The 72,089-nt window shown below is 46.9% G+C and overlaps 2 long non-coding RNA genes across 2 annotated transcripts; both read right to left on the bottom strand.

Moving 5' to 3' along the window:
* Positions 1-35,351: 35,351 nt before the first annotated feature.
* On the bottom strand, positions 35,352-38,276 carry Gm46259. Its single transcript, XR_001780128.1, has 2 exons — positions 37,647-38,276; positions 35,352-37,511 (listed from the first exon to the last, which is right to left on the bottom strand). It is a non-coding gene; the product is annotated as a predicted gene, 46259 (long non-coding RNA).
* Positions 38,277-38,338: 62 nt separating this feature from the next.
* On the bottom strand, positions 38,339-41,158 carry Gm36763. Its single transcript, XR_388623.2, has 3 exons — positions 40,550-41,158; positions 39,684-39,837; positions 38,339-39,560 (listed from the first exon to the last, which is right to left on the bottom strand). It is a non-coding gene; the product is annotated as a predicted gene, 36763 (long non-coding RNA).
* Between the last annotated feature and the right edge of the window lie 30,931 nt (positions 41,159-72,089).

Raw genomic sequence — 72,089 nt, 5'->3', positions numbered from 1 at the left:
TGGGGAAGACCCACCATAACATCCCAGAAGTCTCTAGTGTTTCAGTCAGGGTCATTTAATAGATAACAGAAACTGACCTGAGGTGTGTGATGGTTTGAATATGCTTGGCCCAGGGAGTGGCACTATTAGAAGGTATGCCCTTGTTGGAGTATGTGTGGCTTTGTTGGAGTAGATGTATCACTGTGGGTGTGGGGTTTTAATCCCTCATCCTAGCTGCCTGGAAGCCAGTCTTCTCCTGGCAGCCTTAAGATAAAGATGTAGAACTCTCAGCTCCTCCTGAACCATGCCTGCCTGGATGCTGCCACGCTCCCACCTTGATGATAATGGACTGAACCTCTGATCCTGCAAGCCAGCCCCCAATTAAATGTTGACCTTTATAAGACTTGCTTTGGTCATGGTGTCTCTTCACAGCAGTAAAACCCTAACTGGGACAAAGGGAAAATCAACCTATCTCACTAAACTAAAAATCCAGGAATTGTTTGGCCTTGGACATCCGAAGTGCTATCCTCAGGATCTAGGTTCTATCTTTCTATTCTCTACTTTGCTTCCTGTGGACTACCCCATTCACAGATTCAATGTGTTCTCATGGTGCCAAGAGAGCCTCCTGCTCTCACAACCTCCGGCTCTAAGGGGAAATAGATTGCTTTCCTCGAGAGTTAGAGTCCTAGGCATCTGGCAGACCCAGATGGAGACAAGTGCCACCTCTGTGCCTATCTTATAGCCTCAGGTTTACTGAGGCTTTGATGGTGACATCATCCTTGTGTTACCCAAAGTCCATAACTCATAGGCAAGGGATGATTGGGAGTTGTATTAAGTGACAAGTTCGTCCTTATAGCCTGGATTGACCTGCATAATGGCTCTGCTAGCCTACTCCAACTGCCATAACAAAATTCTATAGTGTCAGTGGCCTAAAAACCAGGAATTGAGATGGGAAGCTAGGGGGCATGGTGCAACGATTGGTTTCTGACTCACAGGCTTCTCCCCTGAGTGACCAGGGTGAGGGGGCTGAGTGTCAATTGCTTTTTATAAGGACCCCAGTTCGATTATGTCATCATCTCTCTTTAAAAGTCTTTCCTCCTGGACTGGGGCAGTCACACAACACTGGTGTCTGGTGACAGTCCAGCTGTTTGGCTACATCCCAACATGGTAGAAAAGGGAGAGGAGAAGTAGGTAGTGTAACAGGCCCCAGACCTTAGCACAACTGACTCCATGATGGAAATATCAGTCAAGCCATAAAACTCAGCTTGTAGACAGTACCACCTGCCAAAACTAAAACAAAGGCTTGATCCATCAAAGTCCATACAGATCTGGGAAAGTCTCTAAATGTGCTAACCTTGTCTTTTGGGTTCTGTAGTTCTGCTGCTGGATAATTGTTCTCACTAACTGAAGTATGTCAAGCCAGAACATGGTTTCTGTGCCTTAAAAGCTCACCCAGATAAAGGCTCTGAACTACCCTGAGATCCTGAACATCCAGTGTAATCTCAGGCTGACTAATAAAGACTTAAACTCGTGTCTAAGCAGCCTGCTCTGTAAGATACCCAACAGCTGCCCACTCTTGAGAGAATTCATCTATTCCTTTGAGATTCAACTCCCTCCACCAGACAGGCACTTCTTTCTCCTATGATCTACTCCCTACTTACCTACTGTGGGGCCCAGTTCCTAAGGGTTCCACCATATCTCAGTACTCCACAAGGGGAACCAAGAGCTCAGCACACGAATCCTTTTGCAGGAGTCCTAGCCAACCACAGCACGGAAATCTTGATGGTCACCAGTTCAACAGATAAATGGAGATAGGCTGCCTAGATCAGACAGGAGCTGACAGTCAGGGCTGAGACGCTTCCCAAGTCTTGAAGCCTCTGCAGCCTCCCTCCTATGAGCTGCCAGCAACCAGCCCAGCTTTGTTCCAGAGCCACCCCTCCACTCTAGGGGGTAGGGGGAGCACGACCTGTGGAGTTCAAGTCATCTAGATGCTGCATGCCTAGGAGCTTGGGCCCCAGCCACAGTGCCTGTACCCACCTTTTAGATTCCACCCTCAGAACCCCAACCTCCAAGGCTATCAGCCCCTCTTGTCCATCCATACTCTCATCTTAACCTCCTGGTGACCACAAGTGAGGCATAGCTCACCTTCATGGCTATGTGAGTCTTTGGGGATTTACTGGTTAAAGAATAGAATCATACCATGCCTAACACCAGGAGCAGTTCTCACTTGGTAACACATCATGGCTGTGTCCTGGGGTGTGGCCAGAGAGATACCTACTAACTCCTCATGATAGCTCAAAACCATGCCCACAATTTGTTGAGCCACTCCTATATATGCTGACATTTTTAGTTTGTTTGCAGGTGTGTGTGTGTGTGTGTGTGTGTGTGTGTGTGTGTGTGTGAAGCATGCACACTCACAATCATATAATAAATACCCTTGATTGACTAAATACTGGTTCATTTATATATAGAATAAAATTCCCATTGTGGGATTGCTGAGTGTGGTGATTTGGCCCCCGCAGATCCATGTGTTTGAATGGTTGTGGCACTATTAAGAGGTGTGATCTTATTGGGAGACTTGTGGCCTTATTGAAGGAGGTGTGGCCTTGTTGGAGGAGGTGTGTTGGAGTGAAGAGTGTAGGTGTGGTGCCTGTGGTAAGTGGGCTTTGAGGTCTCCTATGCTCAGGTTCTGTCCAGTGCTGAATACAGTCTCCTCCTGACTGCCTGTGGATCAAGATGGAAAACTCTCAGCTCTTCCAGCGCAATGTCTGCCTACATGCTGCCTTGCTCTCCACCATGATGATAATAGACTGAACCTCTGAACTGTAAGCCAGTCCTAATTAAATGTTTGCCTTTATAAGAGTTACCTTGGTTATGGTGTCTCTTCACAGTAATTAAACTCTAACTGGGTTAAAGCTAGCAAATCTTATGAGTTGAGTTAATATTGGCAGACTGTGTGGAAAGGCACTGGCCACCCCTTCCACCCACCTTGTATGAAAGACACTTGCCATCTTGGAATGTCTCTGCCAACCTTGATTTATGAAATTCTATATGAGAGTGTGGTCAATCTTAATTTTTATCTCCCTCACTATAAGATAAAAGGCTGAGGGCTAGGTGTGTGTGCTACAGGCCCCTGCACAGCACCCAGTGGGGGCTGGGGTCAGGGCAGGTCCTCCTGAGACTGTGAGTTCTGAGGGCACATAAATGAAGGACTGTGGGGCGTCTCGCATGGAGAAATAAAGAGAAGACCTGCATCCCGCCAGAGCTCAGGTAGACTGCCACGGGACCCCATGGAACGGTGTCAGGCCTCACAGGCCACACAATCCTGCTGGGAGGTGGAGAAGGCGCAGACTCTCGAGTATCACAGACTGCTGGGTACTGCAGGAGAGCCGGTTTTGGGATCCCTGGGCCTCACAGTGGCCTGGGATGACTGGTTCTCACTTTCAGACATCCCAAACCACTATATGTCTCAGAAGAGCTGAGAATGAGCCCTTGAACGAACTCTGGCCTGGGGGCCAAAGGGGAAAGGGTTGGGGAGAGCTTAGCAGGTTACTGCAGGGACAAGAGAGTCTAGCTAGCTCAGGCTGCTAGCTAGGCCATGGCTGAAGTGCAGAAAGGCCTCCTGGTGGGAGGTTAGACACTCGGCTCATTAGAGGGAGACCTGCTCCACTGCTCTAACACAGCAGACCTTGATGAGCAAAGATGGTCCATGGCTTGAAGGTGTTTATTGTAGAAAGGCAGAGAGAGAGAGAGAGAGAGAGAGAGAAGAGAAGAGAAGAGAAGAGAAGAGAAGAGAAGAGAAGAGAAGAGAAGAGAAGAGAAGAGAAGAGAAGAGAAGAGAAGAGAAGAGAAGAGAAGTAGAGAGCAGCAGGGCAGCCATGGGCATGTGGAGATAGGGGAGAAGGAAAGGGGAGAAGGAGAGAAAGGTAAGAGACAAGGAGAGAACAAGAACTTAAGAGAGAGAGGAGGGGCTGAGCAGCCCCTTTTTTAGTGGGCTGGGCTACCTTGCTGTTGCCAGGTAACTGTGGGGCGGAGCTTACCTGGCTGTACCCAGAATACCAGGAGCTTGGGATATTGTCGACGTGACTGATAGTCACAGGATTATGGAGTTGGAGTTGATGTGGTGTCTGGGAGCATAGCTTCCTGTTCAGTCCCTTGTAGATTTTTCTTCTGGGTCTCCCGAGTAAGCCTCCACTAGAACACAGACTGCTTTTCACTGTCCAACAAAGGACTGCAGGAGGAGGGGGAAGGGCGAGCCTCCAGGACAGAGGCTCAGAGGAAACCAAGTGAGAGGCCATACTGGACTCAAGGTGAAGAGTCTGGGTGGGGTGCCTGTGTCCAGGGGTTGAAGTGAGGACAGGGCCTGCCAACGACTGTGAACAGAACAAAGGCTGCGGCTAAGACTATCAGGATTATACAAAATACAAAAATCAGCTCAAAATGAACCAGAGGCTTCCATAAAGGCAAGACTGGAAACTTCTAGAAGAAAGCACTGAGGAGAGGTGCTGAGACACTGGTATAAGCAGACCCTTTTTCTCGAAAGCACAGACAAGGCTGGTGAGATGGCTCAGCAGCTAAGAGCACTGACTGCTTCTTCCGAAGGTCCTGAGTTCAAATCCCAGCAACCACATGGTGGCTCACAACCATCGGTAATAAGATCTGACACCCTCTTCTGGTGCATCTGAAGAGTATAATAAATAAATCTTTGGGTGACTGAGTGAGCAGAGTTGACCAGAGCCAGAGTGGGAGTGAGCGGGCAAGCAGGGTTGATTGGAGCGAGAAGAGGTCCTAAAATTTTAATTCCCAACAACCACATGAAGGCTCATAACCATCTGTACAGCAACAGTGTACTCACATACATAAAATAAATAAATAAATCTTTAAAAAAAAAAAAGAAGATAAGTAAAGAAAGCACAGACAATGGAATTGAAAATAGCTAAGTGGATTCTTTCAAAAGGAAGCAGGTTTTAAACGTTGACCTCGGACAGTAAGTGGACTTGGGAGGCTGGGGAGCAGGATCTACCTCTGCTATGGGAGGGGAAGAGTGGGAACTGAGGGTGTGGCCTCAAGAGCTGAGCCTGAAGGTTGAGAGCGAAGCCCAGCCTCCCGTCCCCACCCATCCTTCTAGGTCCTTCTGTGTCCCATCTCCATTTTAATAGAATCTCATTTTGTTATTTCCATTGGCCAAGCCTATCCCAGAGCATATCAGACTGAAGGGTCTTCAACTACTCACCGCTCCCTTCCGGCAGTTTTGAGGTTCGTTTTTACGTTTTGAAATTTATTCTTACAGACTTTGATCTGCTTTTAGGTGAAATGCCCCTCCCCATCCCATGTGCCCCAGGACCACCCTTCCTCTTCCCTTTTCCTTGCCTATACCATTCACCCCCAACACGGGCTCTCACTCCTTATTTCCCTTTAGAACTGGAAGAGAACACCATAGCTGTGGCCCTGAATCATGTACAGGAGACTTAAATGATTCAAAGGGCAGTGTGGGTCCAAGAAAGTCCAAGGTGCAGGAGTGCTGACAGACCAGGTGAGAGGATGAGGGGACACAAGGCAGAGTTCCTTATACTGAGCACCTGACGCAGCTGGCTGCAGCCCATGCCAACTCACAGCTCCAAGGAACACAAGGAAGAGGCTGTTAATCCCCCCTGGCAAGAATAAGACAATTTGGAGGCCAAATTTGAAGCAAGTTTTATTAAATACTGACCAGAACGATAGACACTGGCCAGGTTCATACCTGGGATTCCCAGAGTATGGCGCCAAATTGCATTAGCCAGGGGCTTATAACCCAATCAGGGGCAAGCATACATCCTGATGTACTTCCTGCCTATGCACCTCCCACTTACATTTGATCAAGAATATCATGTGCAGTTGAAGCAACCAAACGTGTTTACAGAAACAAAAACACTTATCTTACATGAACAACAGCTCCCAGCATTCCAGGAAGTTAGCTGTCCTTGGAGAAGTGGAACTCACAGGTTACAGGCATTTTCTGTTTTATAGGTCTCTTAAACTTAAAATGTAACATTATCCCTCACAAGGCCGGGAATCTATGACGTGCAGAACCACCCCACACCACAGACATCCTCACCTGGGAAAGGTCCAGCTAGGCACAGGCTACCACTGGAAAAGGATCACAAATTCTCGTCTGGACAGTTGAAGTTACTGAAAAGACATGGCTTTTGAGACACAAAGAGACATGAGCCTTACTATGGTTTGACTGGACCCCACCTCTCCCAAGTACCATGTAGAGAAAATGCAACCCTGAGGTTGCGTGTTAGTGGATGGAATTTGGGGACAGGGCTTTTGGAAGGTGATTAGGGTTATGAAGGTAGAGTCCCAGTGTTGGTGTGAGTGGCTTTATAAGAAAGAGACCCGAGTGTAGTGAAAATTCTGGAATTTTGGTTTCTTTTAAAAAAAAACATAGAAATAGTATATGAATGTGCTTTCATTTTAATCCCAGGTGTAGGTAGGGATGTGAGGCTGCCTGTAGCAGCTGATTATGATTTGCCTCGTGCTCTAGCAGAGGCATGGTTTTGCCAGCTTCAGGTAATTTCTGTGATTGTGTGTCATTTGGAATTCTGGGAAATTTTCAAAGTTTATATGAATTTGAGGGCCCCAAGAAGTGAGGGGGGGTTGTTGTTGACTGTTTAGGGAGGTTGGTTGCAGGTTGTTAGTATCTGTGGTCAAAGAAGAAACAAAAGGGAAGGAATTAGATTCAGGGATTTTCCTAATTCCTTTCTCCCCTCTATCCTTGTTTCTCTTCTCTCTAGTGTTAGGATGGTGAAACTGGGGAAATACAGGGTAGAGAAAAAATAACTCACAAAAATAGCAAAAACCAGCTACACCCAAGCTGGTATGCTGGCACATCTCTGTAGTTGTGTTTCAGTAAAGATGCCCTCATCAGGTGTCAGAATTCCTCCCTTGGAGTTCAAGTTCACATGCTAAACAACACATTTGTTCATGACCATAAGGAAAGGGACAAAGACAAAGAGACACATAGAGAGAACTTGTATGTGTATGAGCATGGGATATGTATGTGTGGTGTGCATGCACATGTACGTGCAGGTATGTGTGCCTACATATGCATCTGGTATCATTCTCTATCTCACTCTACCTCATTTCTTTGAGACAGGATCTCTCTCTGAACCTGGAGCTAGGCTGGAAACCACAAAGCTCCTTAAATCCTTTTGTTCCCCCCCTCCCAGGACCCCAACATAAAGTACTGGGGTAACAAGCATGGTATGTGGCCATGCCTATTTCTTTACATGCGTGCTGGCATCTAAATCCTATGGTTGTACAGCAAGTGCTCTTGGGCATTAATTCATGTCTCCAATCCTACCTTTATCCTCTATAAATGTTCTAGTCTGTAACACTCGGTTATAGCAACAGAAAGCAGACTAAGAGACTACTTGTTGCTGAAGGCTGATCTAAGAAAATAGATTGTCATGATTAACAACAGCATGGGCAAGTTGGCCAGGCCAGGGTGACACTGACATCCCCAAAGTCCTCCAGGCTGGACTTAGCATCCAGTTTTTCCTGGAAAGTAGCACTTTTGGATCCACCACCAGTTCCTACCATTCTCCCTGCCAGCCTGGTCACCCCCTGACATTTCCCTTCTAACGAGATGGTCTAAATGGCCTCTGTGCTAATTCAGATTCTAATGGAGATGTCCTCATCCTGGGCCATTCAGATCATTAGTGAAAAGGTTAATGGCTCCCCCACTGGGCTGACAGTCAGGGGGAATTTCAGGTCCCCTCTCCCTGTCCATGTCCCTGAGCAGGGGCTCTCAGACCATCAGAGCACAGACTGGAGTGCTATGGACCCCAGGTGTCAACAGAGAGGCAAGGCGACTCAAATAGAGATGCAGTGCACAGTGCACACTGGTGACAGACAGTTGGAAGGGACAGCACGACCAACATCATCCTTAGGAACTGAGGAACTAGACCTCACGTGATGTCCAGGTTGGTCACTCACAGGACCAGCCTTTATCTTCTTCGCCTGCTGTCCCTGATGGTGGTCTCTCATCTTGCTCCTTTGGAACCATGGCTTATCTCTGTTGAAGTCCCTCCAGATCTTCAGGAAGCTGTCAGGAGTCACCTACCATAGCCCTCCACCCTCCACCCTCCACCAGCCACCCACTACTCTGTAGAATGTCAGGATTGGTCAGTGAGCACAAACCCTGGCTCCAACTGGAGGCCATGATGTGCACAATCCCCATCTCTTTACCTTGCAGCCCTCACTGGCTTAGCCTCAAGACTCATGTGGCCCTAGACTGACAGTGGGGTCTCCTTCCTATACCTCTGCTAGACCTCAGGAGGAGGACCAGTCTGAGAGGACCTGTGAAAACAGGAAAGTCTCCTGCCATAGCCCACTCACTGCTGGCTGTGAGGTTTATCACACCCCCACACAGCAGCCTCCACACCCAGTCCATTGAGGATCACAAGAAATTTCTTGAATGCCCAAGTGGAAAGGGACATGGATTGTACACAGCTGGGTCACCAGGACCTGGCATGGCCCTGAGGACCCAACAGTTCTGCTATTATCATTCCCTCTTCTTCAGCCCGTCTGTGTCTCTTTTCTAGGTGGACAGGGCTCTTTGTCACACGACCCTATTCCACCATCTGCAGGCACATTCCCAGCTACCCAGGACTAGAGCCCAGAACCCAATTATACAGCAATTTGATGTACCACCTGTAGAGTACCACTAGATAGGCCTCATGTTCCATTGAAGGCTACTGTGGCCTGAGTTGGATCATCACCCACCCACCAAAATTAACGTGTAGAAGCCCTGACACTCACAATCTCAGATATAGCTTTATTTATTTTGAGGTATTTGGGACTCTTGAGGAAATAATTACAGTCATCTTGGTGAACTTTAAACCAAAAGGTTCATATAAGAAGAGTTTATGACATGGGAAATTCACAGAAGGACCACACAATCATATAGGAAGAAGACAGCCTTCTGCAACCCCCCAACCCCAGAGAGGCTTTAGGAGAAAGCAGCCTGCAAACACCTTGATCTTGAGCCTCAGGCTTTCAGGATTGGGAGACAACATATTGTTACTTTAGCAACCCCATCGGTGACATTCCATCCTGTTTCTGATGGCATTCTGGCCAAGAGAATGCACCAGCTGCTTCTCTGAGAAGCCAGCAGAACAATATCCTGACCACATCCTACCTCAGAGCTGCTTTCCAGAGAGGCCCCTCCCATTTCACAGGCTGGAGCTTCCATGATGTTGCCCTCATCAGCCACAGTGGCTCCCACGACCTCGGCAAAGGGGCAGCACGGGATAGTTTATTATGTAATGAGATCCAAGCAGGAAATGTATGCTCTTGATCCTCTCTCCTGTCTATCAAAAGATGCTAGCCCATCCCCCCACACAAGGCATGCCCCCACTTCCCCCTCAAGCCTAGTAGGAAGAGGACCCTGCACCTGTTAGAGCCTTCAAAGGTTTTTTTTCTCCCTGAGCTCCAGCAGAGTCGTCTACAGCACTGAAGCCCTGTGATCCACCTTGGTGGCTTTTGCTCATATCCACCCTTCCCCAGGTGACATTGGCCCTGCCTGCCTGTATGGTCACCTTCCCCAGGTAGCCTGTATGGTCACCTTCCCCAGGTGACATTGGCTCTGCCTGCCTGTATGGTCACCTTCCCCAGGTGACAAAGGCCCTGCCCGCCTGTATAGACTACTCCAGCATCTCTGCTCTGTCGAGCTTCCACTCCGCAAGGCCTCCCACTGCAGGTCAGGGGAATTCAGAGCCAGATGAATTAAAGCAGGATAGGCCCTCAACTTTCCTGCTCTGCCCACACAGATATTGCTGTAGTCCACTCCTTTCTGTTAGTTCAGATTCAAAGGCCATCTTATTTGTACACAGAACCAAGGCCTGGGCAGGTACAAGCTGTTTGGCTGATGAATACCAGCTGGCCACGGAGGGCTTACTGGAACTGAAAGAAGGGAGGTGAGGATCTGGGAGGCCTTATGGCTACAGTCCCTCTGGCTCAGGGATGAAGGTCTAGGTTTGCTGTCCAGAAAGCAGAGAGCAGAACCCAGGCCAGTTCTGCATGAAGCTGCTGCCATACCACAGTCAGAGCATGCCTCCTGCATCCCCCACACCTGGACATCTGTCTGGTCCTTGACTTACATCTAAGGCTGCCCCCACTTCCGATCTCAATGCCCAGTCACATGCTAGAGCCCCAGGCAGGCTGCTACCCACTGCACTTTACCTCAGACACTAGGAGACTTCCTTTCTTGCAAACCAGACTGCAGCCCTGTCCCTCCCTTCCAGTGATTTCTCCTGCCCAGAGTTCAGCCCAGGTCCTGAGGAACCATGTCCGAATGCCACCCTCCCTCTTATCTCCAGCCCACCTTGAAGCACTTGGACCATCCCCATGTCCCTATCGTCCCAGTTATCTGGAACTCCCGCCTCCGGATTATAGCAAACTTACCCTTTGAGAGGAAGAGGGCTGGGTGGGGGGGGGGGGACAGTTGGTAAATTGCCTGGGTTATACTAAGCCCAGAATTTGATTTTTTTCAGCACCCCACAAACCACACCTGCCCACCTGTAATTCCTGCACTTAAGAGGTGGAGACCATGGGATCAGGCCAAGGTCATCTTTGGCTACATAGCAAGTTTGGTGCCAAACTGAGCTACATGAGAGCCTGTTATAAGAGGAGAAGGATGAGGAGGTGAAAGAGGAAGGAGAGGAAAAAAATGAAAAAAGAGGGGGGAGATGTGGGGTTAGACCCCCATCAGGGTCAAGTTTTGGAACCTTGTATTTTATCATCATAGGGATCCAGGATAGACGCATGGTGGGTGGGCCGTGGAATAAATGCAATCACCAGACCCTGCCCTGGATTTACTTAGGCCAAGTAGCAGTTATCGAAAATAGTACAAGCTAGAGAAGGGAGAACTGGTAGGGGCCTAAAGGTAAAGGCTCCTCTGCCCAGACAGTCCCTGACTACAGATTTTAGCGTCTGCATTAGCGGCTTCTCTTTATCTCATTTCTCACCTCCTACCCCCTCTCCCCTCTCTCATATGCAGGGATCATCATGTCCCTAAAGGGGATAACGTAAGTTTCCCCACCATTATCTGAAGGAATGAGGAAGGGCCTTGTAACACACACACACACACACACACACACACCGTACTTTCCTGCAAAAACCCAGCTCAGGGGATGACGGGACCCATCTTCTATCACAGGTATCAGACCAGGGGTCCCACTGGCCCTCCTCTGAGTTTTCAGTTGTCATTAAAAAGATGAGTCTCAAAGAAAATTCTATTAAAATGAAAATTAACACTCCACACAGCCCATGAGGCTGGAGTTCTTCATATCTACCCTGGCGAGAAAATTCTTGCTTGTGGGCCCAAGGGGGCCTATGTGAGATTGCCCTCTCCGGGGTGGAGTGTAATAGTGAAATCTCACAATGAACAGGAACGTCCAATGGGCTGCAGACACAGTGAGTAGCAGGGGCCCACATGGAGAGGGAAAAGCTATCTTCCTGCAGCCAGGATCCTTCTCTTACTCTCCTTCCCTCTCTCTCTCTTCTCTCTTCTCTTCCTTTCTTTTTAAATGTGTGTGTGTGTGTGTGTGTGTGTGTGTGTGTGTATTTGTATTACCTGTATATGCGGCAGCCAGAGGTCAACATTAGATACATCAGAAGTCTTCCTTCCTTTTATTTTTTCTTTGGAGGGAGAGCAGGGTCTCCCACTGAGCCAGGACCCCCTTTCACTGTAGCAGCTGGCCAGCAAACTCCAGCGATCCTCCTGTTCTAGTCCTTCTAGCCCTGGTCTATAGACATCTGCCACTGTGCCCTGCCTTATGGGTAGCTGCTAAGGAGCCAAACAGGTCCTCCTGTTTGGCAGCAAGTACTTCACCAGCTGAGCCATCTCCCCAGTCCTTGGAATCTTCTGTCCTTCCTCCTCGTCATAGGCTTGCGAATTTTACTGACAGTTCAAAAGCTTGAAAACTACAACTAATATCTTTGACCTTGGGAGCATACCTACAGCGTAAGACTTCTTTTGTTTTTCTCTCGGTGCTGGGATCAAACTGTGGACACCGTAGAAGCTAGACAGATGATTGATTGATAAGCTACACCACCAGCTGTGTCTTTTTGAGACAGACGCTCACTGTGTGTCCTAGACTAGCCTTGAACTCATTATCCTCCTGCCTCAGCCTTCTGAGTGCTGAGAGTACAGACACGCACCACTATGTCTGGCTGGGACATGGGTTTTGACTGACATTTTAGGACAGAAGCACAGATTCCCACTCAGGCTGTTGAGTTCAGAATGCAAATGACACGGAATAGAATGGAAATGAGCTCATTTGCATATGGCAGAATTCCACTCCTCCTCTGGGGACCCTCTCCCCAGCCATGCCACAGGAAGCCCCACTCCCTCAGCACAGAGAACTCAGGTGAGGTTTTTCTCTGGCTTCTGTCATTCTGCAGATCCATGTACTTCTCCAAAGCCTGTACTATCTAGGCTGAGCGTGGAGATCAGAGTGTGGTAGCAACACTCACTTGTACTAGGGTGCTGGGGTTGCCAGTGCAAAGACTCTTAAGTAGGAGACTCAGAAAACAAAATCATTCTTTTACTGTCCCAAAGCCTGGACGGCTACCTACCACCGTGTAGACGAGTGAATTTCTCTTGGGCACTCTCTTTCTCTCTGTTGTATACATGACATCCCTGTGTCTTCCTGAAATCTATCTATGTCTGCTTGTGTCTTTCCCCCCCGCCCCCTAGGGTTTCTCTTTGTAACCCTGGCTGTCCTAGAACTCACTCTGTAGACCAGGCTGGCCTTGAACTCAGAAATTTGTCTGCTTGTGTCTTAATCTTGTCTCAAAAAGGAATGTAAGAGCCCACCTGTAGGGATAATCTCTTGTGCTCTGTGTAAAAGCATCATCTGTCAATAAAAATCTGATGGCCAATAAGCTGAGGTGGGATTTAGAAGGTGGGACATCCGGCAGAGAGAGAGGAACTCTGGGAAATGGTCAAGCAGGAGGATTTGCCACATACAATGTAGAAGAGGTCAAATATATGAAACTGAGGAGAGGTAACCAGCCATGTAGAAGACATAGAATAATAGAAATGGGTTAATTGAGTTATGAGCTAGTTGGAAACCAAGCCAATGTGTAAGGCCTAGGAATTAATTTATAAATAAATAAGCCTCCATGTGATTATTCAGGAACCTGGGGACATAGAAAAGCCCAGGACACCCACCCACCCACATGACAACATGACACCACTGTATCTTAATCACCTCTTGATGAGCTCAGCCCATGCCTTTCACGGAAAGAGTTCCTAGCACTTCTCATGCGCTTACTATGGATGGAGTGCTATCTCAAACGACCCATCCTTGCTTCCATTTCCTTCTTTCAACAGTCCTCTGAATAATTTTCATCACCCTCATATTACAGAGGAGAAAAGACTGGGAGAGGTGAAGGCCATTGGGTGAGGTCACCCAATCTAATCATCAGCTGACCTTCTGACCTTCCTATCCCCTGCTTCATTCCGGTTTGTTCTGAGATTGGGTCTCGTGTAGCCCCAGCCAAGGCTGACCTTAAACTCAGTGTCCATCCTCCCCGAGTGCTGGAATTAAAGTCATGCCCCACCGTGCCCTGCTTTCTGTCTTCTTCTAATGGACATGTGGTAATTGTACACAGTTCTGGGTTGCAGCGGGATGGGGTGCAGCAGGATGGGGTGCAGCGGGATGGGGTGCAGTAGGATGAGGTGCAGCAGGATAGTTCCTGTGATGTGTAATGAACGTTTGTAATTAACCTCTCTGCCTTCTGAAGCACCTATCATTCCTTTCTTGGAACCTTCAAACTCCTAACTTCAAAATCGTTCTAAAATAGATAATCGGTTGTTTCCACTCAAGGCAATGTTTCTCAACCTGTGAGTCGTGACCTCTTTGGGAATTAAATGACCCTTCCACGGGGGTCACATATCAGATATCCTGCATATCGGATATTTATATTACAATTAATAACAGTAGCAAGATTACAGTTATGAAATAGCAATGAAAATGATTTTATGGTCGGGGGTCACCACAACATGAGGAACTGTATTAAAGGGTCTCAGCATTAGGAAGGTTGAACCATTGCTGTAAAGTACAGAGCCTCAGCTTCCTCGGCCTCTTCCCTGGAAGGTGGGCTTTGGAGGGTGGGGATTGATCATGCCACAGTGATGCCTGGCACAGAGAAAACAATGCACAAGAGACTCATGGCCAGAGAGGGGTTCTCCTTCAAAGACTGCAATCCCCAAAAGGCTTCCCCGACCTCCTTCAATGCTCAGCTCCCTGCTGGGGTCTCAGGACTCCTAGTAGCCAGCCCTAGCTTGCAGGCCCAAGGCCTGCCAAGCACAGGCACCTCAAAGCCACTGAGACAGCACAACCCTTTGGTAAAAATCAATGCCATTGCCAGTGAGCAGCTGGGCCGAGCTTCCCTGGGCTCGACCGTATCCCAGCAACAACACGCACATCCCCTTGTCTGCAAGCTCCTGAGAAGATCCTGCTCCCAGACACCAGGGCCCAGCTCGGCCCAGCTCAGAAACCACTGAGCCTGCAGCCTCTGCTCAGGCTGGAATAGGCTGGGTAGATTTCAAACTCCTGCAGACTCACCTCTGGGCCAGAAATAGACCCCTGCTAGAGGAATCTAAGAAAGATGTCCTGGTCAGAGTTGTCAAAGAACCATCATGAATTCCTTATCCTCTTAGCCTCTGTCACTCACTCCCACCCGTCATAGTGCTGGTGCTCTTCTGGGGCAGTGTGTGTGTGTGTGTGTGTGGGGGGGGGGGGGAAACAGTTATCCTCTGGCCAGAACAGGCTGCAAGGGAGACACCCCCTACCAGGACAGTGAGAACAGTTGGAATTTGACAAAGCTCTGGAAACAGGTGCACATGCTGGATGCTTTACAGAGAAGCTTCCAGAAAGCACCATCCTCCCTAACCCACAGACTCTTCCAAAGAGGAGACTAAGGCCCCTTGCTGCTGAGGGAACACAGCCTCTCCATGTCTAGTCTGTCTCAGCTGCCCCAGGACATCAGTCCATGTGTTTGCATGCCCAATTCCAATGCCACAGAGCCTGACTGGCCTTGAATCTTCCACTTGAGCTTGGCTGAGGTAGGACTACCAGCCAGAGCCCCTGGGGTAGAGGAGACAAGAAGATAGAAACTGCAGGCTGGGTGCCAGCCCCAGGCTCGCCAGCCTGCTCATCTGTATGTCTGTGTTCCTAGTTACCACCGTTGATGGGTCTGTCTGTTGAGGCTTATGCTATCTCCTTCTCTACTGTTAACTTACTGAAAGTTCCTGTGGTTCCTTCCCTGTTTTCTCTCAGCTTTCCTTGTAGAACCTACCAGCCCATTTCATCTGCCTTATGTATTTTCCATTTTCTTGTGTGCACCACTGTTTCCTTTCTAAGAGCCTCTTTTCCTGGTTGGCCTTGTCTCTAGTCAGCAATGTTGTGAAGGCAAGAGACCACCAGGTCTTGGATTTGGGCAGACTTCCCATGCTGATAACTTGTCAGTCTTTTAAAATGTTGGATCCTTAGTTTCTCTATATAGATACTTGGGACAGACATATGTACCTGTGGGAATGACCCATGTCATATCGTATCTTCTCAGGGTTATCATTTTAAATGTCCTCTGACCCAGGACATGGTCTACCGCAGGTGCATGGGCCATTGGTACCAAATGTTAGCATTGGTATCAAGAGTCTGGGATGCTCGTGTGTCTGCACTTATGAGATCAGTAGCTTTCTTCCCCATAAGAAGGGGAGCCAGTACCCAGGGGTAGAGTGGGTGAGCTCACTTGCAATCCTGGATCTGTCTGTCTCTCTGCCCCTTCTCCTTCTTGCCCATCTAACCTTGGAAGAAGTGAACATACACATCAGCCCATCACCACCACCACCACCACTGCTGTAGGGCTAGGTGTGTGGCTTACAGGAGACTAATCAAGATTTTTAGCGTTCTTCCCCAGTGCTTTTTTGAAGGCTTAGATGGCACCTCTTCCTGAAGAAGACGCTGCGAAACATCCTCTGGCCTGGGATAGGTCTCAAGGGCTGATTGAGGAGAGACTTCACAAACTGATCCAGGGTACAGCTACAGCTCAGTTCCCAACAGGCTAACAGCTGAAAGGAATTCCTCTCCATAGGGGGCTCCCAGCATCTCTCACCCAACTATTTAGGTAAGACTGAAGTTTGGACCTTTGAATTGTTGTTGGATTGAGTTTCAGGGAACTTTAAGATGGAATGAACATTGTTTGCATTAAAGAGAGATGTGAATCATGGGTCTTGAAGGGTTTTTTCCCCAAGTGTTGACTGAATGTCCAATGTGACTAAAGGGTAGGGTCTTTAAGAAGCAGATAAGCCATAGAGTTCCTTCCTTATGAGCAAAAGCTCAAGAAATCAGAGATGTTGAAAATACCATTTGCAATATTTTTTAAAACAAAAACATTGGAATATCTCTAGTCAAGGAAGGAAAAAAAAAACTTTCAGTGAACATTTCAAAACACCACAGAAAGAAATCGAAGAAGATGGGAGAAGAAGGACAGGTGCAGACTAGACAGAATCAATATTGTAAAACTGGTTGCCTTACTAAACACGCTCTGCAGATCCAGTGCAGCCCCCACCACAACCCCAATGATAGTCTTCACAGGAATATAAACACTAATCCTAAAATTCCTATAAAAGCACAAAAGACCCCCAGTGGACAAAGCAACACTGAGCAAAAGGAGCAGTGCTGAGGTTAGCAGCGCACCGGAATTCAGGTTATACTGCAGAGCCATAATAACAAAACCAGCATGGTTCTGGCTCCAACGTGGATGCACAGATCAACGGATAGAATAAAAGACCCCCATGTAAGCCCACACATCTGAAGCTATGTGATTCCTAACAAAGATGCCAAAAATATACACTGGAGAAAAGACACTATTTGATGCAGGGGACACTGGATATCCGCTATAGAAGAACGCTATAAACTAGATCCCTGTCTCATCCTGAAAGAAATCAGCTCTAAATGGATCAAAGAGAAGAAAACATGGCAAACCTTCTAGACATAGGCACACAGGGGTGGACTCGCTGGTGGTTTAGGAATAAAACCAGTAATCGACAAATTAAATTGTATGAAGTTAGAAGGTTTCTACGTGGCAGAGAGAGCAAGTAACTGAGGGAGTGCTACTCCTATTCTGATAGTCTTTCTAGTTATGTATCTGAAAGAGGATTAATATCTAGAGTATATAAGAAACTCAATACCTAGCAACTGGAGAGATGCCTCAGCAGTTAAGGGCACTGACTGCTCTTGCAAAGGACCTAGGTTTGGTTTCCAGCACCAGCCTCAAGAAATGTGATGCTCTCTTCTGGCCTCTGAGGTACTGTTCACACGTGGTGTACATGAACTCACACAGGTACATGAGTCAAAAAAGAAATCTTTAGACAGAAAGAACTCAAAAAACTAAATACCAATAAAATTCCAATTGATGAATGAGCTAATGAACAAATTCTGGAAAGATGAAGGGTGAGTGATCCACAAATACATGAAAACGTGCTCCACACCCTTCTAGTGCTCCATCTGCTCCTCGGGCTCCACACCCTCCTCTGTCTGTCAAATGCAGATCGATGAAAACAACACTGAGAGTCTGTTTCACCCCTGTCAGAACAGCCATTACCAAGAAAACAAACAAATGCTGTTGAGGATATAGTGTGTGATAAGTCTTACACACCACTGGTGGGAGTGTAAATTAGTCCATCCACTATGGAAATCAGTATGGAGACTCCTCGGCAAACTGAAAATAGAATTACCACATGATCCAGCTATCCAGCTTCTGGGAATCTATTCCAAGGCCTCTAGAGCAACACACCCCACCGACACTTTCACACCTGCTTCTTGTGGCACTCGTAACAGCCAAGTCATGGGGTCAGCATAGGTCTCTGCCAACAGAGAAATGTGCCTTATATACACACCTGAGTTTTAGACATAAAAAAAAAACAAAATTATGTTGTTTGTAGGAAAATGGATGAAACTGGAAAGAATCGTTTAAAGTAAAATCAGCCAGAGAGATAAATGCTACAGGTTTTCTTTTATTTGTGGAACTTAGATTTTATATAGATATATAAAAGCACACACACACACACACTCACACACACACACAAAATACCCAAAACAAAAGTTGTTGGACTGTGTTGCTTAGGGAAAGATGTAAAGGAACACCCTGCACAAGTTCAACATTTAAAAGTACTTTTGACCTCCTGGGGTCACCTTGGATCCCAGCATACAGGAAGCAGAGTCAGACAGATCTATGTGAGTTCACGGCCAGCCTCGTCTAGGTATCAAGCAACTGGCCAACCAGGGCTAGATAGTGAGAGTTTCTCAAAATAGAGAGGGAAAGAAAGTGCTCTTGACCATAGTTGGTTGGACCCACAAGCCCTCACCCCACCTCCTAGAGGCCAGCTATGGGCACCTTCCTACCTACCCACGCTCACACTCAACACTCCTCATCCCCTCACTCTTCCCCATTTCCCCATAGTGTGTCAGTGGCATGCACTGCTAACACACTCCATTTATTTCTGTTTTCTATTTGTAGTGACTTTAGCACCCAACACCTCCCGGGGCACGGAGTTCTTTCTCCACTGCTGTGTGCAGTGTCTGGGGCCACGGGAGGACCACACACAGACTTGTTGAACAGTGAGTGGATAGTGCACCCACAGGGGCTGCTCTAAAAAGACACTGTTAGAGCCAAATGGTGAGAGGCAAACCATTGAAACTGTGGGGGTAGGGTCCCCAGATTCACCAGGGCAGCAACAAGACCCAGGGGTCAGAGTAAACAAAGACTGGTGACAGGGGTGTGTGTGTAGGGAAAGTAGTATTTCACACTGGTGCAATGGAAGCCATTATGGGTGATGAGGCATTGAGCAGGGGGGCTGGGGGAGGGCAGTGGAGGGGGATGCTGCTAACCAGAAAGTCCTGGGAAGCCTTGGAGAGCTTTCTGTAGGACAGCAAACTCAGCCAGCTGGTGCTTTGAAAGCAAACTCTGCCCTGGCTCTCAAGAGCTAAAGGAGAAACTGAGAGGAAAGCCTGTAGAGACATCCTGGTCAAGCTTCGGGGAGCACTGGGAGCAAGAAGCAGGCAGAAGTGGCAATGACCCCTGGTCAGGTTCTTCCCTGGTGCCAGCTGATCAGCTCTCTCTCTCTCTCTCTCTCTCTCTCTCTCTCTCTCTCTCTCTCTCTCTCTCTCTGTCTCTCTCTCTCTCTCTGTCTCTCTCTCTCTCTGCCTCTCTCTCTCTCTCTCTCTCTGTCTCTCTCTCTCTCTCTCTCTCTCTCTGTCTCTCTCTCTCTCTCTCTCTCTCTCTCTCTCTCTCTCTCTCTCTCTCTCTCTCTCTCTCTCTCCAGCACCTGATGATTCCACACAGCAGCCTGAAAACGCTGAGAAGCCTCTGGAGCCTCTGGAGCCTCTGGAAAATGGAGGAACTCTCTAGAACAGGGTTTTCAACCTGTGGGTGGCTACTCCCTTGGGGGCTAAACAACCTTTATACAGGGGGTTGCATATCAGATATTTGCATTACGATTCATAACAGCAGCAAATGTACAATTATGAAGTAGCAACGAAAATAATGTTATGGTTGGAGGTCACCACAACATGAGGAACTGTAGAAAGGAGTCACAGCGCTGGGGAGGTTGAGAACCACTGCTCTAGAGAGCTTCACGGGGCCCTGTTTAACTGTGAGAGCCGTTTCTACACGATAACTGTCTCCCACTACACTCAGATGGTGAGTGTGCCAATGGTGCAGTGCCCCAAGCAAGGCTAGCAAGCTATAACCAAAAATACCAAAAAAAAAAAAAAAAAAAAAAAAAAAATCCAGAAGTTCAGACCCATCGGGCTGTGAGGGTGCAGAGGGGAGGGGCTGGGAAGGAGTGTGCAAAGTGGGAGGAGCCAAGGGTGCAGAAGGGGCGGAGCCCAGTCTAACCCAATGGCAGAGGTAGCTACTGAACCACTGGGAGACACAGGCAAGAAGTGTATGAAGGTTGACCTGAGCCCGGCTCTGCAGCAAGGAGACCCTCTGTGGCTGCAGGGAGCAGAGATATTGCATACTCAGGAAATAGCCACAGCCAGGCCAGGCCACAACCAGAGCAAGCTAACAGGACTGCCTTGCACAGAGCTCTAGAAGCAGGCTCGTGGGAAGCAGGAAGATTCCCTTCGGAACAGTCATTTCCCCCAGAGCCACCCGCTTCCTGTCCAGAGACCAAGCGTACCCACAAGGGTAAGTTGGTGATTAAAGTCACTCAGAGAAGCCGTCTTCGTACTTCTGTCCCAAGACCGCAAAAATGCCCCACTTTCCGTTTACATAACCGAGGGAGACCTTCACTGCAGAGCAAAGGCGATGTGCCCAGAGGAGTCTGGCGCGCCACAAAACAGCCTGCAACTTCAGAAGAGAACAAACACCACTCGGCCCCACAGGGTACCTCTCTGGTGAGGCACCTGTGCCAAGGCAGGCAGGTGTTCCAGCATGTGACCAAGCTGGGGCGGGAAGCCGGCTTTTGACTGCCTTGGGTATGAAGCTACAGAGGCTGGAGGAGGGAGCGGGGGCGAGCTAGGCCAGCCTGAGGTTTGGTGTCACCCTGGGAGGATTCTGGTCAGGAATTTGAGAGACAGATTGCTGTCCTAAATTTGACCACAAATTCTCCATTGTTCCGGGAAAGAACACTCTAGATCCGGTGTGATTGTTTGGGAAAATATTTGTGTCCACTTAGCAGACTGAGGAGGAGTACGCAGAGAAGAATTACAGGACACTGGATGCTGGACCCGGATGTGGGACAAGAGATGATCGCAGGAAGCATCCCAATGGAGGGTCCTCTGTGGACAGCCAGTGCCGTTGAGCATCCATAGCCCATGAAGTGTTGGGGACTGGGTGATGGTAGAGGTCATCCCAGGGCTCAGGATGGAGTGGGCCCGACACCAGCAAGCCCTCTCTGTGCTATGGTAGTAAAAAGGGGGAGGAGCCAAGTTGGGGGAGGGCGCAGAGTGGGGAACACAGCTGAGGAATTCCTCTGCCAGCTGACATTTCACAAACTATTGATGTTGAAGCCCCAGGCTGGCTGGAGACACAGCATGGATGGAAGTCACCTGGACCTTCTGGGGGAAGACCTTAAACAAGTCACAATGTGGACCTGTGGCAGAATCTAGCTGGAAGAGTCTTCTAGCTTATAGCAAAGAGACTTATCTCAAGTCCTCATGTCAGTTCCTACAGAGCCCCCACAGCCAAGGACAACATAAAGGCACTAATGGGGTTGAAGAAGAGAGTTTGGGTGACACAAATTTGAAGATGGTCATTGCCATACTATGAATGATCCTCCACCAAGAAAATTGCATATGGGGGCTGCCACCCCCTTCATCTCTACTCTAGTGCTTCCGTTGGGTCACATGGGAGCCTGGGACATGGAAAATGAGAGTCTGACTCCCACGTAGGTGCCAATGTCAGCCAGGACGACCCTGTAGATGCAGACTCTGAGATGGCTACTTCCTTCTTCTAGAGTTCTTCATGTTCAAGGGCACAGGAGCCTCCTGCGTAGGCTTGCTCTTCTCTCCCAAGAGGGACAGGGAGACTAAGAGAGGAGTCTGCATGCAGTGAGCTTCCAGATGGAACCAGAGGCTAAGGACACTGAGGGCAGAGTGTGGGATGTGGAGCCAAGCTCAGAAGGCAGAGGGAGCGTGAATGCTCCTGCCTGGGCTCGGTCCTGGGATGTCCAACTAAATAAATCCCCTTTTATTTTGGAGGGCATGGGAAGTGGTGAGCAGTTTTGACAAGCACATAAAAACCCAGAGGGAACAGAAGGGTCCCTGGGAAGATGGGTCAGAGTTGAGTAGGAGGACTGTGGTGGCACCTAGTTGTTCACTTTAGTCCTATGACTGTGAGCTATGGTTCCTTAACACCAAGGGACAGAGCATGGGACCCTCATCCTAAGAGAGACAAGGACAGAGGGGGAGCCTGCACGTGAGACTTGCAGGAACATCAGAACAGAGAGCTACGCACACATTTGCTTTATGTCCCCTGTGGTAGAGACATTGGTTTCCTGGTCATCTGGGTGGGGGTGGCAACCTCTTGCTGGGGGCCAGGCAGAGAGAACCATATCCTTTAAGCCATCAAATCTGCAGTCAGAAAGTCCAGCAAGGAAACTTTGGGGACCACTAAAGTACACGTGTGAAGTCAGCAGCTTCCATCAGCTAAAGCCAAGAGGGGCAGGCCAGTAGTAATGAGACTGATAGCCTCATTTGGAGGTGAGCAAGCTATGTGCACATGAATGAATGAAGTAATGAATGGAGTCTGTGTAAGGCTCAAGTGTGGCTTAAAAGATCCCAAGACCAGGCCAGGTCCAACCTCATACATTTTCAACTCTATCGCAAGGGCTGTTGGCTCATGAGTTTCGTGATGTTTTCCTAGGGAGTCTATTTTTATTCACCCCAGAAAGAGAAGGCACTGATAGACTAAAGGCATGATTCCCACCCAAGTCTAGCTTGATGAAGCAATGGATGGTTATTTATAGACAGATGGATGAGGGGGTCACTCTTCTCCCAGACACTGCTACCTACCCTCAGATCCTCAGGTGAGACCGTGAGCCCTCCCCTCCTTCTACAAGGGAATGTTATAGAGCCCAATCTCATGGTGTCTTATGTGGGTAATTATAGATGCTGGAATCTCAAGGCAGCCTCAGCCATGTCATGCCCAGAGGACAGAGTTCTACAACATCACCCACCCAGTTGTGGGTGGTCCTCTTTATTTTTGTCCAACTATAGATTAAAAATACTAGATGGAATCTTCTAGAAATAGTCCCAAAGTTTTAGATAACTTTTTTTTGCATTGTATTATAATTTTCTGTTTTATTTTAGCTATTGTTAATGTCTTACTGAGTCTAATTTATAACTTAGCCTCATTGCAAGCAAAAGAAAAATGTAGTGTGAAAGGGGCTTTATACTGTGCCTAGTTTGGGGACTCCCCTGGGGTCATGGTATAAACCTCCTGCAGATAAGGGACATCTTTCTGTTAGCTTTACTCAAAAGTGTCCATCCTCAGAGCCCTCAACAACACTGAACTATTTTGTAACATACATTCATAATTACTGTGAAAGAACAACACACTGCTTGCCCGTCTTTAATGACTCAAAGTGAAGCCATGCACAAGATGCTGTTTGACTGTCGGGCTTTCTTTTTACTAAGTTAAGTCTCGTTGGTTTTGGACACTTAGTCCTAGAGAATCCGAGCCTGCACCAAGCCCTTCCCTCTGTTCCCGGTCACTTTTCCCTCCATGTTTATGCAACTGGACACTTCCCGCCTGTGATCCCTTTTCATTTTGGTTGTGTCCCAGTTCGTTTATGAAGCCTCCTTCACTTTGCTGTTCTCTGGTTCCCTGCCGCATCCGTGTCAGGGCACATGCTCCGAGGACGGGGCAGCCTGAGTTCAAAGCCAGTAACAGCTTGCTCCACCATACCAGGCAAGGTCATTACCTCCCGCGGAGTTCAGAACTTCCTCCTTAAAGGGGACATACAGACCACCTCCAACCATAGTGGCTCAGTTAGGACTTTTTTTTTTTTTTACCTTTACGGTGGCACAAAAGCAATACACAGAAGAAACCATACTTTGCATTTTGAGTTTGGATCTTTTCCCAGGCTAGCAAGATGCAGTGTACTCCCCTAACGATACTGAAGAGCAGCAGAGAGCCGCAGCTCCTAGGCTGTGATCACATGAAGAAAAAACCTGGACTCTATTAGCAAATGTGCCTAGGCTGCAATCTGCAGGCCTCATGTGTCCCGGAGTAGGCTCTGAATGTTACCATAGCATTTGAAGATAACAGTGTCATGCTACCATGTCAAAGAGTTGGACAGTGCCTTAGAGGGGCCAGCAAATTATTTTTGAAGGAGTACATTTGACACTTTATTACACAGCAGGCTTCCTGTTTGGCATTTCTGCCTGAGTATAAGCTAATGTAAATGAATGAATGGTTTACAGCAAGCTACACTGTGGTTGTTCAGTGGACTGGGTATATGAAATGAATTTGGGTCTTAAGGATATTTTCAACTTATGATAGGTCTATTGAGAAATAAGCCCATCATAACTAACTATGGTAACACTCATTTAACTGAGAGCTCAAGACCCGGTTGGTCAGTAATTCCCCAGTCTGCAGGCAAACTCAAATGGGACTCTTCTTGACTGGCTACGTAGTTGTAAAACTTTGCAGTACTGGGGCTTGAACTCAGAACCTCATGCCTGCCAGACCGGCCTTCTACCACTGAGTTCCATCCCCAGCCTTCGTGTCTTGAGCTTTTGGAAGTGAATTGTCTAAGCAGGGAATGTGCTGGGCCATCTCTTTGAGTCCACATCTGTCCTGATTCCAGCTGTTACACACCTGGCCCCTCTAGGCATTGGAACTTGCATGCCCCATTTATGCATAGGTAAAGATTCTTCCTGCCCCAACCACTCACTCAGCGATCTACCCCGGGATCCCCTTGGTCAGAGGCTGTCTCTTCTGCTCAGAATCCCTATGTGGGATTCAGAGATGAATCAGAGGGAAGACCTGGGCTGTGTGAATCAGCATTCTTCTCTTTGAGTTTTCCCCTTAGTAACTCAGCAAGGCACAGCCTGCGGGAGAACCTTCTGTCTGGCTTCAGACAACCACACCAGAGTGAGCCCCTGCCTGGCGGTGGTGAATCCCATGTGGTTAACCCCAGCAGAGTGCAGATCAGCCCCCACACTTTATTTATGGGCATGACAGATGACAGAGGGGCTTTTTCTCCCCCCTGAGTCTCATCTGTTCCTCAACCCTTCATGTTTGGAAAGTAGTCCCTAACTCGAATGTGGGCGATGCAAACAAGAAAGATTAGACTTACGTGAGAAAAATCAAACTATCTACTAACTGTACCTGTCCACTGTATAAGAGACAGAGATGGGGCAGTGGACTTCCACGCTGAGACCAACAGCAGGGAAGGCTAAGAGTCAATGGCAACTGTCACCATTGCACAAGTGGCTGGGGGACAGGCAAGGTGTGCTGACAGGTGCAGTGTTTCAGAGCAGGAGAGATACCTTGTCACTTCTGTCTTTTGAATTTTTTTGTTTTTGTCTTAAGTTTTTTTGTTTTGTTTGTTTGTTTGTTGAGACAGATTTTTCTCTGTGTAACCCTGGCTGTCCTGGAACTCACTCTGTAGACCAGGCTGGCCTCGAACTCAGAGATCTTCTTGCCTCTGTCTCCCAAGTGCTGGGATTAAAGGCGTGCGCCGCCACCACCGCTCAGCTTGTTTCTAACTTTTGAAGAGTTGTTGTATTTTTATTTATCTGGGAGGGGGGTGTGTATCTGTGTGGGACTGGAGCCACAGACAGTTGTGAGCCACCATGTGGGTGCTGGGAATGAAACACAGTCCTCTGAAAGAGCTGCCGGTGCTCTTAACTGCTGAGCCGTCCTTCCAGTCCCCATGAGATTCATTTGTCAATGAAATAGCATGGGAAAGGGTTGTTTTATTTGTTTTTTGTTTGTTTGTTTGTTTGTTTGTTTGTTTGTTTCTTACATTGTTGCCTGTGTTAGTCAGCTTTGCATAATGGTTAACAAAATTCCTAACCCATGCTACTTAAAAAGTAAAAAGTAATCTAATATGGCTTTACCATTCCAACTTCGGTACGTTTGGGACTCCAGTGAGGCTAGCACACCACGGACGGGGGTATGGATTGGAGTGGATGCTCATGTCTCAAGCCAGAAAGGGGAATTTCCCACAGTCCCCCTTATGGGTTACATTTCCAAAGACCCAAAGACCCAGCCTCTTAAATAACCACAGCATCTCCCGGTACTGCCCCCTGGGGAGGGTGGGGCAGGGATGGGCAGGGATGGGCAGGGCAGGAGTCTCGGGTAGGAAGTATTATATTGGATTTGTCTAATGAAAGCCAGGATGGTGTGTTTAACATCAAACTTGTCTTTCTGCTCTGTGGTTCTAAAGCAGTCACAATACATAAAGCGAGTGTTGCGAGCATTAGACAATAGCCAGACAGGGAGAGAAGGACGCCCGTCAGAAAAGACCCATGTGTGCCCCCTGGTTCTTGACCATGCACAAACTTCCGGACCACAGCACAAAGGAAGAGTCCAGCACACCTCACTGAGGGAACCCAGATGCTAAGTCAAGAAAGGCAGAGAAAAGGTCTGGGCCTGCAAAAGCACCTCAGACTTAGAGATTTGGGCAGCATGGAAGAGCATATTGTGCGGACAGGAATGGCAGTGCTCAGGCTGAGAAATGAACTGTATGGCGGATAGTAAATAAGGAACAATTAATACGTGAGCAAAAGTCAAAGTGAAATACTACATGTCACACAAAGCTGAGAAACATCAAGGGCCTGACAAACAGACTGGAAGCAGAGATCGCGCATGCGTGCGCACCGCGCTCCCTCCCCTTCAACTCTGCTGGAGTGGGGGGGGGGTCTCTCTTATTTTCGATATTGCCCTGTGGACATCAGGATAGTTAATCCATGATTCACTAGATGATTCACAGGCCTCTCCCTTTCCATTCTTGCTGTAGTCGTGCTGGGGTTACACATACCTGCCACTGGGTCTCACTTTTCACCTGTGTTGTAGGATCCCAGCTCGGGTCCTCAGGCTAAAGAACTTAGCCCTTTTACCTATTGAGCTATCGTCGAGTACAAAAGATCTCTTTGAAACATTAATCTAGAGACTATGTCCCAGAAACATAGTTCTCAGCTTGGGGGGTGTGGGCGTGGAAAGGGTCATCTCCCTCAGAGGACATTTAGCAATCCCTAGAGACATTTTGACTGTGTCCATGGAGCATATTACTGCCATCTAGTGGTTAGAGACTATAGATGCAGCCAAGTACCCTACAGTGCACTTGACAGACTGCATGGATGCAGCCCCAGTACCCAGTGCATCAATACTGTCAGGGTGGACAAATCCCACCCAAAGCCAGAGCTACTCTAGATCTCTGTGGCAGCTGGTAGCCAGCCTCTCCGTGCCCTAGTGGCTCTCTTCTTGATCACACTCTTATACAATCCCCCATACGCTCAAATCCCCATATAGCCCCCATAAAGAAGCTCCAACCAGGGAAAGAGAGGAACCTGGACTAGAGCCCACCAAGGCCATCCAGTAAGTGTGAGAGTGAACTTGCAGGAGTCGTCTGCAACCTCAGCCATACATGAGCATTATGAGATTGCAGCCCCCTGTGACAACTTGCCTGAAGTATTCCGAGAGACCCTGAACCAGAAAACTGCTGATTTAAGTTTTGAGGACCACATTCTGGGTCCTCAAAAGTAATACAACAATGAATTCTTGTTATTGTTTTAAGGTGTTGGTTTGGGGAGGGTGATTTGTTACACAGCAATGGATAGCTGATACAAACCTGCTCTGGAAAAGCCTAAATCTAAGCCTTGATAGGGTGAAGAAGATACAACAGCAAATTTACTGCGTGCTAGAATTAAATTCTTTAAAGGAAGAAAACATGATTCAGTGTTTTAAAATGTATAATCTACAATGGCTAGCACACAGTAAAAGAAAAAAAAGTTACAGACATGAACCCAGGTGTGGTGGTGTGTTTCTTTAATCCTAGCACTGGGGAGGCAAAGGTAGGTGGGTCTCCCAGTTGAAGGTCAACCTGGTCTACATACAGAGTTCTAGGACAGCCAGGGATAAATAGAGAGATCCTATCTCAAAAAATTAATAAATAAATAAAATATATAAAATTACTAGACAGTCAAACAAAATTTTAAAAAAACAGTGTATACTCATTTTAAAAAATGCAGTCGATAGGGACTCTGAGCTGATCCAGATGTTAGAAACAACAGACAAGAACTTTTAAAGCATGTTAGAAATGTGTTGAAGGACGTAAAGAAAAATATTATCTTAATAAGTGAACAGATGGGAAATTCCAGGAGAGAAACAGGAATAAAGGGAAAACAATAAACAGAAGCACTGTAAATGAAAGGAAAGCTTACCAGGTTGGCTTCAAAACACATCTGAGATGTCAGAAGAAAGGAACAATGAAGTGGAGAAGAATTTCTACTCTAAAGAACAGAGGTAAAAATCAGCCCTAAAACATGAAAAGAACCCATGGCCTGCAAGAACCCACGAGACCGTCCAAGTGTCCATCCAAGTGTCCAACCAGGTGATGGGAAGAAAAAAAAAAATCCCCCAAGGAATGACTGTTACTGGAGAGGGGCTGATGAGATGGCTCAGTGAACTAAGGGGCTTGCTGCCAACCTGGGTAACCTGAGTCTGATCCCTGAAACCCACATGCTAAAAGAAGAGAACAGACTTCTGTGAGTTAACCTGACCTCCACATGCACATTGTGGTATGGGCAGGTGATTGCATGCATGCCCATACATACATACATACATGTAATAAAAAATTTAAAGAGATAGTAATTTAGAATTCCCCAAGTATAATTTTTAAAAAAGTTAACTAGAGTTTCAAAAAAAATAAAAAATAAAATAAAATAAACCCTCAAAAGGCTACACATAGTAGAACATACAAGTGAGCACCTTAAAGTCACACTATTATAGAATTATAGAACAGTGAACTATAAAGACATGGTGATGAAATGACAGGGGCTGCCATAGGGCGAAGACATAATACAGCAGAGATGACGGGAAAAGGAAAGGGGGGACACTCGGGGTGGGAAAGGTTAAGCAGGGAGAGAGCTGGGTGTTGAGAAGGCAAGGGCACAGGGTTAGGATTAACCCAGAGGAAGGAAGTGTGAAGGTCACACAGGAACCTACACTCTTACAACCCAAGGGAGGCTACAGTAGAGCTGAATGGTCCACACCGGATCATGCTGCTTCCAGCAGCAGTGAGAGTTACCAAACAACATCCTCCGACCTGGTGTGGGATACATGTGCAGGAGTTGGTCAGGGAAGCCAACCTGCTAAGCATTTCTCTCATTTACAGAACTTCCTGTCAGTCCTCTGGGTTGCACAACAGACCTAGAGGGTAAGGCCCTATTTCTGAAGACAGTTTACATTCTGAAAGCAAGCTAGAACTAAGCTGGAAACATCCTCCCTGCTGCCTGGCTTTCAAAGGGCTGTGTAGGCTAATGGGGGAGAAAAAGCATCAGTGGTCTTATGGGAATCCATCTCTCTGGCAAATGTGTCCACCAGTGCAACAGTGGCATGACTGTGGTCGACGACACCAACCATCTTCGATTGGATCTGAGGCCTGCACCATGGGAAGACACTCATTCTTAGTCCGGTAAGCAACCCATGCCCAGGGGGCATTATAAGCCCAAGAAGGGGACTTGTTACTGTTGTTTACCTAAATTGGCATAGCATCAAAGTTGCCTTATACATTTCTGTGTTTAAACTCACAGACAAAAACTGCTCCCAACCTTAGTCAGAGAGGCCTCTCTTTGTGGTGAATGGTGGTGAATTCAGAGAGGTGTGGCTTCCTGAGATGCTGATAAGTTATTGATGAGGGCTCAACCCTAATAAAACATCTAGACCACACCTCAAAGGCTCAGGAAACATTGCTGCAAGGGGGTAGGAAGTATGTAAGAGCAGCACACAGCCTGAAAGCCTGCACAATAACCAGTGCGGTCATGGATTCTCAGTACTCAAAGTTACCTGCACTGGGCCTTCACAAGACTGGCCTTGTCGACAATCAATGATGGAAGGGAGAGGGCATCACAGGCATCCTCCTGCTGAGTTATTGGCTGGTGATATTTTTTAGAAGATGAGGAACTGTATATCCACTGCTGGTCACACTAAGGCCCCAGTGGACAGGACCACACCCATACAGATGATCTTACCTTAACTCAGTGGGTCACAAAACAAAATAAATAGACATGAATGTAAGAAAGAGGTTTGTAGGGAAGGGAGATAGACAGGAGTGGTATGCAGACAAGAAAGGGAGGGAGGGAGGGCAGTAAGTGTGTGTTATGTATCTATAAAATGGTTTTTTAAACTAATTTTAAAAATGTAATAATAATAATTAATAATAAAAGTATGAAAGAAGACGTGACATGAAATGATAATAGGAAAACCGATGTGATTTTATTGAAATGAGACTGAAGAGTATTTTTGAGGTTAAAGAAAGAGATTTCATAAAAACAAGAGGGATAACTCAAAAGGAACCATAAAATCTTAACTCTACCGAATAACTAAGCTTTGAGATTCATAAAACAAGTAACTAAAATAGAGAAATAGACAACTCTTTATTCACAACTAGCAGGGGTTAACATCTCCCTAATAGCAAGGTTTGGAACTAGGAGATAAAGACAAACTGGTAAAGGCTGGAGATGTGCTCTGCTGTTAAGAGCACTTGCTGTTGTTGAGGACCCAGCAACCATGAGAGGCTCACAGCTGTCTGTCGCTCCAGTTCCAGGGGATTCAACTACCTCTTCTGACCTCCACAAGCTTGTTCTAATTGACAATTTTGGGACATCTTACTACACAGTTCCAAAATACACATTGATTTTTGGGTGCAAATGAAATGCTCACCAACATAAACAATACTCTGGGTTATAAAGTAAGTCGTAGTACATTTCAAAAGATTAAAGTCCTAAGAGTCAGCTTCCTGACCACAAGAGAATTAAGTCAGAAATCATAGCAAGGTATTAAGAAGTTCCTCCAGATACTTGGAAAAATAAACAGCATACTTTTAAATAGCTTGGCAGGAATGTTGGAGATGAAGTTCCATGGAACAGGGCTTGCCTAGCGTGTGTGCAGTCCTGGGCTCTAGCACTGTCAGACATCAAAAACATAAGGAGGAGGAGGAAGAGAGGGAGGGAGGGGGAGAGGGAGGGAGGGAGGGAAGAGTCACTAGAGATAGCTGAAAATAGTGGAAACAAAATAATTAAAATTTATGGAACTCACTTAAAGTAACGCCCACAGAAATTTATAGCTCTAAATGTTCATAAGAGTTAAAGAGAAAGCAAATATTAAACTAAGTTAATCGTTGTAATGTCTGTATTAGCCATCAAAAAAAAAAGAAGAAGAAGAAGAAGAAGAAGAAGAAGAAGAAGAAGAAGAAGAAGAAGAAGAAGAAGAAGAAGAAGAAGAAGAAGAAGAAGAAGAAGCAAGGAGAAAAATAGTGACAAGACCAATTGAATGGGATATAAAAAACAACCAAATGGCCCAGTTTCAGTCACTGCTCTATTCTATTGCTATGAAGAGACACCATGACCAAGGCAATTCTTATGAAAGTACTGAATGAGGGCTTGCTTACAGTTTCAGAGGTTTAGTCTGTTGTCATCATGGCAGGGAGCAGAGCAGCTTGCAGGCAGGCACTGAAGCAGTAGCAGAGAGCTACATCCTGATTCATAAACAGAGGCAGACAGACAGACAGACAGACAGACAGACAGACAGACAGACAGAGAGACTCTGGGCTAGGCAGGGGCTTTTGAAACCTCAAAGCCCACCTGCAGTGACACACTTCCTCCAAGAAGAAGAAGCTCCTCATCTCTCTAATCCTTTCAAACAGTTTCACTCCCTGGTAACTAAGCATTAAAATATGTGAGCTATAGTTTATGTTTTTATAAAATATTTTTAAATAGCCTATGGGGGCCATTCTTATTCAAATAACCATAGACACAGAAAAAGAGTAAAACCAAAAGATAGATAATTCAAAAGATGGACAAAAAAATTTTAAACCCTAGTAATACTGAAAAAGAAAAAGAGCTCAAACTCTGAGATACATTAAATTTTTATTTTTGATTGGCCAATAAAAGTCATATATAAGCCGGGCGTGGTGGTGCACGCCTTTAATCCCAGCACTCGGGAGGCAGAGGCAGGCAGATTTCGGAGTTCGAGGCCAGCCTGGTCTACAGAGTGAGTTCCAGGACAGCCAGGGCTACACAGAGAAACCCTGTCTCGAAAAAAAAAAAAGTCATATATATTTACTCTATACAACATTATAAACAACACACACACACACACACACACACACACACCATATCTGAAGTGGAAAAGAAGCACTAAAAGCATTAAAAGGATAATCACAAAATCTCACCCCCAAACTTATAATAATAAAGTTCAGCAATTTAGACAAGTATTCCTTGATCCATACAATTTACCAAAAGTGACACAAAGAAAACTAGAAAAAAATAAATAGCTGTATTTTTCAACATCCTTTTGCTTCATAACCAACCTCCAAACTTAGCAACTCAAAATAACACTGCTCATTCTGTTGTTACTAAGTCAACTGACCTCAGCTGGGTGGTTCTTAGTCACTGATGCCAGACTGCAAGGGACAGTGTCTGGTACACCACCTCCCCTACATGGCACCATAATGTGGCGCTTTGGTAACAATGGTCTCAGAGTCACGGGGCTTTTGACATGGTGGCTGGTTTCAAGGAAGAAGATGTATACGAAAATCCACAACAATTGTGGGAAAGTATAAGTTATAGGATTCCCGGGATCTAATTTTCAAAACATACCAAAAATCTCTGGCAAAATCCAAATGCTAATTTTGGGAAAGAAAACAGATCTATACATCGATGGGGCAGAGCAGCACCCAGAAAAAGAGCCAAGAACACACACTCCGTTGATTTCACCCAAGGTGCCAAAGTGATTCAGTGGAGAAAATTAATTCCTTTCTATTGTAGCATAACAAATTTCATTACTTAAAATGACAATGATTTATTATTGCACATATTCATATATTTCTATAGGTAAGAAGCCATAGTGTTGAATACCATGGTCACTGTTTGAGATCTCAGATGGCTAGTAGCTAGTTGTCAGTCACCCTACATTCTCATATGGAATCCAGACTCTGCTTCCAAAAATGTTCCTGTTTGTTGCAGAACTGAAAAACTTAGCTCAAACCAACAGGAGACTCCCTGTGTGAATTCCTATGATCTCTTTTAGGATCAGGCCGGTGGACAGCGATGCTGCTGCTGCTGCTGCTTCCTCCTCCTCCTGTTTTCTTTTTGTTGTTTGTTTGTTTTTGGCTTTAGTTTTTTTTAGATAAGATCTCTCTATATAGCCCTGACTGTCCTGGAATTCACTTTGGCTGGCCTTGAAGTCACAGAGGCAGATCTGCCTGCCTCTGCCTCTCAAGTGCTGGGATTATAGACCTATGCCACTGTGCCCAATGATTCTTCTTCTGACTAACCCAAAGTTCAGTGATTGGAGGCATTAATGAAATTTGCAAAATCTTCTGGCATACAACAGCTAATAATCACAGAAGTGATCGCCTTTCCAGGAAAGGGGATTTGTCTGTGTGTCTTATTAATTCTTCATGGTCAACTTGACTGTATTTCGAATTATGACAGAATCACACCTTGAGAGTGTCTATGGAGTTTGCACAAATGTCTAACTGAAGAAGGAAAACCCCTTGAGAACCCCGCTGTTGGTGAGTGCAGAGGTCTAGAACAGATTATGAAGGGGGAAGGAAGTGAGCTGTGCTCCAGCGTTCATCTCTCTTTGCTTCCTGGATGTAGTAGCAACAGGAGCAGCCACTTCACACTCCTGCTCCAGGCCATCCCTGTCACGATGGACAGCTCCCTCGAGCCATCAGCTGAAACACCCACCCTCCCTTCTGCAGGCATATATTTTCACAACCTACTTTAATAAGAGTTCAAGTTTCCCTCCTGCCCACCACCCACCAGTGGTAGTGGAAGTATATGGGGGAAGTAGACCTGCTTAGAAATAGTTCTTTGGGGGTGATTCCAGTCTTCATTGTCAGGATATCAGTTCTACTAGCAAACCACCAAACATGAATTGCCAGCTGCAGACCAGTCCACTCGGCAGACACCACGCACGAATCAGCAAAGGCAGTTCAATCCAGAAGTCCATGGAAGTGGCGAGAAGCTGCAGGAACCTCACGAGAAGTTCTTTGGCAAATTTCTCCTATGAAGTCACCATGAGCGAAGCTCAGCAATGCAATGTAAAGCTAACCAATATGCGCATGTCATCAGTGAAGAACAGCAACGTAGAGCAGAGCAAACCAATGCTCGACCTCCCACTGTCCGTGGGGTCATATTTATATTCCTTCTGAACATCATGTGACCTTTCCCATGTTTGCTATAGCAACACGTCCTTTTACCTGTGTCTGCTTCAGCAAAATATCCTTTCACTTGTGTCTGCTTCAGCAAAACATTCTTACACCTGTGTGCCCTAGCAAACCATCATTTGACATAACTGACTTTGCAAACAAACCAGAAGTTTCCGCTTCACCCTTCTATGGCTTATAGCAGGTATCTTGGCAACAAGAAAGGTAATTAAGACAGTGTGTGTACTAAGGATCTGGAATCTGGAGGGGTTTTGATTGCTTCTATAACAAATTATCCCAGTGTGGTAATTAGAAATAATACAAATGGTCTTACAGCTCTGTATTTCAGAAGTCTAGAAGGATCTAACCAGGATAAAATCAAAACATCATCAGGGCTACATGATTTTCTAGGGACTACACAGCGAATCTGTTTGCTTGCATGTTTCAGCTTCTAAAGCCTACCTACATTCTATGGCTCATAGACCTGGCCTCCATTTCCAACACCAGGAACAGTAAAATAAATTCATAGCATTATACATTACTCTGGATTTCCTTCTCCACATTTAACGGCCTTCTTTATTGCATTAGACTGCGCTGGGCAGTCCAGGATTTTAATGCTATGGTCAAGAGATCAGCAACAGTGATTCTGCATTCGTCCTTCCCATCAAGGTTCCCAGATACTGGACATGGACATCTTTGTGATGTCAGTAGGCATCCTGCCACATGAGCCACCCCAGGGCTCTTTCTGTTCAGATTAGTCTTTTCCAAAAGTGGTGCTTGGTCAAGAACATCTGTGTAGAGAAAAGGGACCCAATGCCCACTCCACCGGTTAAAAGAAAAGAGATGCAAAAGCTAAATCTAAAAGACACACAGATGGCCCATAAGGACATTAGCACCATTCATTATCACGGCCTGGAAAGACACTTCAGAAGTTGAGAACACTGGCTGTTCTTCCACAGGTCCTGTTTGGCTCCCAGCACCTACTTGGCAGCTCACAACTGCCTTTAACAACAGTTCCTGGGAATCTGACACCCTCTTCTAGCCTCTGTGGGCACCAGGCATGCATGCAGTATGTGGACACACATGCAAACAAAATACCCATACACATAAAATAATTTAAATTTTTAAAAAATTAAAACCCAATGTTCATCACTATGCCGGACCTGGAAATGCAGACCTGTAATGTCTGCTACTTTGGAGACTGAAACAGAAGAATCACAAATTAAAGGCCTACTTGAGATAGTGAGTACAAGGTCAACCTGAATAACTTAGTTAAAACTTGTCTCAAAAGAGTAAAAATGGGGCTAGATAGATCAGTTGTAGTGTCTCTGCTCAGCAACAAGTTAATCCCTGGCTTTAATCTCTAGCACACATACCTGCAAAGAGAGTCGATCATTATTAGAAAAATGTAAATTAAACCTACAAGATAAAACTTTACATTTATTGGGATGGCAAGGAAAAAAAAAAGAAAGAAATACACAAATCCATGAGAACAAATCTTTCTTTAAAATCCCATCTCCCAACATCCTTAAATCACCAGTCAAGTTTTCAAATGGATTTTAGTGAGGGCAAACCACAACCAGAACACAGCCATCCCAAAGAAAACTGAAAAACGTCCCTGTGGAAATCTACGCATTGTTTGTCATCCCCAAACAGATGGAAACGCTCCAGACCCCAGCAACTGAGGAATGGGGAAACAGAATGCCCACACACGGAAGATCACTCCACTGTAAAGAGGAAGAGCTTCCAAATGCTGCAATGTTTTTTTAAAAATCATTTCAGAGATAAAGTACTGAGAACTGTACAGTGGTGGGACACACATAGCATCCTGAAAATACAAAAGACTATGGTCAGGCATTTGGGGTAAATGTTAAGTTATGTAAATTACATCTCGGGGGAAAAAAAACTTAAATGGGAAAAGGCCATGTACTTATGAAAAGATAATTTCAAAGATGAAATACCTAAGATAACCTGACTGGACAGTAATAGATTTTGGAATTGATTTTGGTGATAGGGAATATAAATTTGAGCCCCAATTAAATGATATTGTTACACTCACCCTCCCCCAAAAAAATCCCTCACCTTTACCTGTCCAGAAATAACCCTACTGAATTGTTGTTTTACAAAACTCAAGTTTAAAAGCCAAGCTTGTTCTCTGGGACCTACAGGAATCTGGGAAGTGATTTTCCATTGCCCATGGCTTTTAGGGGATGGGAAGGGAGTGTCAGAAGGGGGGAAGTCATGACTTGGCCCAGAAGGGCACAATAAAGAGGAGAAACCAGACTGGGCAATTGGCTCAGTCAGTGTATATGATGTCAGAATTCTCTAGAGGAACAAAACTTATGAAATGAATATATAGAGAATACACACACACACACACACACACACACACACACACACACACACACACACGGTAGTCCAGCTAGTCCAGCAATCCAGCAATGACTGTCTACCAATGGACAGTCCAAGAATCCAATAGTTGTTGAGTCCATGAGGCTGGATGTCTCAGCTGGCCTTCAGTATATGCCATAATCTCAAATAAGTAGACTCTAATGCCAGTGAAGGAATAGACTTGCCAGCAAGATAGAGAGCAAGCAGGCAAAGCAGGCTTCCCTCTTCCATGCCTTTTATATAGGCTTCCAGCAGGAGTGGCCCAAATTAAAGGGATCTTCTCACCTCAAAAGATCAGGAGTAAAAATGGCTCTTCCCACTTCAAGTGATTTAATCAACAACAACAAATCTCTCACAGGTGTACCCAGTCACTTGGGTTTTAGTTAATTCCAGATGTAGTCAAATAGACCATCAAGAACAGCCATCCAAGTCAGTAAGATCCCCAGCACCCGTGTAAAGGCAGGGCCTGGTCACACATGTCTGCAATCCAAACAATGGTGGGCATGGTGAGAGAAGACGGACGGATCCTTAGATGTTGATCATCAGTGAACTCTGGGCTCAGTGAGAGACCTTTCTCAAAAATAAGGTAGAAATGCCTGATGTTAACCTCTGGCCTACACACACACACACACACACACACACACACACACACACACTTCAAACAAAGAAAGAAAAGATGATGTCAAGAGGAAAGACACCACCTCCAAATCCAAATTATTTTTCTTGTTTGCACAGTAAGAAATTTAAACCCTTTGACCCCATCTTCCTGTCCGGGCATCGTTCTGAGTTCTCTACCACTAGCAACCAAGACTGATCTTGGGAACCGGAGAAGAGCACCTCTGGGAGCACCCTAGGTGAGTCTGCAGGATCTAGCGGTGATGGTTCACCTTGTGTCCTTGTGTCCTGGGTGCTAGGTTCATTGACAGGGAGGCGGGAGGGTGCTCCCTCAAGGAAGTCTACAGGAGCAAGGGGGAACCAAACAGCCTTTGGGTCAGTTAAGATGTTGAGTGGAAAAGTCCAAATCTTGAGGCAAGAGATGTGGAGTCCTGGTCACCAGCCTGCAGATGGCCAGAGGGAGAAGGAGCCGTGAGAGCTAAGGACCAGGCTGCGCTCAACAACTGCTGGCAGGAAGAGGCAGAAGAGAAGGCTGAGAAGGTAGAAATCCATGGAAAACAGCAGAGAGCTGAGTCTAGGGCATAAAAGAGAAGGAGTCTGTGGTCTGTGAGCCCAGGAACCCGTGCAAGGTTCTGGTAGCTGCCCAGATTAAAAAAAAAGAGTAGAGTAAACCAAAGATCACTTGCCTTTTGCCAGCCTGGTCTCTTACCTCCAAGTTGATTTATCCTGTCGTTGTCGCTGATGGAGAAGACAATGACGATGACGATGACGATTTCCTCACCAGCATCAGAAAGAAACACGTCTCCATGCTTCCACCATGGACTAAGGACCAGTGGCTCGCCAGGAACCTGCTAGGTTTTCAAGCCAGATAGGGAATGCTGAGGCATCCAGCCACCTGGCTCTCAGCCTCATGGATGTCATTTGGCTCTTTTCGATATTTTAACATCAGCTGACTTAAACTCTCCAACATGTGTGTGCTCATCCCTTTGGGTGTTCTCTGGAGACCCTAACCCCATTGGTTAGCTCCCTTCTGCTCCAAACTTAGACAGCAAATGCTCCTCCAGGCATGCAAAGACACTCCCTCTGCTAGTTTAGCTCCTGGGTGGTTTTCACAGCTCATTAGAGCCACCAGAATCAGCCTGGCCTCCATAATGAGCTGGTGTTTCCTTACAGAGAGATGCTTCACCCCTAATGAGTTGCTATAAGCACACACCCACTGTGGGTTAATAGTAGGGAATTCACATATACGATAGATTCAGCTAGTTGAATTTGTTTCGGTTTGGTTTTTGTGTTGAGACAGGATCTCATGTAATCCAGACTGGCATTGCACAGATGACCTTGAACTCCTGACCCTTCGCCTCCACCTCCCAAGTATGACATTGCAGGCAGAGAGCCTGGGGGGGGGGGGTCTCCCTAGGGAATCCTGGTGGCAGGTGAAAGGGAATTCAGGGGAACTTGCACTGCTCCTGCCGCCGCAGTGGCAGCCACTTTGAGGACTACACATCAAGCCGGCTCTCCTGGCATGCACCAGGAGGCCGAAGCAGGATGAACACTGAGTCCAGGAATTTATGGAAATCAGTTCTGTCCTTTCACTGTGTTGGTCCCAGGGATGCTGCTCAGGTCATTAGACCCAGCAGCAGGTTCCTTCCCATACTGTTGCAGGAGATCTTGTCTTTAAACACATACAAGAATACAAAGAACTGTGTGGAGCGGTCAATGCTTTGCAGAGACCTGATGACACCATGTAAAAGGACAGCCTTGCCCAACCCCACACTCCCAGTGTTCACAGTGCAGGCTGTATCCAGGTGATGCTCCTACCAGACCTGGGTGTGTCCCATCAGGAAGCCACTCTACAGTTTTTCCGGGTTCCTGTGCACACAAGTCCGTCTGTGTGGATGAGAAAGCTTAGAACCCCAGGTACATTTACCTCTGAGCCCAGGGACCACACTACTAATGGGTTGTCAGGTCCGTAGGAACACTTGCAGACATTGCCCTGGTATGGCCACATGCGGCTGAGCTAATGCCATGTCTACTGTGCCTGCCATCTGTAGCTCCTCCCAGTCGGTGACTCCATCCAAGCCCTGCACCCTGGCTCTCCGTCCACTTCCTAAGCTCCAGGGGATGCTGGCTCCGGAGCCCTGTTCTGGAAAGCTGTGTTCCCTAGAGAGTTAAACCTGGAACCCACCATCGGGACATTGCACGGCTGACAGCTCAGACTGCTCTTGCCTCTTGGGCCCCTTGCCAAACTGACTGATTCATGCATCTTCGAAAATAAGACATATTTTCATGCCAGTTGCTACATTTATTAAGGAGAAATGTGTTTAATTGACTGGCTTGGAACCTGCCCTCTTGTCAACAGGACAGCAGCTTGGCCTCCTCCAAATTCTTCTCAGTCTCTCCTGGGTCAAGGTCAAGAGCTCCTGACCAATAGGAAGTCTGACCACCAGCTTGTCTTAGGGAGCCCACACCGCCCCTCCCCCACACCTGACTGCCACCCTGTTTCAGAATCCTCCCCTTCCATCTTGATTCCATAATCCTGAGGCTCAGGCAATTAAAATAAAATATCCTTATAGTCTCTCGATGTTTACTCGGCCAGCTGGTAATGCGCTAGGCAGGATCATCTCTGTTACATAAAGGAAAAGAACAAAGAATTAGGAATATGGAAGACATTCAAATGTCTTAATTAGTGCTTCCATCTGTAAAAAGAAAAGAAAAATGTTTGTCAGGAAAAGCCACGCCCAGGTACCTATCTTGGGAAGCCTAGGGTCCCCCGAAGGTCCCATTCAGTCTGCAGCAGCATGGAAGGATGCATGGATATCGCGGTCCACCCCAGGGGAATGCTGGGAACTTGGATGTGAGCTTTGTGTGGATGCTGGGGAAGGAAGCACAGCGAGCCAGACCTGGGAGTGGATGTGGTCAGCGCTGTGAGTAGAACCAGGGACAGGAGCCCGCACAGTCTACAGCTCCCACAAGTCTTGGCTGCACCTCCTACCCAATACCCACACCAGTGGTGGACCTTGGGCCTGGCTGGGGAAAGTCTTGGAATTCCAAACCTCCTCTCTCAAGACCTTTTTCTGAGGTCTCTTCAGTGTGTTCACTGCCACATGGGCTCTAATATGTACCTCAGAGGCCCCCTCTTTATTTCAAGCCACATGCATTGCCCAAGGCTACCCCAAGACCTAAGGAGTGGGATAAAGAGGGCCAAAGAGCCAGACTGTGCATGGTCTCCAGCCCTGCTCCTATCTGGTCACACTTACCTCTCTTTAAAAGGACACAATCCCAAATGGCACCAGGCCCAGATCTATGCCAAGAGCACTCCCCAAGGCTCCAGGATCATCTCATGAGCAGAGACTGCTATTATGCAGAAAGGAGCAGAGCTTCGACTAAAACCCTCTTAGTCCAAAAAATTCTGAGCTTCACGGCACAAGGCATATGCAGTGGGCTACAACTTCAGCCAGCAGCTGACGTCAGCTGCTGTGCCTGGCCCAGGTACCCCTGGTCTTTGGGTGGGTGCCCTGAACCCACATCTGTGCTTCCTGGCTCTCTCCTCCCACAGTTCCCCACTTCCCCCAGCATCTGGTACCCACATCAGAGCAGAAGCCCATTACCTACCAGCTAAACATAACTGGATGAGGCTTGTCCACTGTCTGAAGCGAAGGACACCTCTCTTGTGCGTGAAGGAATGAGAGAAGCGAAAAGTGAAGCTGACACAGATAGCCTCTGGCTTCCAGCTTGTGGGATTTAACGGATCAAGAGGTTTCAACTATGGGAAAATCATTCTTTCTTACAATACATTCTGAGCTAGTGCCACACAGAGTCCTCTGAACTGGCTTCAGCCAGAACCTGCTTTTATGTCTTCTATCTTCCAAAAAAAAATGTCAAATCCACTGAACCCTTGGGGAGAGATAGATTCCCAGGATACCTTGAGCTTAAAATAGCCAAACTTCTACCTTAGTCAGTGAATGTGTTGAATAGTCTCAAGAAGTCTTAACAATGCCCCTTCCTTAGAGGAACGCACAGAGGGAGGGGCAAGCGTCGGCCATCATAGGGCACTGTGGGAACACTTGGTGAAGGTACTTTTCCTGCTTAACTCTGGGAAAGAGTAATTGCCCCCGGCTGGGGACAGCTCTGCGGAGGTGATGATTTTGGACATGGCTTTTTAAAGATTTGTTTTGTGGTGTCTGGAGAGATGGCTCAATGGTTAAGAGCACTTACTGCTTTGGGAAAGGACCCTTGTTCAATTCCCAGTACCTACATAGAAGCCATAACCATCTGTAACTCTGGCTACAGGAGGTTTGGCATCCTCTTCTCTCTCCTAAGGTAGTAGGCACACGTGTATATGGTGTGCAGACATACATGCAGGCCAAACACCCATACACATAAAATAAAGTAACAATTTATTAAAAGTTTGTTTTCTTTTTAATTTTGCAGTCATGTGTTTGTACACAGGAGTGCAGATGTTGTGGATGGCAGGAGTGGGTGTCAGATCCTCTGGAGCTGGAGTTATAGGTAGCTGTGAGCCACCTGACATGGGTGCTGGGAACTGAATGCTGATCCTCCTAAGCTCTGAGCCAGTGTGACCCTCCCTGGTCTGGAGAGAGAATTTGGAATTCTCTGATCTGGAAGGAGAATTTGGAAAGCCAACCAGAACATACAGGGAAAAACTAGAACAAGAGAAGAAGAAAGACAAATAATTGCTATGCTGAGCTGAATCAAGGCTGCAAGTGGATCATCAATCAGGAGCATCTCTCAAGTCGCAGCAAACTGGTCCTACTTGAACCAGCCCTGCACTGCAAAGCGTATGTATTTCCCTCCTCTAACTTTTAATGACTTATCTTCTTCCCTTTTCTTCCTTACTAAGCAGACTGACATTTCCCCCCTTGCGTTACACTTACCTGATAGAATGATCGATGATGGACTGCACATTTACACGTGAGGTGCTCTGGTCAGGTCACCATGGAAGGCAAGGAGGCCTCAGGACCTAGGACTCACCCCTATACCCAAAACACGGTGGAAAAAAAGAGGATGGGGAGTTAGGCAAGAGAGAGAAGCTGGGTGCTGGAGTTTGGATGAGATTTAAATAAAGTCCCTTCCCAAAGGCTCATGTGATGGACGCTTCGCCTCCATTGTTGGAGACTGAAATGATAAAACTTTTCAAAGAAAAACACGGCCTGGAGAGATGGCTGAACTTGAGAGCATCTACTGCTTTTGCAGAGGACCTGACTTCAGTCCCCGGGACTCACTCCAAGCAGCTCGCAACCAGTGTGACTCCAGCTCCAGAGAATCTGACCTGTCCTCACATCCGTGGACACCGCACTCACATGCACGGATGTGCGTAGGTACACATAATTATAAATATGTTTTTAAATTTATTTTTACTATAAATAAAAATATTTTTAAAAAGAAAATAAGTAGGTTGTGATGGTACATCACTCTCAGGAAGGATTAATGTAGGTATTCTGTGACCGGATTAATTTCTGAGAAAAGAGCTTGCTAAAGGAGCTTAGGGGACTTTCTGCTGGTAGCTGCTTCCCTTTGCCCTTCTCTGCCATGCTGTGATGGATGGCAGCGTTAGGTTGTCTGGACCTCCAGGGACCAGACAAATGAACCTCTCTATAAACCTGTTTATAAGTGTTCCTGCTTCCGGTACTTTGTTATAGTAACACAAAATGGACCAAGGTAGGGTAAGAGAGAAGTGGGAGATAGACTTGCAGGTGGACCCATCCACATGTTCACATTTACATACTCATTCCTCACAGGCACACAGTACTCTTGAATTTGCTACAATTTGCTACATAAAGTTGCTGTTCATCTTGAGAGCCAACTATGGAGAATGATGATGTATTTCATTAAAAGGTACTTGGTCAGTCCTGCTTCATCTCTTGCCCCTACAGTAATTCCACTGTCACTGGCACCCTGTGGGTTCCCTTCTTCTGCACACAGCCTTCATTCAATTCTCTCCCTTGCCTATATCCTGCCCAGCCAGGATTTTGTCTTCCTCGGTAAGGTTCCAGGTTAGCTGGTCTAGGCCTTTGAAAGCCACAGAGGTGGAAGAGGCAGGACTCAGATGTGTGGCCTGATGCTCTGCTGATTCTCCCTCTGTCCCTTCCCAGACCCCCTGGCCTGTGATGGGCTGGGAACAGTTGCTGAGTGTGATAGTTCAACTGTCAAACTTGGCACAGACCGAAATGACGTGCAAAGAGTCTCAGTAAGGGACCATTGCCATCAGGTTGGCCTGTGAGAATGTCTGTGGGTGTGAAAGTATCTTTTATTCTCCTGGCATAATTGTCATCTCCCATCTGATAACCTAGGCCTGGTCCTGGAAGCTTCTAGCCTCTGTACCATCTAATCTATGCCTAGAATGTTTTCAGCCTCTGAGATTTGCTGCTGAATAAGCTCACCCTTTCTTGTTCTTTCTGATCTCTGGCTGATTCAACTCAGCTGTTCTGGCTCAAACTCCTCTCTAAGCTGATTGATTCAGTCTGGCTTCTCTCTTGGCCTCTCCTGAATTGCTCTGCTTGACCTCAAACTAGCTCTAGCAATCTGTTCTAATCTTCTGATTCCTTCTGTCTTTACCTGTGTCTAACTTGTTCTTTCTTCAACATGTCTCTTCACTTCAACTCTCCCAGTAAAACTGTCTCCTTCTCTTTTTCTTTTCTGTGGTGCTCTCTTAAGCAGACTCTGTCTCCTGTCCTCATGAGAGTTTGGGCATATCCTATCCCTGACTCATTCTGTCAGATCTTTCCCTGACTCATCACACTGTCTGACACTCAATTAGACATCACTTTCAAGCGTGGATACATCCTTTTACAAACTTTACCTTCATTGTTTGGGATTAAAGATATGTGCTAAAGGCGTGTCTACAGTCCAGCCAGAAGAATTAAAGGTGTGTTCTAAGGCAGAGCCACACACACCACAACTTTCTTAGAAACAGCTTTTTTTTTTTTTAACAAATAACACAATCTCAGGGTTCACTGTGTGATCAAATATCCTGCAACATGGAGGGATTGTCTTGACTGGTTTAATTGATGTGGGAAGACCCAGCCTAAAAGAGAGCGCACTCCTTATTCTGACCCCAGACTACGTAGAAGTAGAGAAAGCCAGCTGAGCAGCAGGCATACATACACTCATCTCTGCTCTTGACTGTGGATGTGAGATAGCTCTCTGCCTCAAGTCCCTGCCAGCCTGACTTCCCTGCAAAGACAGACTTGTGAGCAGAAATGAACCTTCCCCTCACCAAGTTGCCTTTTTTTTTCTTTCAAAAATATTTCTTGATTAATCATCGTTGTCTGTCTATAAGAACTGAGAATGCTTGCTTACATTGGATAACAGCTCTAAGAGAACAACCTGAAAAAGTTTCACTTGATATTGGAAACTATGAGAATGGTTTACAACTATCTGTGTTTGTGCCTTTTTAAGTGTTTAATTGTTTCTTTCATTTTTGAGATGATAATATAGTTACATTTTTCCATTGCCTTCCACCAAACTCTGCCATCTACTGAAGCTCCCTGCTCTCCTTTAAATTCATGGGCTCTTTTCCCATTAGCTGTTGTTACATGCATACACACACATACACACACATTCGCAAATACAACCTGCCCAGTCTATGTAATGTTATTTGTATGTATGTTTTCGGGGCAGACCATTTGGTATTGGGCAAACAGTATGCTTGTCCCTTGAGGAAGTCTATTTCTCCAGCTCTCCACAGCCCTCAGTCGCCTGCAGTTCTTTGTGTAGGGTTGAGGTTCATGGGTTTCCTCTGCCCTCACACTGGCATGTCTATTAGTATCCTTGTTTAGCTCACATTTAGGAAGTCATGGTAGTGAAACTTTATGGGGTTAGCCTCTGCAATTCCTAGGAGATACAATCTCACGTAAACTCCCTGTTCCTTTGGTTCTTTACAATCTTCCTGCCCACTCTTCCACAACATTCCCTGAGCCTTAGGTGCGGGAGTTGTTCTGTAGATGTATCCATTGGACCCCAAGTTGGTTTTTGTTGGAGTGTTTTATCCCAACAACCGAAATGAAGCTAGAACCCTGGATCATCTTTGTCCAGACAGTCAAGGAGTGAGACACCCAGTGGGCACAAGAGAACAGGTGGGAGGCTTGCCCATGTGTGAGTGAGAGCTAGCATGGGACACTCTTGACCCCACCCGAGAGAAGGGATCTTAACCCGAGACTGCTCAGAACAAGGGTGGCCAGCCTGAGCTAGGGATGTTTCTCTTTCCTCCTCCCCAGCTAGGGTGGTTTTCTTTGGGCTGATTGGAGCCAAGAATAGGCTGGAAAAGAGACACAAAGCAGGCAGAACAAGTGGCCAGAGCTCTGCTCTGTGGAGACATCCTAGTTCCAGCCTGTGGCAAGACAGCATCCTAAGTCAAGCTGACAAAAATGGCTGAGCCTTGCTCCCTGGGTGGCCAAAGGCAAAGGGAGAGACTTCAGCTGGCCCTGCAGAGGACTCAGGAGCAAGAAGCCAGGCTCGGACCCCTGCCCACAACCCGTGGCTTAGCTGTGGACTGCCTGAAGTCACCACCAGAGGCAGGACCAGCTGCTGATGAGGTGACAGTACCACACTCCCTGGTGGTCCAAGCTGGGTCAGAGTTTCCCAAGGCCATCTGGGATGTGAGTGACCAGGAGAAGCTGGCCCAGCCCTGCTTGAAGGAGTGAGGTTATTTCTATTGCAACGGAAAAAACCAACACCCAAAGGAACAGGACGCTCCGCCAGGTCTGCAGTAACCAGCTTGTCCTCTGGGCTGGCCAGCTCCCAGCAATTAGAAGAGCTGAGCGGAGCAGGCCCAGGACGCAGCTCCCACCTCAGCCTCCTCGTCCTCCCAGGATCCTGGCAACCTGACAGCCTTCCCAGCAGGCCTTGCGCTTGTCGGCCGGGATGGCTGAACTATTGGTGAGAGAGCCAGCAGGGACTTGGCATCTGGTGTGACCGCTGCTTCTTGGTGTCCGTGACCTTCCCAGACAATCTCTTTCCTGAGACTCCATTTCATCATCTGAAAAATGGGGGCATTTATGCCCCAGCTACTTTGGGTACCAGAAGCAATGGCACAAAGAGATGCACAAGGAGGTGTGATTCCCACGTGTGCCTGTGTGACCAGAGTCCCTAACCTGAACTCTGAATGCTCCAAAATCTAAAGAAAGATGACACAAATGGAAAATTCCATACCTGGCTTCGCACAGCCAAATGCAAACACACAAAGTATATGGTGCAGAGTGACCTGCAGGTCTCATGTGTGAGGCTTTGAATGTGTTATCAATGTGTTTTGTGCATAGACTTGGATCCCAACTCTGAGATATATTCCTACGTCCCTACATCTAAGCACACATTCCAAGATCAGGATCAATTGTTTTCAAATATAAAAACATATGCAAAATCTAAAGCATTTTGGTTCCCAAGCCTGTCTGACAAGAGATAGTCCACCTATGTTATCAAAAGTGATTGCAGACCCCAAAACCATTACCTAGTACTTCTGCTGTGTTCACCTGAAAAATGACCTTGAAACCCAAAGGTGTGCCCTCCAGGAGTGTGGCGATCGGGGAGGCCCAAGCCCTACTGAAGGTGGCATGCTCAGCTTAGGTAGCAAGGGTCAGGACGTTTCCTGGTTGCTGAACCCTTGGCCTGTATTTGACCAAAATGGCCCAGAAGCTGGAAATGGTGAACACACATGATACTGCTACTGGAGAGGCAGAGACAGGAAGAGTGTGCATTTGAGATCAGCCTGGTCTACAGTGAGTTCGAAGACAGCCTAGGCTACATAGGGAGATCCTGTATTTTAGAAAGAGAGAGAGCCCAGATGTCCAAACTTTGTGTATTCTGCATCAGCTTGCACCCCACTGATGGAGTCAAGAAAGACCAGAAAGTTTCCGGAGATCTTAATGGAGGAGAAGCAAAATGAGGCATGGGGTAAGGGAGTGCCAGCCATCTCATCTTCTTGTGAGCTGCACGCCATATTAATGGCCTATGTGCACACAACTTGCATAGTTCCAAGCTGCCACAGCTCTCCTTCCACTCTCAGCCCTGCATTTGGCCACCATCTGAACCTCCAGCAACAGGGAACCTCTTATTCTTAATACACTTTTTTAATTTCTTAAGTAGAAGAGACAGGGTCTGGGGATGCACCTCAGTTGGCAGAGCACTTGCATAGCACACGTGATACTCTCAGGCGACGCCAAGTAGCACATAAATGTGGTGTGATGGGACACACCTGTCATCCCAGCACTCAGAAGGAGGAAGCAGGAGGATCAGGAGTTCAAGACCATCCTCAGCTACAGAGAAAGTTGGAGGGAAGCCTGGTCTACAAGAAACCCTGTCTCTAAAAAGTGAGGCTGCTCCAATTCCACTTAGAAGGGGAAACAAAATAATCATGGGTGGCAGAGGGAAGGAGAGACTTGAGTGGGAGAGGGGAGGAGGAGGAGAAAGGGGGGCAGGATCAGATATGTGGGAAGACAGGAGAGAAGCCCAGACGGCCAGGACTACAAATGGAAATGTGCTGCTATCGGAGGTGGAGGATGGGGTTGGGGGAACATCTAGAAAGTCTCAGAGACCCGGGATGTGAGAAACACACAGGATGCAATGTGGGTGACCTTAGCCGAAATGCCAAACAGGGAGGAGATGAAATCTGAAGAGACCACCTCCAGTAGTAGTTAGACAGGGCCACCAGTGGAGGGATGAAGGCACCAAGCCGCCTTCAAAGTTTTGATGCAGAATTGTTTTTGTCTAAAAGAAATGCAGGGACAAAAATGAACCAGAGACTGAAGGAATGTCCGACCAGTGACTGGCCCAACTTGGGATCCATCCTATGGGCAAGCACCAAACCCTGACACTATTCCTGGCACTATGCTGTGCTTGCAGACAGGAGCCTAGCATGGCTGTCCTCTGAGAAGCTCTACTAGCAGCTGACTGAGACAGATACGTGTAGTTACAGTCAATGATTGGACTGAGGCCAGGGACCCCTATGGAAGAGTTAGGGGAAGGATTGAAGGAGCTTAAGGGGATGGTAACCCCATAGGAAGACCAACGGTGTCAACTAACCAGGACCCCTGGGAGCTCCCAGAGACTAAGCCACCAACAAAAGAGCATACATGGACTGGACCGAGGACCCCGACACATATGTAGCAGAGGACTGACTCCCTTGTCTGCCCCCAGTGGGGGAGGATGTGCCTAATCCTGTAAAGACTTGATGCCCCAGAGAAGGGGGATGCCCAGAAGGGGCACCACATTTGAGATGTAAATCAAGCAAGCAAGCACTGGAATCAAACTCAAGTGTATGGACTGCAAATGGGGTGTCTACTGCTTTGTCCAGAGTGGTTTTCCCTTCTCTGACCACCCAGCAACCATGAGCCTACCCCCATCCACTCCCTCCTTTCTTGTCGATCATGTTGGGCTCTTGAAGAAGGAGACTGAGTTCGGAGTCTCTATCCCTTGAGAGCCTCTTCTTAATCTGTTGATTTTCTGTCCTTTCATTCTCTCTGAATCCCTTGCCTGCCAGAGCCAACCCTCAAACATTTGATGGGGTTTCTTTGCATTTGGAATATGTTATCCTAGTTAATTTTCTATTGTCATGACAAAAGACAATGAACAAGGCAATTTGTAAAAGAAGCATTTAATTGCTAGCTTGCCTCCATTTTTAGAGGGTGGGGCCCTGACCATCATGGTAGGAGCAAGAAGACAAACATGGTGCTGGAGTCGTAGCTAAGAGCTTACATCTGATCCACTGCCATGAGGCAGAGGACTAGCTAGTTAACTAGAATATAATTTTTTATATTCTATAACTTTTGAAACCTCAAAGTCCACCTCCCAGTGACCCACCTTCTCCAATAAGGCCACACCTCCTAATTCTTACCAAATAGTTCCACCAACTGAGGACCAAACATTCAAACATATGAACCTTTGGGGCCATTCATACCATCACAATATACTTGTGAAACTGGGACTTTAGGTTTTATGGTTCATTGGCATTGTGGGATAACTGCAGCAGGGGGCAGGGGTGTGCCCAAGCCAACTCCTCACGAGCCTCAAAGACCCAGGGGCAAAGGGAAGCCAGAGCATCGTTGTTGGACACCACCGGGACCCTGTGGCATCCATCTGACTAGAGTTAACTGGTCTTCATCCCCTGACAGAACCACCAGAATTCCTTTACACAAGTTTCTTGGACTATAAATGGTAGACATCAGTGGCCAAGTGGCACCTGCATTGCCTGCTGAATGCAATGCCCTTATGAGGACCGAGTACTGTCCTTCTGTTGACTTGATATACTTGAGTCAGAGCAAGATTCCCTGAGACCAGCCCATAGAATCAACCCTTCTCAAGCACCCTCCTACTCAGCAGCACTGGCTCATAATCAAGTCCATGGTACTTTTCCAACTGGTCCCAAGCACCCACAGCTGCAGCTCCTGCCTCTCCAACATCAGAGAATGGGGTTAGATCTACAGTCTTGTCCTGTGCTACAGTGGGGATCCAGCAGCTGAGCTACTTGGTGGACCTTGAGACATAATTTCAGAACCACATCAATAAAGAGTCCTGGGTACGGTAACCACTGGCAACAGTGACCATAGACATGGTTCTTCATCTTACTCCATTGTCTTCCCTCAACCGACACCAGAGCCAGGAAAGTGAGGAGAGTGGGAAGGGTGGAGTCAGCAGGGGAACTGAACCACACCAGGGCATCAGGTGCCCAATTGGCAGGCACCCCACCCCCAACTCCTACCTGTGCTTCCTCCATCCCACTCCACACCCACCCTGCCAGGGTCAGGTGAGTGCAACATACCTTATACTGGTAAATTATTGTGTGCTGTTTGAGCTCACTGAAAGACAGGCTTTGGAAGATGGATTTCCCTCTCCCATTTCACACCCAAGCATGCTTGTCTCAACGTGTCCTCTGAGGCCCATTGTCGGAAGATAGCATGCTCCTGTCCCAACTATGTCTGGCACAAAAGACAAGTAAAACAGTCTGTGGTGGTTTGAATGAGAATGGCCCCCATGCCCTCACATATTTGAATGTTCAGTTCCCGGTTGGTGGAACTGCTTAGGAAGGATTAGAAGGTGTGGCCTTGTTAAAGAAGGTGTGTCACTGAGGGCTAGGCTTTGAGGTTTCAAGAGCTCATTTCCGTCTCCCTCCTTCTCTGTTTCTCTCTCTCCTTTTCTGCCTGCTTACCTTCAACTTGCAGATCAGATGTGAGCTCTCAGCTACTGCTTCAGTACCGTGCCTGCCTACAGCCACACTCCCCTCCATGTTGATCATGGGCTTACCCTCTAAAACTATGAGAGGGCACCCAATTAAATGCTCTCTTTTATAAGCTGCCTTGGCCACAGTGTCTCTTCACAGCAATAGAAGAGTAACTAAGACACATCCGAGAGTAAAAGCACCGTGTCCTTAAGGACAACCAAAAGGTGAATCCTCTCCAGTAGACATTACTGTTGTTTATCCCATGACATCTCCCTGCAGAGGGAGAGAGAAGACAAAAGCCACGGGATGCTCAGTCAAGAACTCAAGCCAACTGCCTCAGTTTCCCCAGCCTGTTTGCTGAATGTTGTGAGCACCTAGTTTGATAATGCCTGGCTATCTATTGGTCTATCTCTTGCTCTTTATTCTTTCAATTTGACCCAACTATTCAAAACAGAAAATATGGCTATCATAGGTCATTCTCCAAAATAGTGAAGCAGTTGGCCAGCAAAACATCTGGGTCAGCTCCCATGGCTATGAAAGACTATAGATGATAGACAGGCAAAGGAAGACAGTAGAGTTTGTCTGGTGGGTGATAAGAAGAAGAGAAGAAAGTGGGCATCTACAGGGGTTGGTCTTAGCATCTGGGGGTGACCACTTGATAGATCCACTGTGGCCAAGCAAGGTACCTGACACAGCACATAGTGTGGGGGAGGGAACCTATTGGCAGCTGCAGTATGCACATCTGTGATAGTGTCTCCAGTGTCACTTCTGACTTGTACATCAGCTCTGTGAGGAAGATATGCTGCCATTCCCAGTTCACAGATGAGGAAACTGAGGCACAGAGACAATGACCCTTGCCCAACGACCATGCTTACAGGCCTGGCCAGCTCAATCCAGATCCTGTACTCAGATCACCAATAGGTTGGGCCAAAGCAGGAGAGGTGCCTATGTAGTCAGGGACTTGAAGACAACCCCCCCAAAAAAAGAGAGATAATGGCAGACAGCAAGCAAAGGAAAATGAAACCTGCAAGTCAGAGGAGACTTAGAGGATCCTGTGGACAGCAAGATCCACTGTGGTGGGAGACTCAGAAGACACACTGAGAGGATGTCAGTAATGCCTATACTAGGATTAAGTCCCAGTGTCTTCCTGCTAAGGTAGTGGCTCTCAATCGCTGGGTCACTGATCCCTTTGGGAGTGGCATATCAGATACTTACATTACAATTCATAACAGTAGCAAAGTTATAGTTATGAAGTGGCAACAAAATAATTTAATGGTTAGGGGTCACCACATCATGAAGAACTGTATTAAAGAGTCACAGCATTAGGAAGGTTGAGAACCACTGTAATAAGACTTGGCAGTGGCTAAAAGCTGACACAATTAGACTTGGCTAGCCCTAAGGCTCCCAAGTCGCCCTGTGCTTGTGTCCCTGACAAGCCCTGATCAGAAACTTGACCTCTAATTTTTACTAGATGCTGGAAGCCAACCTGCTGGTACTGGCAACTATCTATCCTCCCCCAAGGGTGATTTATCTGTTTTCTGTTGCTATAATAAGCCTTCTGAAGCAGACTAATTTCTTAAAGGGGAGAAGTTTTTTTTAGCTCAGAGTTCCTGAGATGCAAGGTCCAAGATGTGGTGGCCCTGTTAGTTTAGTCTCTGATGAGGCTGCAACTGTCAAACGTGAGAAAGGAGAAGGAAGGCAAGATTAAATCCCAAAGCAAGGCAGCCAAGACTGCAAGATGGCAGCCAAGACTGCTGGATGGCTCAGTCTAGAAAGTGCTTGCTGTATACCCAAAAGGACCTACATTTGGAGAGCAGAGGCTACCACGTTGCGGATCCACCAAAAGACATCACAGTGGTGCATTCCTGTAACCCTAGCATTGAGGAGACAGAGACAGAAAGATCCCTGAAGCTCCTTAGCCAGATAGTCGTCTAGCTGAATTGGGGCACTCCAGGTTTAGTGAGAGACCCTGTGTCAAAAAATAAGGTAGAAGGTGACTGAAGAAAACACAAGACATCTGCCTCTGGTCTCCATGTGCACCCACATGTACATGTATATATGCATACATATCAACATATGCATCATATCATAGAGGAGAGAGAGGAGGAGGGGGCAGGAGCTAGAGCAAGCCTGAGATACCAGGTCCAGGCGTCTTTCTCAGCTATCTACCTCTTCTTTTGAATCAGCTCTAGACTGGCCTGGAGTTTGCCAGAGGACTAAGCTGACTAGCCAGCGAGCCCTAAGGACCAGGATCCCAAGTGCACAATGTCATGTCTTGCTTTTGTTGTTGTTGTTGTTGTTTTCTTGTTCTTGTTCTTGTTCTTGTTCATTGTGTGTGTGAGTGTGGTTTTCTGTGTGTTTGAGTGCAAGCACCATCAGAAGCCACAGAGGGTGTCAGGTCCCCAGGGCTGGAGTTGTAAGTGGATGTGAACTACCTAATGTGACTTTAAGAGAAAATCTTAAAGAGCCGCTCAACTCCCAACAGCTCATCCGCACAGATAATCAAGTGTCACCTCAGGACACTCCACTCCAACATTTAAAGCCCTCATGGAAGTGGGAATCAAAACCACAAGAAGATAGCGCCTCACACCGTGTAAATTGGCTAAAATTAAAATGACTGACAACATCCGCAGCGGGAGAACTCAGAGGCAGGAAAACTCTGGTGTGGCTGGTTGTAGCATGGAAGACAAGATCACTGCACAAATGATCGGCATCTGTATAAGCAAAAATACATTTATCTAGGCTGGTAAGATGGTTCAGGGGGTCAGAATCTTGCTGCCATGCCCCAGAGCCCATACGATGGAGGGAGAGAACCAACTTGCATGTTGTCCTGTGACCTCCATTGGCATGGCATCACTGGGTATACACACACACACACACACACACACACAAAAGAAATACAATGTAATAAAACTTAAAATATATTTTTAAATACATTTATCCTATGAGTAAACATTCTTATACTTAGGTCATTATCAAGACAAGTATGTTCCCAGTTCACAAAAAGCTTGTGTAAAAATGTCTACTGCAGGCCCGGAGGACTGACTCCATTGTTAAAGAACACTTGGCCGCTCTAGCAGAGGGCCTGAGTTTGATTCTCAGCTGGCTCACAACCACCTATAACTCCAGCTCCAGGAGATTTGATGCCTCTGTCCTCCACAGGCACAGGCATATGCATATGCACACTCCTACACAGACACATAATTAAAAATAATAATAAATAGCCCAGCAGTAGGCAGCTCGAGTGTTTCCTTGTACCTAGGCAAATGTTACACTCTAGGAGGGCAGCAGCTGGTAGCTGGTTGGCATTCTGAGCCTAGTTTGTGCCAGCTGTGCTGTGAACTACACCAGGATGTCTTAGAGCTTAAAAGAAAATAATAATAATAATAATAATAATAATAATAAATATTTTAAAAGAATATCAAATACAACTGTAGTGTGACTTCTAGAAACTAGAACCACAACAGAGCCGTACACAATGTCACAAAATAACTCAGAAAATGGAACTTACTTAACGTTAGAAAAGGGTGTGACTATAGGTAATGACACAGATTTGAATTTTCAAAACCATTATGATGACAGAAAAAGGCCAGATGCAACATCATTTCAACATAGGCCAAACTAGTGTCCAGAGACCTAGGAGGTCAGCACAGCCTGGGACAAAGGGCAGGAATTAGACGAAGAACTAAGAGTCAGAAGGAACTTGCTAGAACGATGGGAGTGTTCTATATCTTAATTGAAGCAGTAGTCCCATGACTGTATGTGTTCATGGGACTTCAACCTATATGCTTAAGAAACAGTGCACTTGCTCCTGGGGACCATATTGATGTGAGTGGTCTGCACTGCCACCTGAGGTCATGGTGACGCCCAAGCTTGTGCTGCCACCGAGGGCCATGTCTGGGTTCATGATCCTACTACAGCTGGGATCTGGCTTGATGTCCATGGCCTGTGTTATCACTGAAGGTCATGTTAATGTCCATGGTCCAAGCTGCATCTGAGGATCGTGTCTGGGTCTGTGGTCTTGCTGCAGCCAGGAGTCATGTTCTCGGTCTGAACTGTGACCAGAGACCATCTAGAGGCCTGTGATCCATGCTCCCAGTGACTGTGAAGAGCAGAGAGGCCACTTCTGCTGTGATATCCATGACTGCACACACGGCTGAGAGGGAGGGGCGTGGAAGGCTGCTGTGACAACCGCTACCCGTACCCCAACTCCCCACCCCCACAAAGTAACAGCCTGGACAGGAACCACTGAAGAGAACTTGCAAGAAGTGTGCCAGGGACTGAGGTGTAGCTCCGCACAGTTGACAGCCTCTGACTGGGTGCAGATGGGAAGAACCCAGGTCAGTTTAAGGGACGGGCCACTGAGAGTTTGACCATGCTCCAGTGAGTATATGAATAACACAAATTGGACTTTTTGTCTTATTATTTTTATTTTGGGGGGGTCATACAAGAGTGTGGGGGCAGACATGGAAGGACTGGGGAGCGAATATAATCAGGAAGCATGATGTGAAATTCCCAGAAAATCAATAAAAATGTTATGTAAAAAAAATAAGTGCATTTTGCTGCATAACAATTAAACCATGACAAAGACAACTTAACAACAAAAAAGTTTATTACATGTATTTAGGGTGGGTGTGTACCTCTCTCTGTCTGTGTGTGTGTGTGTGTGTGTGTGTGTGTGTGTTCACATGTGTATGCCACAGTACCTATGTAGTGGTCAGAAAACAGCTTGAGAGTCAGTTCTTTCCTTTGGCCATGTGGTCATAGAGATTAAACTCCAGTTATCATGGGTGGTAAGCACTCTTACCTGCTGAGACATCGAAGACAACTTCTCAGGCCCCATATTCTATCCTCTTCTTGCTGTACAGTACAAAGCCTCTCCCAATCACCTCAGACACACACTTTGTCTGTGCCCCACTGGGGAGCTCAGCTCCAAGGAAGCAGGGCCTTCATCTTCACCCAAGCCTGCCCGCTCCGTGCTTGGCAAGGAGACTTGAGCCTGGGGCCCTGGGATCCCAGAAGCATCCAGAAGATGAGGGATGAGGTTAATTAGGAAATAACTCCAAGAGAATCCAAAGCCCATGCCAACAGTAGTATGCAGATTTGGAGCCCATGACAGGGACAGCCTACGTTCATGTGCACCCCTTAGGGAGGAAGGATGATGGAACTGCACCCCTACCCTCACCCCAGAGTGAAGTCATGGAAGCCCCACCTGGGACTCTGGGTTCAGGACAACCCGTTGCCCACTCAAGCTTCCTCCAGGTTCTCCGTGTGCCTGCAGCTGAGACTCCAGCAAGACTCCCACCAGACTCAGCTCGCATGTGTGGGACTCGAGGCCTGGCCTCCCCAGAAGCACCTCCATGCTGGCATTCAGGACAGGCTGAGCCTAGAAGTAGAAGGGCCATCTAGTCTCAGCCCCAACGCCACAGTGACTGCAGCATAATGTCACCCAAGGGATCTTGAACAGATTAGTTCCATTTGTATCCACGTCCATTAAGCTGTGGTTACAATTTTCCTCATCAAAACAAGATGTGTGGCCTTGGGGTGTGGTTCAGCAGGTAGGATGATTACTTATCGTACACTAAGCCCTGGGTCCGATCCCCAGCACCACATAAAACCAGGCCTAGTGGTGCATGCCAGTAACCCTGGCACTCAGCATGTGGAAGCAGGAGGATCAGGAGCTCAAGGCTAGCCTGGGCTATATGAAAGCCTGTCTAAAACAAGACACGGAGGCCTCTGTGATGTGATTCCTCCATATTTGATCAGAATTCAGTTGTGTGGCTGTAAGGTCACTTGTGCGCATGTTCCAGGGAATCAGGGTTTGCCATTGGAAGATGCAGGGTTTGCAGAGTCAATGCAGAGTGACGAGGGGCACTGGGTGCAAATTGCCTATATCTAGACCATGCAGCAGAAGGAAAGGAAATATGTGGAGTCCCAACCAACTCCCTCCATGTCACCCTTACCCTGCTGATTGGCCTCATTCTGATGAACCTGCCACTGACCCCCAACGTGGTAGTGTCCCCCTGTCCCTCCCCTGTAACTGTAGACCCAAGATTCTAAGCAGAGGCAAGAGGCACAGAAGACCCCAAATCTTGCTGACAGTTCTACCATAAGGCCCCACACTGAGGGAAAGGTCATCGGAGAGCGCAGCAGAAGGGCACTACGGTTGCCTAGGCAGCCAGGACCACTCTAAGCTCAGCACACCCAGGTTACCTGAGGTCCTCTGCTGCCGGTTGCCTCCTCAGCAATTAGACTCGCATTTCTAACCAGGCCCCCAAATTTCCAGATTTTAGTCGCCCCATTGGAGCTTCTCCATCCAGGAGTCTCAGCTAGGTGGCCCTAGGGGTTACTCCAGGTGGGCACAAGATTCAAGTCCGGCCAATGAGACCTGACAAGATGTCCACCGAGACCTCACAAGAAAGATGCTTCTAAGTCTACCTAAGTTTCACAGGGAGCAAGTTCTTAGTGAAGAAAAGTGACTGCCGTCACCATTGGCAGCCACTCTGCTACTGAGAGATCTGGCTACTGAGAGAAGGGATCCAATGGCTTTGGAGCCATTGACCTGCTTGCTGTAGTCTATCCTGGAGCTCACACTCCCACTGAGCGCTTAGGTCATATAAGTCAGTAAGTCGCCTCCCGACACAGCTGAAGGCAAGGACTCAAAACAACACCTTCTCTCTCACTCTTTTTCTCTTGTCTTTCTGGATGATTTCCCTTTTAGCAACTTGTGATGGCAGTGTGGCTGCCACTAGCTCCAGGTTGCCCTCCTCTTGGGTTCAGGTGCACAAGACAGAAAATGTTTCTTCTAGAACATTCCCACAAGAGCCCTTGGGTTTAGTCCACTTGAATTAACTTAATGAGCAAGTGATCGTGTAGTTGTGGCCAGATTGGGAGGGGGCGCAGGGGTGTCATCCTGAGACCCTGTGGTGTGAGGATCAAGATGGGAGGGAGGGAGGTACCCAAAGTCACATAAGCACTGTTCCAAAGAGAAGAGGAAATGGCTACAGAAAACTCAAAGTCCACACACCAGAATCCCTGCCCTTTGATTAACTCCAAACGGGTCATCCCACCCAAGCATTCTCACCTTGTACTCTCAAGAAGGGCTGTGTCTACACAGGGTGACCTGTCCAAGTGGCAGGAGCCTGTCCACCACCTTGCTGCTTCCATCTCTCTCACAGACAATCTAAAGACCCTGAATCCCATCCCATGCTCCTAACATGAATCTTGTGCACTCCTGGCCTCAGCACGGCCTCTCTTCCTTACCTGCTCAGTTTGTAGCTAGCCATCAATAGCCTTTGTAATCCATCTGCAACTCCAACCAGGCCAAGCAAAACCTTCTTCTCAAATGGGCAGAGACAGGTACTTCTCAAAGAATCAGGAAGCTAGGCTGTGGAAAGACCCTCCCCCATGAGAACCTAGGAAGTCCAATGCATTGCACTGGACCCCCTTACCACAGAGGATTCCACTCTTCCATCAAATCTGAGCCCCCACCATATACAGACAAACAGACAGGCAGGTTGGCAGACAGGCAGACAGACAGACAGACAGACTTGCATGAGCACACACACACACACACAGTGGGAGGTGCAAACCTAGCCCCCTTTTCTTTTCTCCATGCCCCCTTTCTCACAGCCTGCCCCTGGGTTTCCAAAGAGAAACCTGAGACCCCACAAAGCCCCCGTTCTAGGCAGGCCGCACATTCCTGCCTACCCAGGTAAGGGTTAACAAGATTGGCAGTCACTGAGATGCAGCCACCTCCAGACTCCGGATGAAGATAGAACTGGTATTTATGATTCCTACCCAGCACTGCTGGGTAGGATTTAAGGTGCCTATGAGGATACACATATATAACGAGATTGCATAAATTAAATGTGGGAGCAAAGAAAAAAAAGAGAGAACGAAAAACAAGGATGGAGATGTAACTCAAGGGAGGGGGTGAAAACAAGACTCTAATGAGCTGCACACTGGATATGGGTGAGCCTTGAAGCAAGCCCAAAGCTTTGTAGCAGCTAGCCTGAAAAGCAGTCTGCTGGAAGCTCCAGGCTTGGTAACATTAAGATGCACACACAAGTACCCGAGAGACCTCCCAGTGGCGACAGGGATGTCTCCCAAGGAACCAAAGGCAATGGCTAGGGAGGGGGAGGAGAGCTTGATAAGATGCTCTTCCCAGGGCTGTGTTCTTGAAAGCCATGGCGGCAGGAGTGTCTGCTGTTGTGCTGTGCCTGGTCAGACTAGGAGCTGCAAGACTCAGGGGGCCCAATCCGACTTCTCTTCCTGCCCCTACCGTGGAAGAGCACCCCCACCCACAAAGTGCCTAGACCACAGCGGAGTAGTTAACTTCATCCCAGCATTCCTAGACCCAGAAAGTCCCTTCCACCCTTCCTTAGACTTCTAACTCTTCGCTCCTGTGTGCTTTGAAAAAGTACCTCTTCAGTAGTCCTGAGTGCAGTCTGGACAGGTTAAGGCTTCAGAAGAAAAAGTGTCTCAGCCACTCTCACCTTTAGGAGGTGATATGGGGTGAAGAGACTCCTCAGCCATCTCATGAGGGCCCCTTAAGGACTACATGTGGTAGCATGGCTTAGAAGCACTGTGGAGGAGAGGTTCAAGGTTACAGAAGTCAGCAGTGTGGAGCCATGTATACCGAGGTCAATGAAAACCTATGGGGACTCCCAGAAACATCGAGAGACTCGATGGGACAGGCAGAGACCCTGTGGCCCAGGTGGGCACCTGAGGCCACTTGAGCCTTAATGCAGATTCCATGGTATTCCCAGGGTCACACTGCTCTGAACAGCTATGCCACACAGAGGTCATTCTGTTGGCATGATAACGTTTACAGTCTTTGTGTGCATGAATAAGAAAACAACATATCCTCAACATAAAACCAGGAAACTGGGGAGATTAACCCCAGTGCCACCATTAGTTATGATTAGTGCTGGTCTCACCTCGGCTCGCAGCCTGTGATGGTTTCTTTTTTCCTTTTCTTTAATATATGTGTGTGTGTATATATATATATATATATATATATATATATATATAATTTGTATACATATAAAATATATGTAGATATATTTAAATATATTATATAATATAGAATATATTTTACATATAATACATCTGTATTGTTTTATATAGTTTATTTATAAATACATACATAATACAAAATATAAACAAATATTTATATATAACACATTTTATATATCAATATGTAATGTAATATTTTTTAATTTCCTAAGAAAGACAGCCAAATGAAGATTAAACAAAAGCAAACCTGGGGAAATCTTTGCAGCTTATGTGACTTAACAAGGAACTAATTTGCTGATGCGTGAATAGACCCCAGAAAGTGCAGGAAATAGGAAGGATAACAATATGCCAGTAACCATAGTCATGAGTGTGGAGTTATGTTAAAGTCAGACAAGATGACTTTCGAGTGTTCTATTGTAAAGCTCTCACATTTGACATCTCGCTAGAAACCCATTCAGGCCCTGGAACCAGCACATAGGCAGCAACACCTGCCAAAACAGGAACAAAGACCTACTTTACCTGCTGAAACCGGAGCAAAAGCTAAGTCGATGGTCTCAGACCGCCCTCAGAGAGTTCATAAATGTATTAACCTTGCTTTTTGGCTTCTGTATTCCTGCTTCTTGCTAGCTATTCTTGTTAACTGAAGTATTTCAACTCAGAATTTGGCTTTTGTGCAGAAACAAAAACAACAACAAAAATCAAAAACCTGTGAGGCTTGGGGCTTCATGATATGAGTAAGTTTTCCACACCACCGCTGGCCAGCTATAAAGATTTTTCTATTCAACTCTAAAGAGTCCATGTGTTCTCTGAAGAAGCTATCTCACAACATTGTGGTCTTTGTACCACCCAGTAAGATGAGAAAGTTGATTAAACTTCATCTTTGATAAGTTAAAGGTATTGTGCAGATATTTCTACCACTAAAGATACCTGGGCACCAGTGATATGGTTCCATAGGTAAAGCTGCAAGCCACAAGCCTGAGAACCTGAATTCAGTCTTCCTGATGGAAGGAGACAACAGATTACTGCAGGTTGTCCTCTGACCTACACACACACACACACACACACACACACACACACACACACACAGTGTCCTGCATGCATGTGGGCACACACTATATTAATTACTTAATTGTACTATTTTTAAAACTTGAACTGGGCTAGGATGGTGGCATATGACTTTAATCACAGTACTTGGGAAGCAGAGGCAGGCAGTTCTCTGTGATTTGGGGACCAGCCTGATCTACATGGTGAGTTCCAGGAGAGCTAGCTCTACATAGAGAGACCCAGTCTTTAAAACAAACAAAACAACAACAACTACAACAACAATGACCACAAAAAAATTTTTCACTATTCCAGAATTTGGCACAATGGTGCCTATGGGAGGGGAGGGAGCAGAGTCCCAGAGGAGTGGGGGGTGGGGTTGAGTTGCTGGTCTGAGAACTAACTCACCGCTCCTTAGTTTACTACAGATATAGTTTATGTGTGTAGTACATGTACCATGTCACAGTTTTTCAACAGAATATTAGAAAATGTTCTATACAATCATAATAACAAAAAGGTTTCATTGTTTTTCCAAAGATAATGCCTCCAAGACATCTCTGCTGGCGAGAAGATAGAGACGTGTGGACTCTCTGTCCATCCCGGAAGTGTGTCCATCCTCGGTGGACAGTGCATGACTAATTCATTCTGAACTTCTAGGCCCAAAGCTTTCTCACCTCTCAGATCGTATCGTATTGATATTGCCACACACATGGAACTTGTTTGTTTAAAAGCTCCATCACTGCAGATCCAGGAAACAATTTAACATTCCTTATTAAACTCAGCCATTCCTTGCTGGAAGCTCGGGGCTCCTGAGGACACCAAAATTCATGGATTCTCACGTCCCTTATCCGGTGGTGCAAAATTTGCATATAGATATTTGTACATCCTCCCGTGTCGTTTAAATAATTTCTAGATCATTTATGCCATCCCATACTTTGGGGGTCTCTACAAATACCACAGCCAGCAGAGCGCTGATCCAGGGGAGGCAAGAAAGAAATTCGGTTTAACATGACTCAGTAGCTGGTGTTGGCTCAAACTTTGAGAATCTGACACAAGGCAGTTTATTTCAGGCGTATTTGAGCACGGCACAATTTGGAGGAAAAAAAAAAGTTTCTTGGTGATAATTAACTGAATCCCGTGTGCACAACAAAGCTTAAAATATGATTACATTGAACCCCTTGTAAAATACAAGTGACATCTTCCATAAAGATAGGTTACACAGATTAACTAAGGAACCAGGCTCAAGGTAAGCCACGCTCATGATAACATGGGGGGAGCTCATGTGGTCTAGCACACGCAGAGGGCACAGAGATCACCAAGCTGTTAACCCCATCTATTTATCTGCCCTTCTGGCACAGAAAAACAGGTTAAGCACCTCTCCCTTTGAGGAGACACCACCGTGTGTTTGACATTCCTGGCTTTCCTAGTGAGCACAAGGATGCACGTGCCTGCCTACACAGTCCGACGTGTCACATGAACAGTTTCAGTGTGCTGTTGATGGAAGAGGACAAGAAAAAAAGTTCCACTATTCATTACAATTACTCCCCTTCCCCCAAATATTTTTCATACAAAGTTATCTAAATCCATCAAATGAAGTGGATACAAAGGCAAGTTTTATAGTACTTCCGTATACTTGATTATCACATGGCCATAAAAAGATACTTTTCAGTGGCTAACAGGCGACTGTAGTCATAATATGTCACGTGAAAGGCAAGTTCAGACAGTATTTTCAACACACTACAGCTAGGGGGGATATAGCCCATACAAATATTTGCCTGAAGAGTCATAGACTTCCAAGATAATATATCCTAAAAGGCTGTACTAATGGCTGACTTAGTCATCCTATAGGCTCTATGGTACAGGTACAGATCTCATTTCTCATGTTGTGCTTTTCAAACTTTAAAACGGAAAGCAAATATTTTAAAACGCAAAAAAAGCCAGTGGGGGTGCTCGGCAGGTAAAGGCACTTGCGGCCAGGCTTGACGACCTGAGTTCAGTCCTCATGACCCACAAAGCAGAAGGAGAGAACTGGCTCCCACAAGTCACTCTCTGACCTCCACATATGCACTGTGGCATGTGCACAGACACACAGACATAATTAACCAATTTTTTAAAAAAAAATACAAGCAAAACTCACAGTGGATTGGAGACCTCTCAAATCTTGCCTCAGCTTAGCCTTCCCTCTGTGCATGAAATCTCCGGGGAAGCCCTGGGAAAGAAACCCTGAGGTTTACCAGGGCCTTGTCTCTCTATCAGCTGGGCTGCTGCCTAAATCCCCCAGGGAGGGCGGAGTTAAGTGGGACGCCAAGACAGAGGCTTGGGTTGCTACCTACTTGATGGTTGATCATCCTTCAGGCAACCCTAAGGACAGGAGAAACTGGGCCACTAGATCTGGAAAGAGCTAGGCAAGGTGGGAGACAGAGCAGCTTGGCTCAGCGCAAGTCATGAGAGAGGAAAGGGGAGGGACACCCAGGGAGGAGGCTGCTCCCAGGCCCAGTGACACAAACTTGAAGCATCTGCTTGCTTGCCTGCGCTGGGGAGTAAGGTGTGAGCCACATGGCGTGTGTGTACATAGGTTAGTTTCTGCAAGCCTTGACTGTTCGTCTCGGGGGTTCTGTAGCCTCCTTCCCCTGTTTACAACTGTCAGGCACATTTTCTCACACAATATCTGCTCCTTTTCTGCCTATTCTTCACTGGCCAGAGTTGACTCAGCCAGCGTACTGGGAGGCTCTGCCATCTCCCGCTGTCCTGAGCAAGGCTCTGGTGGGAACCACTGCATCTGAATTTGGTGCCCAGCCTTAGCTGTGCACTCAGGAGTCTCCCCAGACCCCTTTTCTCTGGGCCTTTGTGCATTTTGTGTCTTTGTATCTACATCACACATAGACAAAATGTGTACTCCAAGAGGGTCAGCCTTCCAAAGCACATACCTACGGGCTTTATCCTTTACCTATTTAAGATTTTGTGACCTGAGTACTTAAACTTTAAGCTGTTTATTTATTTATTTATTTATTTATTTTCCGTTGTTGTTGTTTTGGGGAGGGGGTTGTTTGGTTTTGTTTGGTCTTGTTTTTATTTTGTTCTGGTTGTCTTGAAACTTACTATATATACCAGGCTGGCCTCAAATTCACAGAGATTCATCCTCTCTGCCTCTGCCTCTGCCTCTGCCTCTGCCTCTGCCTCTGCCTCTGCCTCTGCCTCTGCCTCTGCCTCTGCCTCTGCCTCTGCCTCTGCCTCTGCCTCTGCCTCTGCCTCTGCCTCTGCCTCTGCCTCTGCCTCTGCCTCTACCTCTGCTTTTGTCTCTGTCTCCCAACTTCTGGGATTAAAGCTCTGCACCACCACACCTGGCTCTAATTTGCAGGTTTTTTATAATGTGTGTGTGTGTGTGTGTGTGTGTAAGTGAGAGACAGACAGACAGACAGGCAGAACATGAGCACTCCATTTACACCAGGCTTACCACAAACTGTTGTTAGGAAGGGATGACCTTGAACTTGACCCTCCTGCCTCCACCTTCTGAGAGCTAGGATTGCAGGCATTCACAACCATGCCTGATTTATGCAGCGCTTGCGATGGAAGCCAGGGCTTTGTGCATGCTGGTCAGACACTGCCTGCTGAGCTGTAGCCCTTAACTAAATCGAGTGTTTTTCCTGCTTGTTTCTCTACTTTCTAGCACAGATCACTTGTTTGTGTATCTAAACCTCTTCCCGCACCTCCTCTTTGCTCATGCCTGGATGTCCTTTCTTAGGTTACTATAGCTGCCAAAATTCTTTCCACCCTTCAAGTTCAAGGTCAAATACCCAACCCTGGCCTCTCTATCAGGCAGTCACTCTTGAATTTCTGAGTTCTGGGTTTGGGACACCAGCTGCTTTGGCCTTGCTCTGGTGGTCACGTCCATGAGCCTGTGGTCCTCAGTCCCCTATCTACACCAGTGGCTGACATCACTTCACAAGCACAAGACTGGGCCACTGCCCCAAACTCTCCTCAACAACATTCTCAAGGTGCCTACTATCCAGTTAGGAGACTCTAGGGAAAATGACTTCCACAAGTCCCTCTGAGCACCAAGGACAGCCACCATCTCACAGGCATAGGTCAGTGTGACCCCAAGCCCAGGCTTCCATTGCCTACTGCTGCCATCTCTCAGAGGGACACTGGATCTCAGCTGTCTGTGGCATCTTCCCCATGGCTCTGTGCAAGAAGGCAGAACTCCAATGAGAAGCTGAGTTCTCATGGCAACGACACACTGGAGGAAGGGGGAAGGTGGAGGATGGGAGACTTAGTTGAGCAATGATGTGAGAGCTTTAAAAGTGGTCCCGGGGCTTGGAGAAACTACTCAGCAGTTAAAGCACCTGCTGCTCGTTCAGCGGACCTGAGTGTATCCCAGCACCCATATTAGACAGCTCACAGTCACGGGTAACTCCGCTCCAGGAAATCCGGCGCCCCCTTCTGGCCTCTGCCAGCACCCACACACCTGTTGACACACACTCACACGGATACACACATACTAAGAACTGGAAAAGAGCGTCTGCTTGCTAATCAAGCATGGTGGCTTGAACTTGGTTCACAGACACACAGGAAAAGCCAGGTGTGGCCATGTGCACCCGTATCCCCGGTGTTGTGGGGACTAGAAGACAGGAAGGCTTGCTGGATGCCAGCCTAGCTTCAGCGAGAGATCCTGTCTCGATGCAATACGGTGGAGAATGATGAGCAGGACACCCAACAGCCTCCACATAATCACACACAGGAACACACATGCACAGAGAAATGGAACCTAATATTATCTGACTTCATTCAGCAGCTACCTAACGTTGGCTTTCTGGGACCAACGTGGTAACAAATGGAGAGCATGTTCCCCAGAAGGGAATGAAGAGCCGGAGATCTGACAACTGGAGTTCTTCTGACTAGATAACAACAGGAGACTGCTTCCTAAGATTACCTGAGAGGAAGAATCGATGGAATTGCTCATGAGCTAGACACAGGGCAAGCCACTAAAGACCAAAGAAACAAGGTCTCTGGCTTTGAAAAGCCTCAGGAGGCTTTCGCGGGGGGGGGGGGGGGTGATCAGAGAAGCAACTCTGGTAGATTCGTTATCCTAGGGGTCAGGAGAGCCGCTATGCCCTGATGATGCAGGCTCGACCATGGGGGAGGGGCATGAGTCTGAGGGACGACACAGAAGGCTCCACAGCTGCTCCTAGGTCACTCCAACCATTGTAAGGGATAACACGCATCCTTGGAAGTACTCTCAGGGAAGTGGCACTAGGAAGATGGTTTTGTTTTGTTGTGTTTTGTTTTTTGGCCCATAAAGCTCCTGAAGTGCTGGGCCAGCCCTGCCATTGTCACTCATTCCCTCATCTCAGCCCCAGCATCCAGGAAACACTTCTGGTACCATCCTCTGCAAAGGCGACTCCATAGCGAGGGTGACCTTGGCACTCAGTGCCGAAGAAGACAAATCTCTTTTCTTCCTGCTGAAAACATAATCCATCCTTTCATGGGTCTCTGGGGACTGGTGGCGCAGCACACACATTATGGAAGCTTTTGCCTGGGCTCGTTTGAGTTGTCTGCGGGGCTGGCCCGGCTCCCGCTCTTACTTCAGCCCTTCAGAGACCGTGAGAGCATTGCAGTGCCAAGGGGCAGACTCAGGGGCATTCCTGAAAAACACTGTGTCTCTATCCACTGTCACTGGCCTGGTTTCTTGCTTTAATTTTTTTTTAGTTTAGGCATGAGTAAGTGCTCACTGCACCCCCAGGTACCACCAGGAAGCAGGGTGACCGGCGTGGTCTGTACTGATGGAATTCAGCCACAGTTGCTGCATGTGCCAAAGACCCCTAGACTGGACCTGTGGGTCTGAAAGTTCTTCTCATGGAGATAAGAGCAGAGGGTCACCTAGTTGAATAACAGATCAGGAGGCAGCTTGCTTGGGAAAAACTGAGGAAAGACATCAATGAGGGCACTGGTGGTGTAAACTGAGACCGGGACATGAAAGGCCAAGAATACTGACTGAACCTTTGAGTTTGAACTTGATCCTGGAAACCTGGTGGAATGGCCAGTGGGTAAAGGCAGTTGCTGCTAAGCTGGATAAGCTAAGGACCCACCATCCCTGGGACCCATATGGTGGAAGGAAAGAACCAAATACCACAAGTTGTCTTCTGATCCCCACAGGCACATGCCATGACACATGTGCCCACATACATCCACATAATAAACAAATAAACATACTCACAAACAAGGAACACTTCAAGAGACTTTGGGGATTATTGGTCAAAGAAGTTACACAAGGGTAACTTCTAGAAGAATCAGGGTACAATCAGGAGGGTCTCTTGCAGGAAGTAGCCCTGGGAGACAAAGGGACAAATGTGAGGAGGTGCCATGATAAAGGGTCAGAGTCACATACAAAATTTGCTTTCTCTCCTCCCTCCCCCTCCCTCTCTCTCCCTCTCTCTCGGTGATGGGGATTGAATCCAGAGGTTTGTGAAGTCTAAGCACACACTACCCACAAACAACCACCTGCAAGACGCATTTACAATCGGAATGTAGACAACTGAGAAGCTGAATAAGGTGGGCAGCCAGGAGAAGACCAGTATTGGGCATCCCACCGTGGGGGAAGAGGAGGGTCACACATCAGTCATTTGGAGTTTGAAAGCTAGAAGCTCCTAGGGTCTGTAAGATGACTCTGCATGTGGGTAAAGGTTCCGGAAGAGATTCAGGGAGAGGTCCAGATCTGTGGTATGGCAGGAGACAATGGCAGGGAGCCCCTGTGTGCCATACACATCTCCTCATACATGCGGGTCAAAGCTGTGTGCAACGTGAGGCAAATCCTTGTTTTGCTGTGAGAAACTATCTGGAACACACACACACAGCATGGGAAGAAAATGAGTGAATTGTGAGAAAGGAAGACTTTTCAAACTATGACCCAAAGTCATAAAGCCACCGAGGGAGCTGACAGATGACCCAAGGAGGTTTCTGACGGGCAGAAGCCACTGGGAGCAAAGTTTGGCAGTCCACGGAGAAAATACTTACAACTCAGAAAGTGTCAGAAGAACTAATCCCCAACATAGAAAAGGCTCTTTGAGACTAATAAGAAAAAGATCAATAGTTCAATAGGTTGTCAAGAAGGGCATAATAGACAGTGAAATACAGAGGCTCTCAGGCAGCCGAGAAGATGGCTAGCTCACCCGCCAGGAATTGTATAAGCTGGCGCTGTGATGCTAGCTCACTGCCCACCACAGAACAGCCACGCCGGCCGCTTTCTGGGTTATGACACTGAAAGGGGTGAGGTGCCACCCCAGAATGGCAATGTGGTGATTATCAAACCAAGCCTGTGGGGCCTTTTGTGTGTGTGTGTGTGTGTGTGTGTGTGTGTGTGTGTGTGTGGTGGGTGGGGAGGGGGTTCAAGACAAGATCTCGCTACATAACCCTGGCAGTCCCAGGACTCACTATGGAGACTAGGATAGCATCAAACTCATGGATATCTGCCTGCCTCTGCCTCCCAAGTTCTGTGATTAAAGGTGTGCACCACACTGACCAGCCTCAACCCTCTTTTTTAAAATAGTTTTTATTTGAGGCTGACAAAATGGCTTAGTAGGTAAAGGCACTTGCTACCGAGTCTCCTAAACTGAGCTCAATCCCCAGAACTTACATGATCAAAAGAGAGAGTCAACTGCTGTAAATTGGCCTCTGACTTCTACAAACATGCTGTGACACTCCTTACATACATATATGTCCATACATATATACACAGGATAGATAGATGGACAGATACATACATACACACACACACATACACACACATATATATAACTCATTTGTCATTGTTTTGTATACATTGTCATATGGACCTTGTAGCTTCTGAATGCAGGTACAGGGCTGGGGAGATGGCCCCCTGGGTAGCTGAACTTGCTGGGCAAACATGAGACCTGAGTTTGAATGCCCAGCATCCACATAAAAAGTTGAGTGTGGCTATGAATGTGCCTGTCACCCTGTTGCTTAGGAAACAGAGGTAAGAGGATTGCTGGAGCTTGTTTGCTGCCAGTCTCACTCTGGGTTCAGTGGGAGCCTCAGTCTCGAGGGAGTAAGGTCAAGAGTGACAGAGCAGGACAACAACCTCCTCTGCCCATGTGCAAAGCTCACACACACACATATGAGAGAGAGAGAGAGACAGAGACTAAGTGACCATGGGATGGCTAATGTTTCCCATCACCAAACACACACGCTCACACAGCTACCGTGTTGAGAGCCTGGGCAGTGGCTCCATTGGTAGAGCGTTTGCCTTGTATCCATGAAGTGTTGGGTTCAATGGTTCAGTCTCTGTACAAACCAGCCATGGTGGGCCATACCTGTAATATCAGCATTTGGGAGGTGGAAGCAGGGAAATCAAAGCACCAAGGTCACCCTCAGCTACATAGTGAGCTGGAGACAGCCTGGGACACGTGAGGCCTTGCAAAAGGTGGGTGCTGGGGGGAGGGGCGCACAGGTCTCAGTGCTTGGAACTAAGCAAAAGCCAGCTGATCTCTCTGAGTTTGAGGTTAGCCTGGTATGCATAGTAAAATCTTGTCTAAAAATCCAAAACTAAATGGTTATCGTTAACACTCACTACCCGCTCTGCATTCTGCTAGAGCACAATATGTTGCTATAGACTACAGTCACTATAGTCCTTTTGAGGCACCATCCATCTCTCCTACATAACTGTGATAGTCTAACATGTGACCTTTGCCCTCTCCCAGACCTCAACTCCCCTTCCATCCCCAGCATCTGGTAACCCCTACTATAGCCTGTATTTCAGAAAAATCAACTTTTTCAGCTCCCATGTGTAAGTGAGCCCACATGTCTGCTCTCTGTGTCTGGCTATTCCACTTAGCATAATGTCCTCCAGGCACATCCGTGCTGCCCCAAATAACAACACTTCATCCTTTTTTACAGCTGAATCATATTCCACTGTGTATATGTGACACTTACTATTTACTCACTCACGGATGATGGACACGGGTTGAGTCCACATCTGGGCTTTGGTGGGTTAGTGCTGTGATAAACAGAGAGATGCATGTACCTCTCCTGTGTACTGATTTCATTTCCTTTGGACATGTGCTTAGAACTAGGATTGTTGGGTCAAGGGGTGGAGTTACATTTTACTTGGAAGAACTCCCATACTGCATCCCACAATGGCAACGTTAATTTATGTGTCCCCATGCAGACCTTTTGAGTCTGCAGTCTCACTGCTGGAAATGGGGCTTAAACAACAACAACAACAAATCAACTTCTTCCAGTATGCATGGCAGGTAGTTTTGAAACATCAGGAAGCCACAGGGATTCATGGGGGAAAAAACCCATGTCACAGCAACACACGCATGAATAGACAGTACTAATTGGACTCCGTGATGTCTTTCCTAAAAGGGGAGGAGATGTGACACTGGTGGAGGAATTAGAGGGTTTGAGAAGAACTAGGGATTATGGGGGTAAATAAGATACAAATACATTGTATATGTGTACAAAATTCTCAAAAAAAATTTCTTAAAGATTTGTATTTAAAACTTAAGAAGAAAATATTCCCTAGGTACTTAGAAAAAGAAAAGAAAAAAGGTCACCCCTGTATCATGCCACACCCCATAAAGACTCGCTTTAGAAAGCTCAGTTTGAAGGAGGCATCTGTTTGCCAGCCAGACCGCCTACTGGCGTGACAGCTAAGGACCGGAGGTATCAAGGTGCCCGTGTAGAAAGGCATCCAAGCAGTCGGTTAAAGAGTAAGGAGTGCTGCCTGTTAAGTGCAGAGAGAAGGGCTACATGACATCTGCTTGGATTTGCATGAGGAAACACTGGAAAGAGCCAGGCAGACTGGTGGAGATGTTGTCAGTCAGACAGCACAGCAGATGGGACCAGGGACCAGGGTAGAGGGGTTTCCCTTGTGCATTAGACGGTGTCCATACCTTTCTCCTGTAGTTCCACACCACTCAACACAAAAAACAAGCAAACAGAGGTCACAGCCCTGGCCCTGCTGTGGGCATCACAGGCACCTGGATGCATCTGTGAGTGAGTAATTGGCCTCAACATTTATGACCCTTCCCCAAACTCACATGCCACACCCTGATCCATACAGGGAACCCATTCTTTGGGGAACCATTGAAGGGAGGTCTTAAAAATTGTGATAAGAATGCTGACAAGTAGCTCTCGACAATTGATGACTTCTGACAGGGGTGTGGATGGGGAAAGAGTCATTTCTTCATGGGACTGGCCATCGAGAGTATATGGGTTACACAAATTGAACTTGTTGTTGTTTTTATTGTTGTTGTTAGCTTTTTCTTCCTTTCTTCCTTCCTTTCTTCCTTCCTTTCTTCCTTCCTTTCTTCCTTCCTTTCTTTCTTTCTTTCTTTCTTTCTTTCTTTCTTTCTTTCTTTCTTTCTTCCTTTGGAGGGGTCAGGCCCGGGAGGACTGGGAAGTGAGTGTGATTGACTTAGGGTGAATTATATAAAAATTCCCAAATAATCAAATAAAACATTATGCTGTAAATAAAAGAGAGATCCATGGGATCTTGATCATCACTCTCACCATGTGTGGACATAGCTGGAAGGTGCTGTGAAGCACAAAGTGGGCCCTCACCAGACCCATCCTTGGAATTACCATCCTTCAGAATTTTGAGCAATACACACCTGTTGTATGTGAGCCACTCAATTTGTGATATTGTTAGAGTAGCCAGATGCACTGAAGCACTGTGTGTCACCTGGGTCAGCCACCTTGTGCCTTGGACTAGAGGTGTTGAAATGTCTCCCTATGTGACACTATTCTTGGGAGACATGAACACATATCTACTCACCCCAAACCAGAACTGAAGACAGACCAAAGCACTGATATCAAGAAAGTCTAATTTGGTGAAACTATGATATTATTCAGGTTACCTATAGGACTATGGGTGAGGGTTACTTCCAGAAGCAGGGAAGACTCAATGGCAGCTTCATCACCAAGTTAAAACCCTGGAGCTCTCTGCACCACTTACAGGCAGTTCAACAGGACTAAAAATCACCTGTTTATTCAAGCTTGGGGCGGGGGTAAGGGGGAGAGAAACACTGTGAATCTGTTAGATTTCAGGGACTTTCCTGAGACTTGTGAGTTGTTTACTTCCTTCGTGTTAGTGAACCTCCCTCTGGGGTATAATGTTTTAATTCAGAAAAATGTTAACACAATACTTACAGGGAACAGAAAGGATTCATCTTATATGTCTAATGAGAGCCAGAAAGCTGCCTGAGTTCTGCTCCCAGGATTTAAACATTCCTAGACCTATCTGCCTACTGAATCAGCTACTATAGTTAGTCTTAAGGAAAAGTTAAAGATGGTTCTAGTCTCAAAGTCAGAGGATCCCAAGAGACAAGAAACTTAAGACTCCCATAGTCTGTGAGAGCCACCCAGTACCTCTCTATTAAGTGCCATATACATTTTCTATTCTTATCTCTTCTGCTCCCAGGACAATATATTAAATCAGAGACCTCAAGTCTGGCTCTCCTGCGCTATGGGGCTACTATTAGTTATGGTTACAAATGTTGTAATGAAATACCATAACTAAAAGCAGCTTAAGGGGAGAGGATTTGTAGGCATAATGATTTTATGTACTGTGTAAAGATTATCTATTATTATTCAAATACTAATTTCTCTGCCCCCCATACCTGGTTGCAATCCAGACATGGCATTGTAGTGCTTATTCTAAGAATCTCCTGTCTCAAATTGTGCAAACATAGCTCCCCATTTATTCTCTTACTTGTCAATAAAAGAGGATCAGCCAATAACTGTGTATCAGAGAGAATAGGGCTGAACTTCTGCCAGCCAGTGGAGGGAAGGTGGGAGGGAGAGGGAGAGGGGGAGGGAGAGGGGGAGGGGGAGGGGGAGGGGGAGGGGGAAGGGGAGGGGAGGGGGAGGAAGGAGGGGAGGGAGGGAGAGAGGGAGAGA

This window comes from Mus musculus, chromosome 11 (genome assembly GCF_000001635.26).
Source record: "Mus musculus strain C57BL/6J chromosome 11, GRCm38.p6 C57BL/6J".
Lineage (NCBI taxonomy): Eukaryota > Metazoa > Chordata > Mammalia > Rodentia > Muridae > Mus > Mus musculus.
This window is presented reverse-complemented; position numbering and strand designations above follow the sequence as displayed.